We start from the raw sequence: 72,089 nt of genomic DNA, 5'->3' as shown, positions 1-72,089 counted from the left end.
AGGGAACATTTCATGCAAAGATGGGCTCAATAAAGGACAGAAATGGTATGGACCTAACAGAAGCAGAAGATATTAACAAGAGGTGGCAAGAATACACAGAAAAACTATACAAAAAAGAGCTTCACGACCCAGATAATCATGATGGTGTGATCACTCACCTAGAGCCAGACATCCTGGAGTGTGAAGTCAAGTGGGCCTTCACTAGGAAGCATCACTACGAACAAAGCTTGTGGAGGTGATGGAATTTCAGTTGAGCTATTTCAAATCCTGAAAGATGATGCTGTGAAAGTGCTGCAGTCAATATGTCAGCACATTTGGAAAACTCAGCAGTGGCCACAGGACTGGAAAAGGTCAGATTGCATTCCAATCCCAAAGAAAGGCAATGCCATAGAATGCTCAAACTATCACACAGTTGCACTCATCTCACACACTAGTAAAGTAATGCTCAAAATTCTCCAAGCCAGGCTTCAGCAATACATGAACCATGAACTTCCAGGTGTTCAAGTTGGTTTTGAAAGCTGGTTTTCATCGAAAAAGCAAGAGAGTTCCAGAAAAACATCCATTTCTGCTTTATTGACTATGCCAAAGCCTTTGACTGTGTGGATCACTATAAACTGTGGAAGATTCTGAAAGAGATTGGAATACCAGACTACCTGACCTGCCTCTTGACCAATTTGTATGCAGCTCAGGAAGCAACAGTTAGAACTGGACATGGAACAACAGACTGGTTCCAAATAGGAAAAGGAGTATGTAAAGGCTGTATATTGTCACCCTGCTTATTTAACTTATATGCAGAGTACATCATGAGAAACGCTGGGCTGGAAGAAGCACAAGCTGGAATCAAGATTGCCAGGAGAAATATCAATAACCTCAGATATGCAGATGACACCACCCTTATGGCAGAAAGCGAAGAGGAACTAAAAAGCCTCTTGATCAAAGTGAAAGTGGAGAGTGAAAAAGTTGGCTTAAAGCTCAACATTCAAAAAACGAAGATCATGGCATCTGGTCCCATCACTTCATGGCAAACAGATGGGGAAACAGTGGAAACAGTGTCAGACTTTATTTTTGGGGGCTCCAAAATCACTGCAGATGGTGATTGCAGCCACGAAATTAAAAGACACTTACTCCTTGGAAAAAAAGTTATGACCAACCTAGATAGCATATGCAAAAGCAGAGACATTACTTTGCCAACAAAGGTCTGTCTAGTCAAGGCTATGTTGTTTCCAGTGGTCACGTATGGATGTGACAGTGGGACTGTGAAGAAAGCTGAGCACTGAAGAATTGATGCTTTTGAAGTGTGGTGTTGGAGAAGACTCTTGAGAGTCCCTTGGACTGCAAGGAGGTCCAACCAGTCCATCCTAAAGGAGATCAGCCCTGGGATTTCTTTGGAAGAAATGATACTGAAGCTGAAACTCCAGTACTTTGGCCACCTCATGAGAAGAGTTGACTCACTGGAAAAGACTCTGATGCTGGGAGGGATTGGGAGCAGGAAGAGAAGGGGACGACAGAGGATGAGATGGCTGGATGGCATCACGGACTTGATGGACGTGAGTCTGAGTGAACTCTGGGAGTTGGTGATGGACAGGGAGGCCTGGTGTGCTGTGATTCATGGGGTCGCAAAGAATTGGATACGACTGAGTGACTGAACTGAACTGAACTGAAGAGAGTAGAATGTGTTCTCACAAAAAAGGTAAATATGTGCTGTAATAAATGTTGATTAACTTGATTATGGGATGCTTTCACAATGTATACATATATCAAATTGTCACAAATCTTCACATTGTATACATACCCTATAATTTACTTTTCAATTATACCTCAATAAAGGTGAAGGAAGGTTCCAGATCACCCCCCCAAAAAAAGAGAAAAGACACAAGTTTAAAAACCTAAAATTGGAAATAAAAGTGGAAACATTCCTACTGAGCTCATAGAAATAAAAATGATTATAAGGGGATACTATTATACAACAAATTAGATGACCTAAATGAAGTGGACAAATTCCTAGAAACATACAAATTACCTAAACTGAAACAAGAAGAAATAGAAAATCTCAACAGACCTATAACAAATAAAGATACTAAATCAGTAATCAAAAATCTTCCTTGTGAAGGAAATAAAGCTCAGTCCAACAACCTGCAAGAAAATGAACTATTCCAGCAACCACCAGAGCCTTGAGAAGCTTCCCAACTGAGTCATGAGATAGTGAGAATCCCAGATCCAAAAGACCCAACTAAACCACATCACATTCCTGACCCACAGATACTGCAAGAAAATAAATATTGTTTTAAGATTAAAAAAAAAGAAAGAAACTTCCAACAAAATAATCTAGTAACAGATGGCTTCACTGGGGAATTCTATCAAACATTTAAAGAAGAATTAACACTAATTACTGTTAAGTTTTCCCAAATAGAAGAGAATAGAAGGGAAAAAGAGAACTTCCTCAACATGATCAGATCAGATCAGATCAGTTGCTCAGTTGTGTCTGACTCTTTGCGACCCCATGAATCACAGCACGCCAGGCCTCCCTGTCCATCACCAACTCCCGGAGTTCACTCAGACTCACATCCATCCAGTCAGTGATGCCATCCAGACATCTCATCCTCTGTCATCCCCTTCTCCTCCTGCCCCCAATCCCTCCCAAAATCAGAGTCTTTTCCAGTGAGTCAACTCTTCGCATGAGGTGGCCAAAGTACTGGAGTTTCAGCTTTAGCATCATTCTTTCCAAAGAAATCCCAGGGCTGATCTCCTTCAGAACGGACAGGTTGGATCTCCTTGCAGTCCAAGGGACTCTCAAGATGATAAAGGGCATTTAAGAAAAACCCACAAATAACATCATACTCAACTGTGAAAGACTGAAAGTTAAAGTTAGGAACAACACAAAAAAGATGCCTGGTTTCACCGTAGTTGTTCGTCAATGAACTGGAAATTCTAGGCAGAGCAAAAGACAAGGCAATAAGAGACATCCAAATTGGAAAGGAAAAAGTAATACTAACTCTATTCACAGATAACATGATCCTATATAGAGAAAATACCCCAAAAAAATCCACAAGAAAAATTCTAGAGCTAATAAATAAATTCAGCAAATTTGTGGGATACAAGATCAACATGCAAAAGTTATTTTTGTTTCTATACATGAGTAATACACAACTCAAAAAAGAAATTATAAAAGCAATTTCATAGCATCTAAAAAAAAATACCTAGAAATAAATTTAACCAAGGTGGGAAAGACTTGTATACAAAAAACTACAAAATAGTGCTGAAAGAAACTAAAGAAGATTTACATAAATCTTCAGAATTAAGATTATAGAAGGACTTCTCAAGTTCATTCATAGGAAGAACTTGAAATTGTAAACACATCATCACTACTCGAAGGAATTTACAGATTCAACACAATCCTAATAAAAATTCTAACAGCCTTTTTACAGAAAAGCTAAATTCAAATGCACATGAAATCAAAAGGGATCCTGAAGAGTCAAATTAACCTTGTAAAAGAAAAACAAAGTCAAGGAACTCATGTTTCTTGATTTCAAAACTTACTACAAAGCTATAGTAATCAAAAGAGTGTGGTACTGGCATAAAAATAAACATATACATCAGTGGAATAGAATGAACAGTCCAGACTTAAACCAATACATCTATGTCCAACTGATCTCTTGGTACAACAGTGCCGAGTCCATTCACTGGAGAAACAATAGTTTCTTCAATAAATGGTGTTGAGACAACTAAATTTCTACATGCCAAAGAATAAAGTTAGACTTTCACCTCATACCATATACAAAAGTTAACTCAAAATATATCTAAGAGCTAAAACCATAAAATTCTTGGAAGAAAACAGAGTAATAAACCTTCCTGATTTGGGATTGGCAATGGACACTTAGATATGACACCAAAAAACATTAAGTAACAGATGAAAAAAAAATTCAACTTTGCCAAAATGTAAAACACTTGTTCATCAAAAGACATTATCAAGGAAATAAAAACAAAACCCACGGACTGGGAGAAAATATTTGCAAATCATATATCAGAAAGAGGTTTAACATTCAGAAAACATAAAGAACTACAACTCAACAACAACAAAAAATCCAATTTAAAAAAGGGAGCAAAGGACTTAAATAGACATTTCTTCAAAGAAGATAAACAAGTGGCCAACAAGTGTATGAAAAGATGTTCAACATCAAAGGCAAATATGACATGATTCTACTTATATGAAGGATCTAAAGTAGTCAAACACAAAAGTTTTTATCACAAGAAAAAAAAATTTTAGCCACATGGATGGACCTAGAGATTGTCATATTGAGTGAAGTAAGTCAAATGAAAACAAATATCATATAATATTGGTGGAATATTTACTTATATGTAGAATCTTTAAAAAGGGTGCAAATGAACTTATCTATAAAATAAATAGAGTTACAGATTTAGGAAACAAACTTATGGTTACCAGGGGAGGGTGGGGATAAATTGGGAGATTGGGATTCACATATACACACTACTATGGCACCCAACTCCGGTACTCTTGCCTGGAAAATCCCATGGACGGAGGAGCCTGGTAGGCTGCAGTCCATGGGGTCGCTAAGAGTCGGACACGACTGAGCGACTTCCCTTTCACTTTTCACTTTCATGCATTGGAGAAAGAAATGGCAACCCACTCCAGTGTTCGTGCCTGGAGAATCCCAGGGACAGGGGAGCCTGGTGGGCTGCCGTCTATGGGGTCGCACAGAGTCGGACACGACTGCAGTACCCTTTATGTTTTTATATATATAAAAAAAATAACTAATAAGGACCTATTGTATAGCACAGGGAACTCTACTCAATGCCTATATGGGAAAAAGAATCTAAAAGAATGGATAGATGTATGTGTATAATGATTGACTTTGCTGTACACCTGAAACTAACACAACATTGTAAATCAACCATACTCCAATAAAAATTAAGAATAAAAGAAAAAAATTTGTAACTATATATGGTGATGGATGTTAACTAGACTTATTATGGTGATCATTTTGCAATATATACAATACGGAACTGTTATATTATACACCTGAGACTACTATAATGTTACACGTCAATTATATCTAAATTTAAAAAATAAATCAAAGTACTTAAACTTATAAGAACAGAAAGTAGAATTGTGGTTTCCAAGGGCTGCAGAGTGGGGGAAATAAACTGCTATTCAATGGGTACAGAGTGTCAGTTATTCAGGATGAAAAAGTTCTAGAGATCTGCTGTACAACACTGCTTTTATAATTAACAATATTATACATTTAAAAATTTGTTAAGAGTGAATACTCAAGCATCCTTATCATAATGTTCAAAAAGATGCTCAACATCATTAATCATCAGAAAAAAATGTAAACCACAATGAGATACCACTTCACAACCACTAGAATAACTATAACCTAAAACAAAGGAAGATGATGCTGTGAAAGTGCTGCACTCAATATGCCAGCAAATTTGGAAAACTCAGCAGTGGCCACAGGACTGGAAAAGGTCAGTTTTCATTCCAATCCCAAAGAAAGGCAATGCCAAAGAAGGCTCAAACTACCGCACAATTGCACTCATCTCACACGCTAGTAAAGTAATGCTCAAAATTCTCCAAGCCAGGCTTCAGCAATATGTGAACTGTGAACTTCCTGATGTTCAAGCTGGTTTTAGAAAAGGCAGGGGAAACAGAGATCAAATTGCCAACATCTGCTAGATCGTGGAAAAAGCAAGAGAGTTCCAGAAAAACATCCATTTCTGCTTTATTGACTATGCCAAAGCCTTTGACTGTGTGGATTACAATAAACTGTGGAAAATTCTGAAAGAGATGGGAATACCAGACCACCCGATCTGCCTCTTGAGAAATTTGTATGCAGGTCAGGAAGCAACAGTTAGAACTGGACATGGAACAACAGACTGGTTCCAAATAGGAAAAGGAGTACGTCAAGGCTGTATATTGTCACCCTGCTTATTTAACTTCTATGCAGAGTACATCATGAGAAACGCTGGGCTGGAAGAAGCACAAGCTGGAATCAAGATTGCCAGGAGAAATATCAATAACCTCAGAAATGCAGATGACACCACCCTTATGGCAGAAAGTGAAGAGGAACTAAAAAGCCTCTTGATGAAAGTGAAAGTGGAGAGTGAAAAAGTCGGCTTAAAGCTCAACATTCAAAAAACAAAGATCATGGCATCCGGTCCCATCACTTCATGGGAAATAGATGGGGAAACAGTGGAAACAGTGTCAGGCTTTATTTTGGGGGGCTCCAAAATCACTGCAGATGGTGACTGCAGCCATGAAATTAAAAGATGCTTACTCCTTGGAAGAAAGTTATGACCAACCTAGATAGCATATGCAAAAGCAGAGACATTACTTTGCCAACAAAGGTTCATCTAGTCAAGGCTATGGTTTTTCCTGTGGTCACGTATGGATGTGAGAGTTGGACTGTGAAGAAGGCTGAGCGCCGAAGAATTGATGCTTTTGAAGTGTGGTGTTGGAGAAGACTCTTGAGAGTCCCTTGGACTGCAAGGAGATTCAACCAGTTCATTCTGAAGGAGATCAGCCCTGGGATTTCTTTGGAGGGAATGATGCTAAAGCTGAAACTCCAATACTTTGGCCACCTCATGTGAAGAGTTGACTCATTGGAAAAGACTCTGATGCTGGGAGGGATTGGGGGCAGGAGGAGAAGGGGACGACAGAGGATGAGATGGCTGGATGGCATCACCGACTCGATGGACGTGAGTCCAAGTGAACTCTGGGAGTTGGTGATGGACAGGGAGGCCTGGCGTGCTGCAATTCATGGGGTCACAAAGAGTCGGACATGACTGAGCGACTGATCTGATGTGATCTGAAAACAAAGGAAAATAAAATGTTACAGAGAATGTAAAGAAATTAGCATCCTGGTACATTGCTGGTGGGAAAATAGAATGGTGTAGTAACTGCAGAAAACAGTTCCTCAAAACGTAAACATGGAACTACCATCTGATTCAACAACTCCATTTGTAGGTATCTACTCTAAATAATATAAAACAGGACTCAAATATTTGTATATCAATGCTCACTGAAACATTATTCACAATAACCAAAAGATGAAAACAATCCAAGTGTCCATCAACAGATGAATGGATAAATAAAATGCAGAACATATATACAGTGGAATATTACACAGCCAGAAAAAGGAATGAAGTTCTGGTATATATTACTACATGAATAAGACTTTAAAACATTGTGTTAAGTGAAATAAGCTAGACATAAGAGAGAAACAGTGTATGATTACACCTACATTAAATATCTAGAACAGACAAGTTCATTGAGACATAGTAGACTAGAGATTACTAAAGACTGAATAGAGAGAGGAATGGAGAGTTATTCATATCAGATCAAATCAGATCAGTCACTCAGTTGTGTCTGACTCTTCTCGACTCCATGAATCGCAGCACGCCAGGCATCCCTGTCCATCACCAACTCCCGGAGTTCACTCAGACTCACGTCGGTGATGCCATCCAGCCATCTCATCCTCTGTCCTCCCCTTCTCCTCCTGCCCAAATGGTTAAAAGTTTTTGCTTCAGTTCAGTTGCTCAGTGGTGTCCGACTCTTTGCGATCCCATGAATCGCAGCACGCCAGGCCTCCCTGTCCATCACCAACTCCCGGAGTTCACTCAGACTCACGTCCATCCAGTCAGTGATGCCATCCAGACATCTCATCCTCTGTCCTCCTCTTTTCCTCCTGTCCCCAATCCCTCCCAGCATCAGAGTCTCTTCCAATGAGTCAACTCTTTGCATGAGGTGGCCAAAGTACTGGAGTTTCAGCTTTAGCATCATTCCCTCCAAAGAAAGCCCAGGGCTGATCTCCTTTAGAATGGACTGGTTGGATCTCCTTGCAGTCCAAGGGACTCTCAAGAGTCTTCTCCAACACCACACTTCAAAAGCATCAATTCTTTGGCGCTCAGCCTTCTTCACAGTCCAACTCTCACATCCATACATGACCACAGGAAAAACCATAGCCTTGACTAGACGAACCTTTGTTGGCAAAGTAATGTCTCTGCTTTTCCATATGCTATCTAGGTTGGTCATAACTTTCTTCCAAGGAGAAAGCATCTTTTAATTTCATGGCTGCAGTCACCATCTGCAGTGATTTTGGAGCCCCCCAAAATAAAGTCTGACACTGTTTCCACTGTTTCCCCATCTATTTCCCATGAAGTGATGGGACCGGATGCCATGATCTTCGTTTTCTGAATGTTGAGCTTTAATCCAACTTTTTCACTCTCCACTTTCACTTTCATCAAGAGGCTTTTTAGTTCCTCTTCACTTTCTGCCATAAGGGTGGTGTCATCTGCATTTCTGAGGTTATTGATATTTCTCCTGGCAATCTTGATTCCAGCTTGTGCTTCTTCCAAACGCTGGCTTCCAGCCCAGCGTTTCTCATGATGTACTCTGCATATAAGTTAAATAAGCAGGGTGACAATAAAAACTTTGGAAATAGATAGTGATGATTGGTTGCATAACACTGTGAATGCAATTAATGCCGCTGATTGTACACTTAAAGGACTTTCCTAGTGGCTCAGCTAGTAAAGAGTCTGCCTGCAATGCAGGAGACCCGGGTTCAATTCCTGGGTTGGGCAGATCCCCTGGAGAAGGAAATGGCAACCCACTCCAGTATTGTTGTCTGGGAAATCCCATGGATAGAGGAGCCTGGCAGGTTACAATCCATGGGGTTGCAAAGAGTAGGGCATGACTGAGCGAGAGACATACCCTCAAAAATGAATTAAAAGGAAATTTTTATTTTATATACTTTAACAAAAAATTTTTTAATTCAATTCATTGTCTTTGTCTGTCTTATTCCTCCCCCATTAAAAAGCTAAACTATCTATAATCAGGGCTCTCATACAATTGTTTTTTTTTTTTTCTCTTTAACACTGATCTGAGCTCATATACACTAAAGTGAAAGTCATTCAGTCACGTCCAACTGTTTGTGACCCCATGGACTATACAATCCATGGAATTCTCCAGGCCAGAATACTGGAGTGGGTAGCCATTCCCTTCTCCAGGGGACCTTCCCAACCTAGGGATCAAACCCAGGTCTCCCACATTTCAGGCAGATTCTTTACCAGCTGAGCCACCAAGGAAGCCCAAGTATACTGGAGTGGGTAGCTTATCCCTTCTTCAGCAGATCTTCCCAACCCAGGAATTGGACTGGGGTCTCCTGAATTACAGGCAGATTCTTTCCCAGTTGGGCTACCTGGGAAGCCCCCATATACACTAAAGTGGGAGAGAAACTTAACATTATAGTGTAGAGCCATAAAGTCTAACTATGGGACTTCCCTGGTGGTCTTAGTGGCTAAGACTCCGCACTCTCAGTGCAGTGGGCCCAGGTTTGATCCCTGGTCAGGGAACTAAATCCACTTGTTGCAACTAAGAAAGAATTCAAATGCTGCAACTAAAAACAATAATAATAATAATAAAGTCTATCTACAGTAGTTTCAGAATATCTATAGTAGGAGGGGTTTAGAGTTGGCAATCAGGTTGGAAGAGAAGGTAACTATAGGAAAACTGTTTTGAAGCTGCATTTGCACGGCAAGCACACTGTTTTTAATTAGAATGTATTTATTTGGGAGAGCTTCTGGAGGCTATCTAAAAGAAATTATGAAAGAAGTGACTTCAAAGCCAGTGCAGGCAACTCTTTTGGTGTTGCCACTGAATCTGCTCAAAATTCATGGCTTCGTTTACAAACCTTTCTTTTTCACAGCAATTATGGCATTTTCACTGTCTGCGCTCTGTAAAATGATGTGCTTCATACTGAAAATTTCAATTTAATTCAGTGTTTATTATATACCTACTATGTGCAAAGTACTAAGTGAGAATCTTGGGATAAAGAAATTTAAAAGTCCAATAATTCATTAAGCAATGATTGCTAACTAGATTCTGGATTCTGTAATAAAGGGCTATAATAGCAACTGATTTTCTAGGTCCAAATAACAAACAGTGTTTTCAACCCCCAAAGACAGGAATTTCCCTAAAATTTAAATAGTCATTCCATAATAATTTTTAAAAATCTTTTTTTCGTTCAAGAAAGCTTGGCATTGTCTTGGTCAGCACCAGCCTTATGATTTGGGTTTATGATATAAGTAATGGATTAGTTATCTGCTGTTGCATAAAAAGTTACCCCAAAGCTAGAGAACTTAAAACAACAATAATCATGTAATCTCACAATTTCTATGGGTCAGGAATTTCGACAGCAACTGCTCTATGATTTCTGCAGCTTCAGCTAGAAGATTGGAAATTTGGAACCATCTAAAGGCTATCAGCTAATGCTGGCTATTGGCTAGGGGTCCACCAGGGGCTGTCAGCCAGAACACCCATCCAAGTCTGGAACAAGTCTCCTTCCGGCCTGGGCTTCCTGACAACATGGTTGCAAGGCTCCAAAAGCAAGCATCTCAAGAGAGAGAGCTCAGTGAAAACTGTCTTTTATGACCAGTATCAAAAGTAAATCACTTGTCTTGCATTTTATTGGTCAAGGCAGTTATACAAATTTTTCTGAAGTTTCAATGCACAGATCCCACCTCTCAATGGAAAAAAATGTCATCATCTCATGGTAAGAAGAACATGTGGAATGAGGGGTGTATTACTGTGAGCATCTTTGCAAAACATAATATGCTACTATAATCAAGGAAATTCAAAGTATTTCCTACTGCTGAAACTTTTAGCTTACTCTGTCCCCCTCTTCTAAGCTTGCTGTTAATTGGGGCTGACATTTACTTTGTCTTCCATAAAGTCCTTTGTCAAAAAAATTTATTCAACTATTTTTAAACAAAAAAAGAAAGACTGATTTAGTAAGAATGTAACTGAGCAGGACTTTCCCAGGAGACTTCCCAGGACAGATTCCCTCCCATATTCTCCACCTACCTCTTGTTTGTAAAAACAAAACAAAAACAAAAACTTTACTCTCCTAGACTTTTGCCAAGTTCAAAAGAATAACTTTATTCGGAAAAGCAAGAAAATGCAAAAGCAAAAGAAAAGAGTCAAGCAAGGCAAAATAATGATAGTTTAGTCATGAAACAAAGTTAAGGACTTTAGTTTCTCCTCAAGGGTCATAGATAAGATTCTGAGCCTCATCCTTTGAACTGTTTTGCAGGTACTATAATTCCGACCAGATGGAAGAGGTTAACTGTATGCTGACCACAAGCACATAGAACTGAAACCAGTTGGAACAAGCAGACCAATGATGTTGACCCCTGATCACCTCACCACCAACAAATCAGAAGAACGTTCATGACCTGATCATTCACCATGCAACCACCTTCTTCATCCTGTCTTTAAAAACCTTTTCCTGAAAGCCATCAGGGATTCAGAGTTTGAGCCTTTTGAGCATTAGTTATGCATCCTTCTTGCTTTGCATTGCAATAAATGCTGCACTTTCCTACATCACAAACTGGTACCAGCAGATTGACTTTACTGCACATGAGCAAGTAGACCCAAGTTTTGTTCAGTAGCAAGAAGGTAGATGGTATAGCAAGATTTAGCCAGAGCCATCCTGCTTAAAGTTACACTGAGAATGATTGATAGGTGGATTGGTTAGTTGCTTAGTAAATTCATAACTCACTTTCCTTCTGCCGTGAACTTGTGGTGGCTTACTCCTACTGCTTTTTAACTTTCTTTGCCCTTAGATACTACTCCCATTATGGTTTCTACTTGGTTCAACTGGATTTTAATTCCTCCCCCTTTATGGCTTTATTCATGCTATTCCCACCACCTAAGATAACACAACCATATTTTTCAAGCTGTTTTGTTGCAAGGTATAGATTGTTACTAAATCTAGTTCAATTAATGAATACTTTATTATAGGGTTTAAAGGGGGCAAATTTTCTGACCCAGATATTCATAGAGCCAGGCTTCACTGAAACAAGAGCTAGAAAGAAAGCTTGAAAAAAATAAATCAAAACTTCTTTTACAGCTCATATAATATTTCTCTTCTCTGCTTATTTCTATCTTCCACATCCCTTCCCTTGTCTTCTCCTCTCTTCTCTTGCCTCCACCTCCACACCCCCACCCCATCTTCTCCCAACAAGCTTCCTCTGGATGTACCAACCCCTGCATGCTGCCAGCCTTAAATCTATGTCTTAAAGGTCTACCTTTACCACCAGTAGGCTATCATCTCTGTCTCTTGGGATGAACTCTATAGAGAAAGGGAGTATCAGTGATCACCCCACCCCTGCTAATCCACTGTGTCCAGAAAAGGTAGAGTCATATTTTAAAAATACAGCTGCCAAATCTTGCACCTAAGCAGGGAATATGAGCAGAGCAGGCACACCCAAACACTATTCTACACTAATTCCTTCTTTCACAAAGGTTGCTGAACACAATTGGGGGGAAATCTCTCAACTAATGAGTGACTAGAGTTGTTCTTTCCCCTTCAAGCTAGTATTCTTTCATACTTGTTCTCTCTCATCGTCTCCTTTCCTTCACAATCAAGTTGCAAAGGAATAATCTGTGTTCAATGTTCGTAATTCTTCCCAACTTACTCATTTCAAAAACTAGAGAATGAAGCTTCCGACTTTACTGTACTGCTAAGACTGCCCTTGTCATTCTATGCTTGTTGCTCATTCAAGGGGACATCTGACAGTCCTCTTTGCTAGACATCCCTGAAGTGATTAATGCAATGAGCCATTCTCTTCATCATTCCTGTTATCTTTTTTCTTTTAATAAATCTTTCGTTGGCCCTTTCTGAGAACTGTCTTCTAGTTTGTGGATTTATTTCAATTTTTATTATTTAAGTTATTTTATTATCATTTTTCCTTCTGCTCTTATGGGGTTTATTCTGATTCCAATTTCTTGAACTCACTCTTTAGTTTATTAATCTTTTAAGAAAATGTTTTATTGTGGTAAAATATACCTAACACAAAATCTACCATTGTAATCACTTTTAAGTGTACTGTTCAGTGCATTCAGCACATTTACATTGCTGTGTCACCATCACCAACCACCAACTACCTCCAGGACTTTTTGCACCTTCCCAGACAAAAACTCTGTACCTATTAAACAGGAGAGCTCTTCATTTCCCCTGCCCTTGGCCCCAGCAAACACTATTTTACTATTTCTAGTACATTAATTTTTAATATCTCTTATTTGCTAATATATGCATTTAAGCTGCACATATTCTTCTAAGTATACTTCTGCTGCTATATGTTTTGATATGGTGTTATTCTTCTACTGTTACTTAAATATTTCATAGTTTCTATCATAATTTCTTCTTAGATCTATGAATTTACAAGTATGTTTTTAAGACTCCACAATGTAAGAATTTTTTAAACTTTTGATGTTCATTTTTATTATATATTATATTGATGTTATATTATAACATTACACAATAACTAGAAAGTCTGTTCTGTATGGTTTTGGGCCTTTAGAATACATTGAACTTCCTTTGGCCTAATGTGGGTCAATATTTAGAATTATTATATGTCAGCTTGAAGACAATGCAAAATGTATCAGAATAGCCCATTAATAGTGACTTAAGCAAAAAGACCTTTAATTATTACACAACTAGAAATCTAGAATTTAGATGTTCTAAGGTTGAAAGAGCAGTAACTCAATGGTGATACCAAGGACACAGCTTCTATATTTCTGCTCCTTACTCTCCTTGGTCCTCATGCTTGGTCACAAGATAGAAATGTTCCCATTCCAAACATGACATCATCACATCACTGTTCCAAGCAGAAAAGAAGAGGATAAAAGACTTTCTCCTCATCAAGTTCCTTCACCCAAGAAGAAAAACTTTCCCCAAAATCTTTGGACTGCAAGGAGATCAAATCACTCAATCCTAAAGGAAATCAGTCCTGAATATTCATTGGAAGGACTGATGCTGAAGCTGAAGCTCCAATACTTTGGCCACCTGATGCGAAGAACTGACTCACTTGAAAAGACCCTGATGCTGGGAAAGATTGAAGGCAGGAGGAGAAGGGGATGACAGAGGATGAGATGGTTGGAAGGCATCACTGACTCAATGGACATGGGTTTGAGCGAGCTTTGGGAGATGGTGATGGATAGGGAGGCCTGGCATGCTGCAGTCCATGGGGTTGCAAAGGATTAGACACAACTGAGTGACTGAACTGAACTGACTGAAAGTCTTTCATCAGGCATTCCCCTATGTCTCATTGTTTAAATGAGTCAATCCTGTGGCCATCCCAAGCTACAGGGCAACTAAAAGACAAGAATATGGGAAGGGGAAACAAGACAGGCAGGATACAACCCCTCAGATGGTGGAAGCCTCACCACCTCAAATAAATGACTTCCTTGGTTAATAAGAAAGAAACGAGCACTGACATCTCTTATATCTGCAATTAGATGCTTCGAACCTAGAAGTGAACTCCTCTCACAGCCAACTAGCCAGAACTAGTTATATGACACTGCCCATTTAAAACGGGTCTAAGAAATACAGCTTTCCCTATGCCCAGAAAACAATGTTGGTGCATATGGTTGCAATTACTATACTTACATGCAGTTCTTTATTTCTGAAAGTTCTGTAATATTCTTTCTTGGAATACCTTTGCTACAATCAATGAAACTACACTGACACATCATTATCATCCAGAGCCCAAAGCTTACACTAGGGTTCAATACTTGGTGTTGTACATTTTATGGATTTTTACTATTGTATAATAGTAAAACAGCTGTGAAGAGATACCGCACATTCAAGGTAAGAGAAAGCCAAGTAAGACGGTAGGTGTTGGGAGAGGCATCAGAGGACAGACACACAAACCACAATCACAGAAAACTAGTCAATCTAATCACACGGACCACAGCCTTGTCTAACGCAATGAAAATAAGCTATGCCGTGTGGGGCCACCCAAGATAGGTGGGTCATGGTGGAGAGGTCTGACAGAATGTGGTCCACTGGAGAAGGGACTGGCAAACCACCTCAGTATTCTTGCCTTGAGAACCCCATGAACAGTATAAAAAGGCAAAATGATAGGATACTGAAAGAGGAACTCCCCAGGTTGGTAGATGCCCAATATGCTACTGGAGATTAGTGGAGAAATAACTCTAGAAAGAATGAAGGGATGGTGCCAAAGCAAAAACAATACCCAGTTGTGGATGTGACTGGTGATAGAAGTAACGTCTGATGCTGTAAAGAGCAATATTGCATAGGAACCTGGAATGTTAGGTCTATGAATCAAGGTAAATTGGAAGTGGTCAAACAGGAGATGGCAAGAGTGAACGTTGACATTCTAGGAATCAGCGAACTAAAATGGACTGGAATGGGTGAATTTAACTCAGATGACCATTATATCTACTACTATGGGCAGGAATCCCTTGGAAGAAATGGAACAGTAGCCTTCATAGTCAACAAAAATATCTGAAATACAGTACTTGAGTGCAGTCTCAAAAACAACAGAATGATCTCTGTCCGTTTCCAAGGCAAACCATTCAACATTACAGTAATCCAAGTCTATGCCCCAACCAGTAATGCTGAAGAACCTGAAGTTAAATGCTTCTATGAAGACCTACAAGACCTTTTAGAACTAACTTCCAAAAAAGATGTCCTTTTCATTACAGGGGACTGGAATGCAAAAGTAGGAAGTCAAGAAACACCTGGGGTAACATACAAATTTGCCCTTGGAGTAAGGAATGAAGCAGAGCAAAGGCTAATAGAGTTTTGCCAAGAGAATGCACTGGTCATAGCAAACACCCTCTTCCAACAACACAAGAGAAGACTCTACACATGGACATCACTAGATGGTCAACACCGAAATCAGACTGATTATATTCTTTGCAGCCAAAGATGGAGAAGCTGTATAGAGTCAGCAAAAACAAGACTGATGACTGTGGCTCAGATCATGAACTCCTTATTGCCAAATTCAGACTTAAATTGAGGAAAGTAGGGAAAACCACTAGACCATTCAGGTATGACCTAAATCAAATCCCTTATAATTATACAGTGGAAGTGAGAAATAGATTTAAGGGACTAGATCTGATAGACAGAATGCCTGATAAACTATGGACAGAGGTTCGTGACATTGTACAGGAGACAGGGATCAAGACCATCCCCATGGAAAAGAAATCCAAAAAAGCAAAATGGCTGTCTGAGGGGGCCTTACAAATAGCTGTGAAAAGAAGAGAAGCAAAAAGCAGAGGAGTAAAGGAAAGATATAAGCATCTGAATGCAGAGTTTCAAAGAATAGGAAGGAGAAATAAGAAAGCCTTCCTCAGCGATCAATGCAAAGAAATAGAGGAAAACAACAGAATGGGAAAGACCAGAGATCTCTTCAAGAAAATTAGAGATACCAAGGGAACATTTCATGCAAAGATGGGCAGAATTAAGGACAGAAATGGTATGGACCTAACAGAAGCAGAAGATATTAAGAAGAGGTGGCAAGAATACACAGAGGAACGGTACAAAAAAGATCTTCACGATCCAGATAATCTTGATGGTGTGATCACTCACCTAGAGCCAGACATCCTGCAATGTGAAGTCAAGTGGGCCTTAGGAAGCATCACTACAAACAAAGCTAGTGCAGGTGATGGAATTCCAGTTGAGCTATTCCAAATTCTGAAAGATGATGCTGTGTAAGTGTTGCACTCAATATGCCAGCAAATGTGGAAAACTCAGCAGTGGCCACAGGACTGGAAAAGGTCAGTTTTCACTCCAATCCCAAAGAAAGGCAATGCCAAAGAATGCTCAAACTACCGCACAATTGCACTCATCTCACACGCTAGTAAAGTCACGCTCAAAATTCTCCAAGTCAGGCTTCAGCAATATGTGAACCACGAACTTTCAGTTGTTCAAGCTGGTTTTAGAAAAGGCAGAGGAACCAGAGATCAAATTGCCAACACCTGCTGGATCGTGGAAAAAGAAAGACAGTTCCAGAAAAACATCTACTTCTCTTTTATTGACTGTGCCAAAGCCTTTGTGTGGATCACAATAAACTGTGGAAGATTCTGAAAGAGAAGGGAATACCAGACCACCTGACCTGCCTCTTGAGAAACCTATATGCAGGTCAGGAAGCAAAAGTTAGAACTGGACATGGAACAACAGACTGGTTCCAAATAGGAAAAGGAGTACATCAAGGCTGTGTGTTGTCACCCTGCTTATTTAACTTCTATGCAGAGAACATGATGAGAAACGCTGGGCTGGAAGAAGCACAAGCTGGAATCAAGATTGCCAGGAGAAATATCAATAACCTCAGATATGTAGATGACACCACCCTTATGGCAGAAAGTGAAGAAGAACTAAAGAGCCTCTTGATGAAGGTGAAAGAGGAGATTGAAAAAGTTGGCTTAAAGCTCAACATTCAGAAAACTAAGATCATGGCATCTGGTCCCATCATTTCATGAGAAATAGATGGGGAAACAGTGTCAGACTTTACTTTTCTGGACTCCAAAATCACTGCAGATGGTGACTGCAGCCATGAAATTAAAAGATGCTTACTCCTTGGAAGGAAAGTTATGACCAACCTAGATAGCATATTCAAAAGCAGAGACATTACTTTGCCAACAAAGGTTCGTCTAGCCAAGGCTATGGTTTTTCCTGTGGTCATGTATGGATGTTAGAGTTGGACTGTGAAGAAAGCTGAGCACTGAAGAATTGATGCTTTTGAAGTGTGGTGTTGGAGAAGACTCTTGAGAGTCCCTTGGACTGCAAGGAGAACCAACCAGTCCTTCTAAAGGAGATCAGCCCTGGGATTTCTTTGGAAAGAATGATGCTAAAGCTGAAACTCCAGTACTTTGGCCACCTCATGTGGAGAGTTGACTCATTGGAAAAGATCCTGATGCTGGGAGGGATTGGGGGCAGGAGGAGAAGGGGACAACAGAGGATGAGATGGATGGATGGCATCACTGACTCGATGGACATGAGTTTGGGTGAACTCTGGGAGTTGGTGATGGACAGGGAGGCCTGGCGTGCTGCAATTCATGGGGTTGCAAAGAGTCGGACACGACTGAGCGACTGAACTGACTGACTATTGTATAATAACATATATCCATTCTTATAGTATTATACAGAAGAGTTTCACTATTCTTAAAATCTTCTTTGCTCTGCCTGTTCATACCTCCCTAATCCCTAAACTCTGACAACTTTCTTTTACTGTCTTCATAGTTTTCCTTAATCAGAATGTCATATAGTTGGAATCATACAGTAAATATGATTATTCAGACTGTTTTCTTTCACTTGATAAGAAACCTTGGTATTTAATTTTCCTCCATGTTTGTATAAATGGAATTGTCTTAATTCCCCTTTAATCATTCATTATCAGTGTATAGAAAGGCAACTTATTTTAGTCTTCTGATTTTGTATCCTACAACTTTCCTGAGTTCACTTATTACTAACAGTTTTACTTTCATCAAAGTTTTATAGTTTTATACATATCATGATAGTTTTGATATGATAGATACTATAATATCTTATAGTTTTACTCCAGTCTTATACATATTTTGTTACCTGCTCATTTTTAATACAACACTCTTACTTCAGAGTGACTTCTCCTTTTTTTTTAAATCAATATATAAGCATTTATTTAATAATCTCTTTCAAATCCATTATTTCTGGATCTATGGGTGCTAATTCTGTTGGTTGCACCTGCTAACTCTCCATTATGGAAGCTTTTTTCTTTATATGGTTTGTAATTTTTTTCTATTCCATTCCAGAGGAATTTTTTTATTCTATAGCCACCATATGTACCCTTGTTGTGAAAGTAAGAAAGGTATACAGTATTCTTAGGCTCCTTTCTGCAAACGTGTTTCTCTCAATGGTATCAATGGCCCTGGACTACTTCTTGGGTAATGTATCCTACATTGCACAGGGAGAATAAATTTCGGCATCACACATACTTATAGCACAAATTTGGGATTTTAATTTCCCAGACAGATGCCAATATTCTTTCCACATATCTGGGACAGTGAGTTTTTCTAGCATTTGAGTGTAAAAACTAAGTTCTACGCTCTATCCAGGAGCATCAGTTCTAGGTTCACTACCTTTGCTAGACTTCTTAGCCAAATTTCTTATCTCTGTGTGGGCATTAGAAACCCAGTCCCTTACTCATAAATCCCATCAGTCTCCCTAAGTCAGCTTCCTCCATACAAGCAACGTGGTCCATCGGTGCAGCCAGTTCAGACACTGAAACCTCTGTCACTGCCCTTTCATCAGCACGGTCACCTGTGTGGTCTGATTTGAAGGTTTCAAAGCAGCAACTCAACACAAAGCATCTTCTCCAATCAGGGGCCTAAAGTTCTACCACTAAAAATTCATTTTTATGGGATAAGCATTGCCCTTACATTATTTTCTTCCCATAACATCCTAAAGACACTTGTCTTTGTGACAGTACTTCTGGGAACATTTTTCAGAATGACATTGGCATACATCTACTCAAATATATTGTCCCCATCTGTACTCATTTGTTTGGTGAGATAAATAAGTTCAAATATCAGTGCAAATGACAAGGAAGGAAATGAGCAAGAAGAAGAAAGAAGAGGCAGTTTACAGTTTACAGACTGTCAAGACTTGAGCACTGAAGAAATACTTTAACAAAATGAAAATGAGCATTGTTCCTAAGAGGGAGGTAGTGTGTCCACACCTTGGCTCTTCCCTATGCAGCAATCTTTTCTCTAATTTTTCAGTTTGCAGAACCCCTCTTGTCTGGGGTAACCCATTCATGTAGTTTGGGTAGAGATGATGCTGAAGAAGGTCTGGCCAACTAGTGTGATCCATTCCACTAGCCTCACTCAATCCACAGATGGGGCTTTTCTGCTGGAGCTGATTGGGAAGATAGGCTCTTCCACGGAGGTTGATAAGTTAGAAGGATTTGAGCCTGTGGTTGCCTGCAGCCATTTTTGCTCCTACATGGAGAGAACTAAGATCCCACAAGCCACGCAGTTCAGCCAAAAAAAAATTAAAAAAAAAAAAAAAAAAAAGGTGTCAGTTTTTAAAAAAAAAATCATTTTACTTTCTAAGAAAAATAACTAGAAAAATATTAAAGTGTGAATACCTCAGAGTTATTGTCAATTCAAATGTTTCTTATATTCTATAGGCCAGGAAAATTTTCCCCTAACTCAGACAATGATTTTAAATACTAGTTACATTGTTAATTGTTGAAATAATATGCCATAGCCTTTTTCTCCTCAATCATGAATATATAATATTCCAATCATAATTTATCACCAAGTCAGGTAGGTCAATATGTTAGAATACAAGGATAAACTCCAGCCATGTAAATCTATACCTTCAGATCAGAAGGTTAGAGACAAATAGGAGTTCAGAGATCATTTAGTCCTTACTCTTTCATTCTACAGATGAGAAAATTAGAGAAAATTATGGCCTAGAGAGGTGAAAGTACTTCCCAAGTTCACACAGTTAACAGGAGGCAAAACCAAAGTTAGAACTTAGATATTCTAAGACAGGAAGAGAAACAAGGTACAGGAGAGAGGGGGTATCAGTAATAAAGTGAAGAACCTAAGCTTGGAGGAGGATATGAGATCCAGAGCACAAACAGAGAAATTAGCCTTAGATTTAAGGATGAGCATCTCTTACATTTAAACTGGAAGAAAAGGATGGGTAAGAACACAGATTAGTTTGTTAATGTTCTAAAGAAGCGGCATTCACCAGAAATATTATAGCTTGCTATTTTCTCACACTGTCTCTCTGATATCCCTTAAGGCAGGAACTATATAAATACTGTCTCTTGAAAGGGAGAAGACCTCAGGAGCCAGGGAGAATAATGGGCACAGAAAAAAATCCTAGAGATGTAGACAATGAACTTTGCCAACATCACAGCTTAGATAGGGCTCACTCTCAGTAACAAAAAGTTCAGGAATTAAAATCAAGCCAAGGAAACTTTAGAACTACTCTAGTGGACAGACTGATCAACCACATAAGAATGAGGTTTACAGAGTAAATGTATCCCTTGGGACAAAAGGGGGAGGGTACAATGAACAGAGACAAGTCCCACCAACCGCCAGACAGCTGGTAACAAAGGCCAGGCTGTACAAAGGTCTTTCTGGCTGTCCTTTTACATACAAGTTAGAAAACCATACATCTCTGTTGAGTGTGAGAGTGATCTGGTTGCAACATCTGTCATGCCATTGATTGCCAGGCTAGCTTTATTAGTTCTGGCTGGCTAGGCAAGTGTCTCCTTTCTTCCTTACCTTTCCACATACATCTCTTCCTTGACATACATGTGTCAAGGAAGGCATGATTCTCTAATAAGGTAGACCATTCTTCAAAGAAGGCTTCCCAGGTGGCTCAGCAGTAAAGAATCCACCTCCCAATGTAGGAAGCCTTGGAGATGCAGGTTTGATCCCTGGGTTGGGAAGATCTCCTGGAGGAGGAAATGGCAAACCACTCCAGTATTCTTGCCTGGAAGATCCCATGGACAGAGGAGCCTGGAGGACTGGGTTATAGTCCATGGAGTCACAAAGAACAGGATACAACTGAGCAATTGAGCACACACATACACATTCTTCAGACAATATATTTATTATTAGGAAGTAACCCAAGGTGACTCTAAGGTCCCTAATCTCTTAGTCTGACATATTTTTCCCCCTAAAGGATTATCTCTAGTGCCAACAGCACCCAGCGTAGCTAAGGTCTCACAGAAAAGAGGTTCCAGCTCTGGAATTAAAGATTCAACAGGCAAAGTCCAAAGACTTTCACACTTTCATCTAGGAGGGAAAGTCTACAAAATAAAGAAGGACATGGAAAAAAACAACTGCTATGAGAACACTGTAAGATGTCCTAACCTTCATGTTTCCTTTGCATATATGTTGGAGAGGCTTTGAAATCATTATAGTATGTCCCTACTATAGTATGTCCCCGCACATCTTCTATGTGCGAAGAAATGTCCCAATCTGAGCTTACTATCTTTATTACCCTCAAAGAAAAACTGGATACAATCATGGGCCTTACATCAGAGTTTCAGATTGAACTAAAATCAGAAGCATCCATAGAGCATTAAGTGCTACCCCAAGCACTTCCACCTATGCATCCCATTCAGTCTTCACACTAATCCAATAAAACAAGAATCATTACTCCCATTTAACAGGCAAGAAACCAAGTATATAAAATAGATATTTCAAAGATTTTCAGATTCCAAGGACATTTTAAAAAATATTTAGGAAAGTCACATAGGAAGTCTTACTGGTTTGTTTTGTTTTGTTTTTTTGGCAAATAGGAACACTGAACAAATCATTTACTATAATTTCATAGAAGCCAGGCTATATTACATGGAGGAAACGGAAATGCATATTATCAAGTAAGGAAGCCAATCTGAAAAAACTACCTACCATATGATTCCATCTATATGCAAATTATGGGAAAGGCAAAACTATGGGTACAGTAAAAAGATTAGTGGTTGCTAGGTAGGCAGAGAGAGGCTGAATAGGCAAAGCAGAGGATTTTTAAGACAGCCGGAACTACTGTGCATGATACTATAATGGTGGATACGTCAGTATATTTGTCCAAACCAATAGAATGTACACCAAGAGTGAACCCTAATGTAAACCATGGACTTTGGCTGATGATGATGGGTCAATGTAGGAATGAGATGATTGGATGGCATCACCAGCTCGATGGACATGAGTTTGAGCAAGCTCCGGGAGTTGGTGATGGACCGGGAAGCCTGGCATGCTGCAGTCCAGGGGTCGCAGAGTCAGACACAACTGAGCGACTGAACTGACTGAATGTTCTTTCAATTCAATAAACTTAGTTTCATGAAAAATTTATGTTGTCCCCTTTTTTTGTACTGCCAACCAGGGGAAACCTTGTCACAGCCCCTAATTTGAGGACTGCTCATTTGAGTTACTTGCTCAGGGTTCCTGGATTAAGTAGCTATAAGGGCTCCCTGGTATTTGCATTAAGAGCCAGGTTACATCTCTCTACTCCAGCTATCTTTCCAGATGCCTTGTGTTGAACAAATTAAATTATATTACCTTTCCTTAAAAGATATGAAACATAGCAGTGCAGACTTTACCTTAGAAGAGCTTTAGCTCTGTATGAGTAACCTCTTATACAGTGGGGTTGCTTTCTATTTAAAAAGAAAAGAAGGATCATCTGTGGCTTTTCCAAAAAAAGATACCTTAGGAATAGTCCAGTTTCTTCAGATAGAATAATAATTTCTGGAGAATATAATTTTATCGAAACTATATTTTGTGAAAATTATAAGTTTATTCACAGTTTTATCAGAATATATCAGAAATCAATGGAACAGGGCTTAAAATTTTAGTTTTCAGAGTAAACAGAGTCTATAATTTTCAAATCATAGACTAACAAAATTTTCCAATTTGTTAGAAACAATAAAAATTAGTTTTATATGTACTTTCTAAAATTGAAAAAAACCTGATATTTTTAAAAACTATAGCAAAATTTAGAAATTAAACACTACCCCCATCCCCTACCTAAAAGTCCTTAAAGAAGTCAAATAATACTGCTTTCTAGGCTTAGCCTATTGGATTCTAGGCACAGTAACATTAAAAAATATTTAATTTATTATTTGGAGTGACAGGTATATTATGCAATTAATTTTTTGGTAATAAAATACCATTCAGTGAAAAAAGCAAGGCCAAAATCAGCAATCAAGGTGAAATAGAAAGGTATAAAGAAAACTAAAAGCAGTGATATGACTAATGTATTTGTAGTTGTGATTATTTTGCTAATTACATCTTTGGTCAAGTTAAAACAGCTTAGGAAAAAAATCATTTTTTGTATGTCAGTAAAATGATCAAATATCAAAATGTCATACAGCTTAAACTAATATCTCACAATCTTCAGTATATTTTAATTAGGTTTTTAGAAAACACAGCTTTCATTTTTATTTAGGAGAATTAAGGCAGTCCTGTGACTTGGCTTTATGCCAGATTATCAAAAGGAAATCAACCACAGAGTTAAAAAAATAATCTAATGGAATAAAATAATTGTTAATTATATAATTAAATTCAATAGCACTTACTGTATGCTACCACATGCCAGGCAAAGCTGTGGAAGTGTGTGTGTCTGTAGGGGAGTGGACAGGGTAGAGATGGGGGTAGGGAGAGCAATGTCACACTCTTCACAGAGATTTTGACATTTGAAGTTCTCCAAACAGAGTTTAACTTTGGAAAAACGAAAATATGTAAGACTACTTCTTTGTTATTTTTACTTCTATTTGTCAAAATGAAGTATTTGTTTCTGTTATCAATAGAAACTGGTTAATGAAAATGTGCTAACTTTAATCAAATTATGCATACAAATTCCCCAGCAAAGCCAGGCTTAGCAGGTAGCTTCATACGCTAAAATCAACAACCAAAGCACTTTCTGTCAGGGGCTTTAGTTGAGTGAACAGTTTCATGAACTGACATTGTGGCAAAATATTAGCTTTAATAATGAGTCTGCTAATTCTTCTTTCCTGCCTGTCTTGTTCAACATTATATTCCCATTATGGTAAATAATAAGCCCTCAACAAATATTTGTTAAATGAACAAATTAGCTGGTGTTTTGTCTTTGATTATAGCATAATAATTCTTGCCATATAAAATAAGCTCAACATGCTTATTTATTACATTTAAGCTTTTAACAGTGTGTTACCATACATTCATTCTAACTTCTCCCGCCAAATAAGACCATTCATTACCTCTCAATCAGATCTTGTCAAGAAGATCAAATCTATCTAAAGTATTAAATTAACAAAATGCTAGCAAATTATTTTAAATATTTACATATTATTTTATTGAAGCATTCTAATGTGTATGATATACTTTGAAGTACATTTTCTATGCTAGAAATATAATCAAAGCTACATGTATACAACAATTCTGTTTCCTCTTATTGCTTACAATACAGTACTGAAGGCTACTTCATAAAACTCCTATAATGGGGGTTTCCCTGGTGGCCCAGTGGCTAAGGCTCCATGCTCCCAATGCAGGGGCCTGGGTTTGATCCCTGGTCAGGGAACTAGATCCCATATGACACAAGTAAGAGTTCACAAGCTGCGACTAAGGATTGTGCACACCACAACTAAGACTCAGTGCAGCCAAATAAATCAATAAATATATATTTTTTAAAACTGCTGTAAGAATTAACAAATTATATAAGAAAGGGATTTTAAGTATAAAATCATATTCTAAGTGAAAACATTATTATAATTCTATATCCTCATCCAGTTATAATACACAAGAATCATTTTATAAGGCTATTTGTATATCAATGTCTAAATAGGTTTATTAAAAAATGTTTTAATCCATGTTTTAGGCAAAAGAGAAAATCTAATTTTAACTTGTTATCAAATGTTTGAAAGTAAAAGCACTGTCAATTTAAGTATTTTAACTGCCAGAATTCTATAGGCCAGATAATAATTTTAAATAATAGTTACATTGTTAATTGTTGAAATAATATGTAATAGTCTTTTTTTCTCCTCAATCATTAAAATCATATAATATTCCAATAATAATTTATCACTAAGACAGGTATTTTTCTAAGTAATGTATCATCAAACCACATTTTGTTTCTGGTGTCATCTGCTGAAATCAATCCACGTTAAAAAATGACACATTGGCTAAAAACTTGATAAACTTTGGAATGAAGTTCACCGACACGCTCCTAAAAATAGACCCTTTTTAATTTTTTCAACAAATTTAATATGAACATGGTGATAGAAATACATTAGGATAATAGAAATTCACCCTACATTAGTTTTTAATGAATCTTAGACATCACAATTCTTTCATATACCAAATTTTAATTAGTCTTCAAAAATAATAACTACCATCTCTTGAGCAGTTACAACATGACTGATAGCCATGCTAAGCACTTTACATGCTTTCCTTCACAAAATCTTCACAACTTTAACATTTTAATTAGTGTCCCCACTGTATAGAAATGAAATAGACTGAGAAGGTTAAGAAATTCATTCTCAATAGAAGAATTAGGATTTGAATACCTCAGGTCTATCTGACTCTAAAGACCAAGTCTTAACTAATCATCCAATTTTAAGAAAAAAAGTTCTAGATATAGGTAAGTGGGAAGTGAAATACAAAGTTAAGTTGGCTGTGGAAAAAAAGAAATTGCTAATTATTAAAGAGAGAAACAAATATAAACTATACTAAGTCTCCAAGATACACTGACAAAATGATGAGACAAATAAATTTTCAATTTTAGTAAGTCAACTTCTTTTGGCAATATTTTAAAGATGACTGTGAAGAATAAATCTTTTCAAAGCTTCCTGATGAACATGTTTTTCATTCTAGATTAAAAATTCAAGTTCTTCTAAGAAACAAAATTTGTACACCTGTATAGTAGTTTCATTAATTTAAATGTACATTTTAAAGCATTGATAAAAAGTTATCAAATATTCGTGAAGACATAAAGTATGCCTATTTAAGCTCTAAACTGTCATTTGTCCTCCACAGGAAATTAAGCTATTTTCACATGATCAAAAAAATTCATGACACACAATTAAAAAACAACAAACAAGAGTCACATTTTATAAGGCAGCAATTATGTTCATATGGTACCAATATAATTGAAAGACAGAAGACATTTCATTCGTTAGTAACAGAATTTCTTCTAGTGGGTTTCCTTGAGCTCATTAGATATTCCCTGGCTGATTCTCCTAAGTAATTAGATTTTAACAGGATTTTCAACAGATCAGAGCAATCTCTGTGGGTGCCAATAGAAGAGTCCCCCTCTGGCCTTACTTGCAGGGCACAGCAGATAACATCCAGGCTGGGAGTTAATAGGACAATTACTGGCCTCTTTTAAATGAGTTACATTAATGCACTTAAGCTAAATGGCTCTGCATATGATTAAATATTAACATCTGCAAAATATGAAATCATGATATGCAATCAAGTTTTGTTGTTTTAATTTCCCCAAAGAAAGATTTCAATTGTCCATATAAATGCCTTTGAATACTGTGCATCAGACGTTTTTAGGGTATATAAATAAAAAGTTGGAAAACATTCTTCTCACTTAAGAGTCCTAAAATATACTGACTTTCTGGATGCCATTTCTGGCTATGATGGAGTAACTAAAACCACAGAGAAATACATGAAATTCTAGTTTCGAGACTTGGGAAAACAAGCAGTGCAGACAATGAGCTCTGAGAGAAGGCAAAAATAAATGAGGTAGTCTTCCTGAGTTGAGAGACAGAATTGAAATGTGGGCAAGCCAGGTGGCTACACTCGCAGGACAGAGCACCATGGAGGATACAGCACCAGAGCACCGGACAAGAGAGCTCTGAAGATCTGCTGTGTCATGCTGAGTGTTGATTGGCATACACATATGAGGAAACTGCCCAAGGTGGAAAATGAACCACTGGAAAGAAGCAGGTGGAACAATTTTCAGAGTTCACACAGGGCTGGGAATAGTTCACATTCCCACAGCCAGGGTTTAAAAAAAAAAAAAAACAACCCTTATATAAAGCAACAGGTAAAAACTCAGAAGGATAATGTTTCAGCAGCAGGTAGATTAGCCCTAGACTAAAAGTCGCTCTAGTCCTCCCTAACAAAACTCTAAGCAAATCTCAAAAGGATCAACCTATGTCCAAGTTATTTAAGTGTCCTGAAACATAGCTAAAAAATATTTATAGAAATTCAAAAGAATCCAGCTCTAAACAACATAAAATTCACGATGTCTAGTACCAAAATTCACGAAGTCCTGCAAAAAGCTGGAAAACATGACCCCATAATGAAGAGAAAATCAATCAGTAGAAACAGACCCAGAAATTAAAGATTAGAAATCAGGGGGAAAGAACATTAAAACAGCTATTATAAATATACTCCATATGGTCTAGAAGATAGAGGAAAGCATAAGCACAAGTAAGGAGAGACATCAAAGATACAAAAATGACTTAAATCAAACTTCTAAAAGTGAAAAGTACAATGTCGAAGATGAAAAATATGCTGGATAGAATTAACTGTAGTTTGACATTATAGTCTGGAAAAGGAAAATGAACAGAACATCAGTGAACTGTGGGACACCTTCAATCATCTTAATACATGAGTAATAGAGTAATAGGAGTCCCAAAAGAAGAAAAGAGAAACGAAGAGAAGAGAAAAACTATCTGAAAAAAAAAAAAATTGAATAATGGCCAAAAAATGTCCAACGTTGATGAAAATTATATACTCAAGAAACATGAAGCTATACCAAGGCATATCATAGATCAAGTAGCCTAAAGCAAACTGACTTTAAAATGCATTTTAGATACCTTTTAATGTCTTTAGCAAAAAAAAAAAAATTATTGGTCCAAACCTGATCTATAGTTAGTCTTGTACTTGGTTCCTAAGACACTGGCACACAACATTTTCTAAGAATAATTTTTAACCTAATATAAACAGTCAATTTTGCCACTAAGTATGAGAGATATTTCAGAAGTTTTATGTTGAATTCTATTCTTTGCTTTTTGAATCTGTAAAGAGATGTTTCCTATTCTTATTATCATTATAAGTTTACCTAGTCTTATAACTCCCAAAACAATACATAAAATATCAAATTGAGCCTCAGCAAGTGAAGAGGCAAGAATCTGAACCAAACAAGTCCTAGGAAGCATTACCTCTATCCCTCAATTGGCTTATACTCACTTCAATAAAAGAGGGAATAAGATCAGTAAGGAATGATGCTAAAGCTGAAACTCCAGTACTTTGGCCACCTCATGCGAAGAGTTGACTCATTGGAAAAGACTCTGATGCTGGGAGGGATTGAGGGCAGGAGGAAAAGGGGACGACAGAGGATGAGATGGCTGGATGGCATCACGGACTCGATGGACGTGAGTCTGAGTGAACTCCGGGAGTTGGTGATGGACAGGGAGGCCTGGCGTGCTGCGATTCATGGGGTCGCAAAGAGTCGGACACAACTGAGCAACTGAACTGAACTGAACTGAAGATCAGTGAGAGAATCTTCCCACTCATCAGGCCCTCACAAAATTACAAAATTAGTGGTGAGCTCAGGACATCATAATCCAGAGAGTATTATAATCCATAATTCATGGAGCCTACCTAAATGGTGGGTCCTTAGAAAGAAGTGATAATAACCAGTTGTAACTTTTTCTTCCATGAGAATCAAACTAGAGGCTTAGGGGAAAAAATTCCTAATGCTGGAATAGATTAAAAACAAAAATAGAATTTTCTTAAAGTTTTTAATTCAGGTTCTGTTCTGGATAATTCTAGCAAAATCTGGCATACACCTGACCTATCTCTTCTATCAGTCTATTAACACTTAACTGTTTAAAATAATAGTTGAACTTGTTAGGCTGAGCCACAAGCTCCACTAGCTCTCCAGCATCGTGCAGCATGTCTGTAAGCCACCAAATGTAGGATTATTCAGACAGACTTTTGTACTGAATTTCACCTCTCTATTCTATTTGTTCATTTGTTTCTGTAATTCTTTTCTCCCTCAGTCAGTTTTCAAATGTCTCTGTCTTGCTTTATGTATGCAAAGTATTCTAGAGATCTTAGGTATAAACACAACTCTTTTCCGATCTAATTAAACTTAAAGAGCATTTGAGGAACTATTTATTATTTAAAAGAATTCTTTGAGTGAATTAATCATTTTCTGAATTTTTAATCTAAATCTGATTTTTATATATCAAATTTACTTAATACAAGGTATACAAAACTAAATAGTATTATTTGCAGATCTGGATGGAAGGGAATACCTTACATAATTTACTGAGTATTATCCATGAGCTATTCCAAATCCTGAAAGATGATGCTGTGAAAGTGTTGCACTCAGTATGCCAGCAAATTTGGAAAACTCAGCAGTGGCCACAGGACTGGAAAAAATCAGTTTTCATTCCAATCCCAAAGAAAACCAATGCCAAAGAATGCTCAAACTAGCACACAATTGCACTCATCTCACACGCTAGTAAAGTAATGCTCAAAATTCTCCAAGCCAGGCTTCAGCAATATGTGAACCATGAACTTCCTGATGTTCAAGCTGGTTTTAGAAAAGGCAGAGGAAACAGAGATCAAATTGCCAACATCCGCTGGATCATGGAAAAAGCAAGAGAGTTCCAGAAAAACATCTATTTCTGCTTTATTGACTATGCCAAAGCCTTTGACTCTGTGGATCACAATAAACTGTGGAAAATTATGAAAGAGATGGGAATACCAGACTACCCGATGTGCCTCTTCAGAAATTTGTATGCAGGTCAGGAAGCAACAGTTAGAACTGGACATGGAACAACAGACTGATTCCAAATAGGAAAAGGAGTACGTCAAGGCTGTATATTGTCACCCTGTTTATTTAACTTCTATGCGGAGTACATCATGAGAAACGCTGGACTGGAAGAAGCACAGCTGGAATCAAGATTGCCGTGAGAAATATCAATCACCTCAGATATGCAGATGACACCACCCTTATGGCAGAAAGTGAAGAGGAACTAAAAAGCCTCTTGATGAAAGTGAAAGAGGAGAGTGAAAAAGTTGGCTTAAAGCTCAACATTCAGAAAACGAAGATCATGGCATCCGGTCCCACCACTTCATGGGAAATAGATGGGGAAACAGTGGAAACAGTGTCAGACTTTATTTTTCTGGGCTCCAAAATCACTACAGATGGTGACTGCAGCCATGAAATTAAAAGACACTTACTCCCTGGAAGGAAAGTTATGACCAACCTAGATAGCATATTGAAAAGCAGAGACATTACTTTGCCAACAAAGGTTCGTGTAGTCAAGGCTATGGTTTTTCCTGTGGTCATGTATGGATGTGAGAGTTGGACTGTGAAGAAGGCTGAGCGCTGAAGAATTGATGCTTTTGAAGTGTGGTGTTGGAGAAGACTCTTGAGAGTCCCTTGGACTGCAAGGAGATCCAACCAGTCCATTCTGAAGGAGATCAGCCTTGGGATTTCTTTGGAAGGAATGATGCTAAAGCTGAAACTCCAGTCCTTTGGCCACCTCATGCGAAGAGTTGACTCATTGGAAAAGACTCTGATTCTGGGAGGGATTGGGGGCAGGAGGAGAAGGGGACGACAGAGGATGAGATGGCTGGATGGCATCACTGACTCGATGGACGTGAGTCTGAGTGAACTCCGGGAGTTGGTGATGGACAGGGAGGCCTGGCGTGCTGCGATTAATGGGGTCGCAAAGAGTTGGACATTACTGAGCGACTGATCTGATCTGATCCATGGACATTGAGAAATGTATCACAAATGGGACATGTATCACAAAAATATATACAGATAAAAAATGCATGAGTTTTATAAAATGGGTTGAATCAAGCTGGCCAAATAGATTAGATTAGTCATACTGAGACCCACATGAGAACCAGCATTTGCAAAGACCTCAAGAAAATCAAACAATTTGCCTAAAGGAATTATAAGAGATTCTAGTTTCCTTTTCCTTAAACTTTTTGAAACTTTTCAGGCCTATTTTATACAATGAACTTGAAATTTTTATCAAAAAGGCATACTTACAGATTTGATTGACCCAGTGAACATTTCAGTAGGTCCTACTAAAACACAGAATGTTGAAAGTAAAGAAAGACAAGAGGGTAATATGTATGATATAGGATAACACACTCCCGTGGCTAAGTACTGGTTTTTGAAGCACCAGAAAACAGACTTGAAGTGGCAGGAACACAAATTAGACCCAACATAAGACTAAACTTTCTAAAAATCTGAACTAAACAAAGATCAAGTTTCCCATCACTCTAAGTGTGCAAACTAGGTCGGGAAGATCCCCTGGACAAGGGAATGGCTACTCAAGAATGGTATTCTTGCCTGGAGAATTCCAAGGACAGAGGAGTCTGGCAGGCTGCTGTTCATGGGCTCACAAAGAGTCAGACAGGATCAAACTAACACCTTCACTTTCACTTGCAGATTGGATTCAAGTGTTGCATAGGAGATTTAATTAGACAACATTTAAAGATCTAATCTTTACATATTTCTAAACATTCAGATGATCTAATTATATGATCTTAATACCTTGGAAGAAAAGCTATGACAAACCTAGACAGCATATTAATAAGCAGAGACAGTACTTTGCTGACAAAGGTCTGTATAGTCAAAGCTATGGTTTTTCCAGTAGCCATGTATGGATGTGAGAATTGGACCATAAAGAGGGCTGAGCATCAAAGAACTGATGCTTTTGAACTGTGGTGTTGGAAGACTCTTGACAGTCCCTTGGACAACAAGGAGATCAAACCAGTCAATCTAAAGGAAATCAAACCTGAGTATTCATTGGAAGGACTGTTGCTGAACTTGAAGCTCCAATACTCTGGCCACCTGATGGGAAGAGCTAACTCATTAGAAAAGACCCTGATGCGGGGAAAGATTGAAGGCAGGAGGAGAAGGGGACAACAGAGGATGAGATGGTTGGATGGCATCACTGATTCAATGAACATGAGTTTGAGGAAACTCCAGGAGACAGTTTATGGCAGAGAAGCCTGGGTGCTGCAGTCCACAGGGTCGCAGAGTCAGATACACCTGAGTGACTAAACAACAATAAAAATACTTTGGTGGTCACACAAGGAACTTCCTTGGCCTTAATTCCTCTATAAGATGACTGTAATTAATACCTGCCCCAATATTGCATATAGGAAATAACATACTAGAAGAATATCTAGGGTATCTGGCTTAATTGCTCATTTGTTGGGTGACCTTGGTTTTTGTTTTGTCATCTGCAAGTGTGGTCCTGGAACCCTAAAGACATGTCCTAAGAGTTCACTCTATAGATTTTGTTTCTCCAAGTCTCTGACTCTAGTTGTATATAAGTCCAGCACCTTGCTAGAATAACCAGCCAAAATTCTGTTTCTGACATTCAGAAGAATGTAAAATCTCTAACATTATAATTTCATGTTGCTTATGTGGGAAATCCTACAGTCGTTACTGACTGCTTGCTCCACCTATACCCATTCATGGTTGCCAATCACAAAGAAAGGTCCCAGGACCTTTTCTAGTCATCAGTAGCCTTCACACACCCACTCAAACATTCTACTGAAAGACTATTATCAAGAATTCCCTGGTAATCTAGTGGTTAGGACCAGTGCTTTCACTGTTGGGGCCCGGATTCAATCCCTAGTCAGGGAATTAAGATTCCACAAGCTGTGCGGCATGGCCAAAAAACAAAATTAATTAATTTTTTTTAAAAAAGGCTACCAAGAAATTTTATATTTCTGATAAGAATTATATCGCCCCTGATCCCAAAGCAGCTCTTTGTATTATAATACAGCTGCTGCTGCTGCTGCTAAGTCGCTTAAGTCGTGTCTGACTCTGTGCGACCCCGTAGACGGCAGCCCACCAGGCTCCCCCGTCCCTGGGATTCTCCAGGCAAGAACACTGGAGTGGGTTGCCATTTCCTTCTCCAATGCATGAAAGTGAAAAGGGAAAGTGAAGTCGCTCAGTCGTGTCCGACTCCTATCGACCCCATGGACTGCAGCCTACCAGGCTCCTCAGTCCATGGGATTTTCCAGGCAAGAGTACTGGGCTGCCATTGCCTTCTCCAATTATAATACTAAGAAAGAGCAAATAGATGAACTCCAAGTTCATCTCCATTACAATATTTTAGAATATTAGTTGTATCATTTACTGCTACTTCTAAAATAAATACCGAAAGAATACTACCAAGGGAAATATTAAATGAATCATTGTGACAAAAATGCCAAATACAGCACAGAAAAATTTCTAAAATGAATCTTTTTCTTACAGCAATCCATCAAAACTATCAAGTCATTTGCATATACCTCACTCTTAAGTTGCAAAACTCATTCTCATTAACTGAAAAAAACTCTCCCACCATCTTAATATTCTCTGTCTAATCCCAGTATTACATTCTTTTGCAGTCAAATTAGAAATAGGCCCATTTTTCCCTTAACCTTTTATGCATTTGATCCAAAAAATTTGTACTTCAAAAACAAAATCAAAATAAAACTGAACTATTATTTGTTGCCAGAGGATTGGTTAGTTGTGAATTCTACTTGCTGAATGTTTGAAGTCACTATGGAAAAATCAACATTTCTTACTGTGCACACAATGAGCTTGCTGTGAACTGAATTGTGCCCCCTACCAATTCATATGTTGGACCCTAACCCCAGTGTGACTGTATACAGAGGGCTCCTTGGTGGCTCAGACAATAAAAAAAAAAATCTGTCTTAATGCAGGAGACTCAGGTTCGATCCCTGGGTTGGGACTGTATTAAGAGATAGGGCCAAAAGGAGTAATTAAAGGTAGGGCTAAAAGGAGTAATTAAAGGTAATTGAGGCCAAAGCCTTTGACTGTGTGGATCACAGTAAACTATGGAAAATTCTGAAAGAGATGGGAATACCAGACCACTTGATCTGCCTCTTGAGAAATCTGTATGCAGGTCAGGAAGCAACAGTTAGAACTGGACATGGAACAACAGACCGGTTCCAAATAGGAAAAGGAGTACGTCAAGGCTGTATACTGTCACCCTGCTTATTTAACTCATATGCAGAGTATATCATGAGAAACGCTGGGCTGGAAGAAGCACAAGCTAGAATCAAGATTGCCGGGAGAAATATCAATAACCTCAGATATGCAGATGACACCCAGCTTCCCTGGTAGCTCAGACGGTAAACGCATCTGCCTGCAATGCGGGAGACCGGGGTTCGATTCCTGGGTCAAGAAGATCCCCTGGAGAAGGAAATGTCAATCCACTCCAGCACTCTTGCCTGGAAAATCCCAAGAATGGAGGAGCCTGATAGGCTACAGTCCAAGGGGTTGCAAAGAGTCAGACACAACTGAGCGATTTCACTTTCACTTTTTCAGATATGCAGATGACACCACCCTTATGGCAGAAAGTGAAGAAGAACTAAAGAGCCTCTTGATGAAAGTGAAAGAGGAGTGTGAAAAAATTGGCTTTAAGCTCAACATTCAGAAAACTAAGATCATGGCATCCGGTCCCATCACTTTATGGGAAATAGATGGGGAAACAGTGGAAAGAGTGGCTGACTTTATTTTTCTGGGCTCCAAAATCACTGAAGATTTTGATTGCAGCCATGAAATTAAAAGATGCTTACTCCTTGGAAGGAAAGTTATGACCAAACTAGACAACATATTAAAAAGCAGAGACATCACTTTGTCCACAAAGGTCCATCTAGTCAAGGTTATGGTTTTTCCAGGGGTCATGTATGGATGTGAGAATTGGACTATAAAGAAAGCTGAGCGCTGAAAAATTGATGCTTTTGAACTGTGGTGTTGGAGAAGACTCTTGAGAGTCCCTTGGACTGCAAGGAGATCCAATCAGTCCATTCTGAAGGAGATCAGTCCTGGTGTTCATTGAAAGGACTGATGTTGAAGCCTTAACTCCAATACTTTGGCCACCTGATGCAAAGAGCTGACTCATTTGAAAAGACCCTGATGCTGGGAAAGATTGAGGGCAGGAGGAGAAGGGGACGACAGAGGATGAGATGGTTGGATGGCATCACCGACACAATGGACATGGGTTTGGGTGGACTCCAGGAGTTGGTGATGGACAGGGAAGCTTGGCGTGCTGCGCTTCATGCGGTCGCAGAGTCAGACATGACTGAGTGACTGAACTGAACTGAACTGAACTCATAATGAGGGCTTCCACAGTGGCTCAGTGGGAAAGAATCTGCCTACAATGCAGGTGATGCAGGAGATCCAGGTTCAATACCTGGGTTGGGAAGATTCCCTGGAGAAGGGATAAGCCACCCACTCCAGTATTCATGGGATTCCCTGGTGGCACAGACAGTAAAGAATCCACCCACAATGCAGGAGACCTGGGTTTGATCCCTGGGTTGCCCTCCCTGGAGGAGGGCATAGCAATCCACTCCAGTATTCTTGCCTGGAGAATCTCCATGGACAGAGGAGCCTGGAGGGCTACAGTCCATGGGGTCGCAAAGAGTCAGACAGGACTGAGTGACTAAGCACAGAGATCATAAGGGAGGGTTTCAGACATAATAGGATTAGTTCCTTATAAGAAGAGACACTGGAGAGCTTGTTCAGTCTGAGTGCACACAAAGAAGAGGTCACATAAGCACATGGCAAGAAGGGCACCATGCTCAAGCCAGGAGGAGAGTCCTCTCCAGAAACCAATCTTGCTGAAACTCTGGTCTTGGACTTCTAGCCTTCCAATCTGTGAGAAAATAAATGTCTGCTGTTTAAGCCACCCAGTCTATGGCATTTTGTTATTACAGCTTGAGCTAAGACAGAGCTAATGATCATGTAACTTCTCTGAGAGCCAAAGTCTCTTTACTTTTAGTCTTATGCTATGTCAACAGTGTATAATGGCCAGCACTTAAATACTGAAAATGACCACTTGAATTTTTTAAACAAGTTTTCCTGGCCCCAAGCTGTTGTCTCTTCATCTAGAAAATGATAGAAGTATTGCTATCATGAAGATATCCTTCAGTGGGGGAAAAAAATGGAGTTATCATCATAAAAGTCATCATCATTTGTGTAACAGATCCTATGGATTTCTCCCTAGCAATAAACTTTCGAACTAATTCCTTTATTTGAAAAGTCTACTTATTATTGGGGAATGATTTTTTTTTTCTTTTGCCTAATGTTTCCTTCCTGTGAGATAACTAAGGCCTCGCTCTTTCCCTTTACCCATTTGAACCAAACTGATAAACTTTGTAAAGAGTGTTTACATTACCTCAACTCCTCTTTCTCTTGAGATGAGCCTATCTGGAGAAAGCACAAATTCTTTGTTTTCAGTTCAGTTCAGTTCAGTTGCTCAGTCGTGTCCGACTCTTTGTGACCCCATGAACCACAGCACACCAGGCCTCCCTGTCCATCACCAACTCCCGGAGTCCACCTAAACCCATGTTCATTGAGTCAGTGATGCCATCCATCTGTCTCATCCTCTGTCATCCCCTTCTTCTCCTGCCCTCAATCTTTTCCAGCATCAGGGTCTTTTCAAATGAGTCAGCCCTTCGCATCAGGTGGCCAATGTATTGGGGTGGTGGCTTCAAAATCAGTCCTTCCAATGAACACCAGGACTGATTTCCTTTAGGATGGACTGGTTGGATTGCCTTGCAGTCCAAGGGATCCTCAAGAGTCTTCTCCAACACCACACTTCAAAAGCATCAATTCTTCGGTGCTCAGCTTTCTTTATAGTCCAACTCTCACATCCATACATGACCACTGGAAAAACCATAGCCTTGACTAGATAGACCTTTGTTGACAAAGTGATGTCTCTGCTTTTTAATATGCTGTCTAGGTTGGTCATAACTTTCCTTCTAAGGAGTAAGCGTCTTTTAATTTCATGGCTGCAGTCACCATCTGCAGTGATTTTGGAGCCCAAACAAATAAAGTCTCACACCGTTTCCACTGTTTCCCCATCTATTTGCCATGAAGTGATGGGACCAGATGCCATGATCTTAGTTTTCTTAATGTTGAGCTTTAAGCCAACTTTTTCACTCTCCTCTTTTACTTTCATCAAGAGGCTCTTAGTTCTTCTTCACTTTCTGCCATAAGGGTAGGGTCATCTGCATATCTGAAGTTATTTATATTTCTCCCAGCAATCTTGATTCCAGCTTGTGTTTCCTCCAGCCACGCGTTTCTCATGATGTCCTCTGCATATACAACCTTGATGTACTCCTTTTCCTATTTGGAACCAGTCTGTTGTTCCATGTCCAGTTCTAACTTTTGCTTCCTGACCTGCATACAGGTTTCTCAGGTCTGAGGCAGGTCAGGTGGTCTGGTATTCCCATCTCTTGAAGAATTTTCCACAGTTTATTGTGATCCACAGAGTCAAAGGCTTTGGCATAGTCAATAAAGCAGAAATAGATGTTTTTCTGGAACTCTCTTGCTTTTCCCATGATCCAGTGGATGTTGGCAATTTGATCTCTGGTTCCTCTGCCTTTTCTAAAACCAGCTTGAACAACTGGAAGTTCATGGTTCACGTATTGCTGAAGCCTGGCTTGGAGAATTATGAGCATTACTTTACTAGCGTGTGAGATGAGTGTAATTGTGCAGTAGTTTGAGCATTCTTTGGCATTGCCTTTCTTTGGGATTGGAATGAAAACCGACATTTTCTAGTCCTGTGGCCACTGCTGAGTTTTCCACATGTGCTGGCATATTGAGTGCAGCACTTTCACAGCATCATCTTTTAGGATTTGAAATAGCTCAACTGGAATTCCATCACTTCCACTAGCTTTGTTCGTAGTGACGCTTCCTAAGGCCCACTTGCCCACATTCCAGGATGTCTGGCTCTAGGTGAGTGATCACACCATCATGATTATCTGGGTCGTGAAGATCTTTTTTGTACAGTTCTTCTGTGTTACCATGTTAAAAGTCTTACCTAAGCTGTCTTTCCATGTAAGAAAGCCCAGGACCAACTGGGTAATTATATCTAATGTCAGGATTTTGTTAGAAATTCCATTCAGCCCCCACACTAAGCCAACATAGCCTGTATCAGTAATAAAGATGCTATTTTGGCCTCAGCATTTACTCTTATAAAAAAGAAAACCTTTCAAATTACTCTGAAAGAAGTAGAGCAGGGTATTATCTAATGCCAACTCCTTTCAGAGAACATGTCCAGCATAACTGCAGGACAAACCTTTGATTTCTATTATCTCTACCATTTGAGAGGCCAGGAGAAAACATGAACCTTAATGGAGGTGGAATTATCCTTGCTATGACTGCAGTAAATATTTGTTGAAGGGGAAAAAAATGGAAAGAGAAGATACACCATATATACCTAGTTTTAATGGAAAGCCTATTTCTGCCATATACATTAGAGAAATTGTTCAAGAACAGTTCATCCATGTGAAAATATTAGCACTGTAATTCTGCCAAGGTCAGTAAGACCTAGTGATTTGCTGAGATATCACCTTCATTTCACCAGGTAAATAAAGGCTCCTTTTTCAGTATGTCCTATCCAAGAAGGCACTCCATAGCCACAGTTAAATTATGAATACAGCACATATGTTCCATACCATATCATTTACAGCACAATTTAGCATAGACATAATGCTTTGTAACAAACTACAATACCATTCACAAAATGCATTTAAATAGCATAATTTAGTTCATTAAATTCAGTCATTTACAGTAAATCAAAATCATCATAGGAATTGAAGAGAGTACACAGTTGTTTGTTTGAATAGTTAAGCTAGGTAAGTCAATTTCTTTTTGAAGGTCAAGGACACAGTTGTTTCCATTTTCTTTTGTAAAAAAGATACAGCTGGTGTCAAAAGATAATTTAATGTCACTTCGAAATGACCAACCCTCTTTTTTTTGCCCCCCACCTCCAGTTGCATATCATATCCCTGCCACCCCTAAAATACAAAATTCTCCAAAAACAGTTTACATACTAGTAACTAGAAGGTGTCTACAGATTTTAAAATATCTCAAATGGACAATTTCTTTAAATTTTTAACCAAAATATGTACCTTTGGCCCTGAGAAAGGTTCAAACACTAAATCATAGTACATGTAGTCATGTTTATCTGCCTGCTTTTCATACCATATTGTAAGCCCCTTGTGAGGCTTAGTCAACCATATTTAGATTCCTACAACCTAGCAGTGTTTGTTGATTGTAAATTCTTTGAAAGCAAGGACTGGTTCTTTTATTTATCTATTTCTAGTCCTTATGGCCCCTACCATAGTGCTTCACACAGACAATAAATATTCATTGATTTAAAAATCTCATTGGAGTGGCTTACCTAAGGATACATCTTATAAGCACACAAATTCAGTATATTTTTTATTGTCTTAGTAAGGCCTGGCATGCTGCAGTCCATGGGGTCACAAAGAGTTGGACACAACTGAGTCACAAAGAGTCGGACAGCGACTGAACTGTTGGTAAACCAGTGCCTAAAATGACAAAGGCAAAGAAAGAAAAGAAGGACTTCTTTCAGGGTTTAATACAAACTATTTGGCCTATCTGATTGTTACACTGTCCGATGTTCTCTGAAAAGAATCACATTCCAGGAGGACACAATTGTCTTTACCTTACCCAAATCTTTCTCTTAGCCTTTTCCTGAAATGCTTTCACCAGAAACTCAACAATAATCGATTGTATGAGAATTTCAGCTAGAGTACAACTGCTTTAAGGCTAATGCAATCTAGACAGCATTCATGGGCTCAGCATTTATCCAGACATTCCATAACCTTATATATGCCTTGCCCTAGGCACTGTGTTAATTGCAGAGGATATGGACTCAGGTGAGACCTGAATGCTGTCCTCAAGCTGCTTAGAATGCAGCAGGGCACACCATCAATAGTGCAGTGTCTGAGGTAAACACAAGTGCTCAGAGAGAGCATACACTGTCTTGATAACAAAAAGACACCACCTCCCTCTATTCAGTACTCCCCACCCTCTAGGAAGAAGAACTAGTTTCCACTCTCAGCCTTTTTTTGTTGCTGTTATTTATTGATTTATTTTTGGCTGCCCTGGGTCTTCCTTGCTTTGCACGGGGTTTCATTGTGGTTCTCAGCCCTTTTTGAGAGGGCCTGGAGGAAGTGATAACGTGGCGGAAGTCTAAAGGAGACTACCGGGTGGAAGGTTGCATGCTCACATTTCCTCCCTTCAGGCTACCTTTCCCCTTACTTAAAAAGGAGGCAGAGTAGGAAAGAATGTTGGAAGATGAAGAGGGAAATTTGTTAATTGAAAGTAACTGTTCTTGAAAGTTTCTGAATATTGCTGGGGAGAATATTGCTGGTATGAGGAACCACGTCAGAGTCCATTACCATGAACAGCCTCTAATTCTATTGACCCTCTACACTGAGAATATCAACAGCTCCACAGAGCCCAAGCAATAAAGCACAAACTCCTTAGACTGCATTAAACACTTCTGTACTCTGGCTTCAGTCTAGAGACTAGAAACTGCTAGTTTCTTCTGATACCCATTTTTCCCTTCTTCTATCAGCAATAAAAATTTTAGCTGGAAACACAGTTTCCCAGATAAAAAAATTATTTCCCAGTTTCCTTTACAGCTAGATGTGGCCAGATGACAATTCGGGCCAATAGGACACAAGTGAAAATGTCAGGAGGAAGCTTCTGGAACCTGAACAGACAGCAGACGCACGCCTCATCCTGCCCATTGGAACACGCCATACTGATACTGGATTGTCTACCTCCAGATTTTTAACTCAAAGGGAAATTATTTTCTATCCTATTTCAGCCACTGGATTCAGCCACTACTTGAACATCGTGTATTCTGCAACCTCCCTTTCCCCGAGGTCCGCCCATAGAGGCCTTCTATCAGCCAGGCAATGTGCTAAGTCTCTAAATACCTCGTCTTATTTCAAGCCTCACAAATACCCTGTTAGGTAGCTGCTATTATTAGTTCCATTTTACAGATGAAGAAACTGAGAATTATAAAGATGAATTTGCTCCAGAGGCTATGTTTGTAATCTTTGTAACAGCACTGTCCAGTAGAACTTTCCACAGGAATGGAAATCTGAGTTGTCTAATACAGTAGCTACTACCCGTATATAGCTGTGGAGCACTTGAAATATGGCTAGTTCAATTTCAATTTCATTAAATTTTAATTAATTAAATTTCGATAGCTACGTGTGGGTAATGGCTACAGTGTTGAATGCTACAGCTCTCAAGATTCCATGTTGAAGCTTTAGAAAACAGCACCACCATGCCTTGTATTGATCAGGTGCTCAATAGCTGTTTGCTTTAGTACTTTGAGTTGGATTGAGGTGAACATCAACCACATTAGACATAATCTATGTAGGGATGGAAAAAAAATGGAGAAAGGGAGAAACTTCAACAAATTCAGGGACAATATGAAAAATGATGAAGTTGAAGCGACAACAACAAAACACTCAAGCTCAGCATCAGCAGCAGAAGAACCCTCAACTCATTTTGTCCTTGCTCAAGCGGAGTCTGGAAGAGGTATGTCAAGATGGGCAAGGATAACATATATAAACCCAGTTTAATAAAAGCTGGGTTGGCATCCATTTATAAAAACCTCCAGAGGACACTGAGGTTTCTCATACTGTCTATTAAGAAACTGTCTGTAAAAGGTTGGGATGGGTCTCACTAGGCTGGAAAGAATAAGTCCAGATCACTCTATTTAACAACCATTCATCATAAATTCCATTTTTCATTTGGTGGGGAAATGACAGAAACTTACTCACTCCTGGTTACAGCAATTCAGAGCCAAAAAAAAAAAAAAAAAAAAACAACCTTCTAGTTATACTATTAGACCAAACTCTAAATTTTAGGCCCCTTTGGAATTTTTCACTCTTGCTTTTACCCCACTGAGGTGGAGCACCAAAGAATGCAGTCAGGGACCCACACTGTTTAGTGAGCTCCTCTCAGCCTGGCCATTCTGGGTGTGACCTTTCACTAGGTCCCTGGCATAAGGCAGCATGTCGTCTCCTGGAGCAAAGCCAGAATGTAAGATGAAAAGCCACATGCGGAGGATGACGCAAGGGAAATAATCATGACTTTCATACTGAGAGCCAGAAAGAAATTTGAGGTCTTAGGCACACTGGTACCTAAGCCTGGGGGTTTTACTCAGCATAAAATTCCCTTAACATTTTATTTTGTAGGGCTTCCAGCCACAGAACAGTAGGTATTCTAGCAGTGGAACTTTGGGTGTGCCACTCTGCACTACCCAGAGAGGGGTCCAGATGGTGCTGTCCTGGGTTTCCATAATAACTTAAAGGGAAACATTCACCATGTCCAGAGCCCTTGATGTCCTACAGATGAAGGGGGAGGATGTCCTCAAATTCCAAGCAGCAGGAACCCACTTAGGTGGCACCAACCGTGACTTCCAAATGGAAGAGTGCATCTGCTAAAGGAAAAGAGATGGTGTCTACATTCTAGATCTGAAGGGGGCCTGGGAGAAGCTTCTGCAGATGGCTTGTGCCATCTTGTTTAAAAACCAGCTGACCAGTGTCACATCCTTCAGGAATACAGGCCAGAGGGCTGTGCTGAAGTTTGCTGCTGCCACTGCAGCCACCCCTCCTGCGGCCCACTTCACTCCCAGAACCTTCACTAACCAAACCCTGGCAGCTTCCAGGGGCTGCTTCTTCTGGTGGTCACCGATCCCAGGGCTGACAACCAGCCTCTCATGGAGGTGTTGTGTGTTAACCCACCGACTACTGTGCCCTGTACACAGATTCTCCTCTGTGCCTTGTGGACACTGACATCCTTGCAGCAAGAAGGAAGCTCACTCAGTGGGTCTGAGGAGATGGATGCTGCCCAGTAAGTTCTGCATGCACATGGTACCATCCTGGGTGCACACCTGTTGGAGGTCACGCCTCACCTCTGCTTCTACAGAGGGGCTGGAGAGATGGAAAAGAATGAGCAGGATGTGCTGAGAAGGCCACAAGGAGGAATGTCAGGGTGAATGGACCGCTCCAGCTCCCACCTTCACCTGAGGTTGCAGACGGGTCTGAAGGAACAGGCACCAGTGTGCCTGCCCAGCGGGTCCTGCAGAAGACAGGAGACCTCAGCCACCACTGTGGACTGGTCTGCAGCTCCCACTGCTCAGGTGACTGAATGGGTAGGAACAACCACTGAGTGGTCCTCAGCTGCCCTTCTCCAGGCTCTTACACAGAAAAGAAATAAGGTGGATAGAAAATAAACAGCAGTTTCTTTCAAAACAAGACAAAACAATGTTGGTTGTAATGTGTTTATATTAGGCAACTAAAGGGCCCATTCAGTCCAGCAAACATTGTTTTAGTTCCTACTATGCGAAGGTAATGCTAAATGCTAAGAGCACAAATACGAATACAGTGACACATATCATAAGCTTTGGGACATTCTGTAGCAATGTTTTACGGAGAACAAATATTTTTAAAATCGCTGCCATGCCTTACATATATTACTTCAGGTAAGTCTCAAAAGCCTCTATAAGATTGATATGATTACTCGTTTTTTCAAGTGAAGAGGTTGAAGTTCAAAGTGATTAAACAACCTGCTTGTTTGTACATCTGGTAATTACCACAACCCAGATCCAAATCCAGGCCTACCTAAATCCAAAATGTGTGTCCTCAGCAGGCTTCTCGCTTCCCCCGTCCCTTCCAAATACAACAGCAAGACAATATACTCAAAGATTAGCCCCCCCGAATAATATCAGATATCTTCAGGGCCTGTAACAGCATGGCCTTTCACAGACTGAAGTAACACAAACAATACCCAATCACATATATTTGATCTCCAGCGTCACAATTATCCTGTAAGACAAGTCCTGTTAATATTATCATGCCCATTTGACAAATAAAGAAACTAAGTCTCAGGGAAATTAATTGAGTTGGTCAAAAACCATACGACTACTAAAGGAAAGAATCAGTGTTGGAACCCAACGCTGACTTTAACTTCTAAGTCAATACTCTTTCAACTAACCACTCTGCCTTGAAAAACAAAGATTCTGAAATCAGAGTAAACTTTGGATTTAATATTAGACCCAATCCTCTTTGGGGAGGGTGGGAGGACTTTCTTACTCGATTACCTAGCAGAAAGCAATGGGTCTGGAAGCAGAAAACCACTAAGACATGCCTAAGAAATAATGAACAAACCAGATTCCAAGATAAAAGGAAAGCTCCACAAGTATCAGGAGAGTACCAAAGACCCCCTGTAAATCAGATATGGACTAACACTGCTGAGAGTAGGGAGAAGCACAGACAATTGGAGCTGAAAAAAAAATCTGATTTTGAATCCTAACTTTGTTGCTTACTATTTATGTAATTTTAAGCAAGTTATTTCAACCTCTTTGGACTTCATTACTGTTTTTATATCTGCCAAAGTAGATTATTGAATTTGCAAAGGTGAAGTGCTTTGCAAAAAGAATCAACAGTTTTAAGAAACTGCAAGTGCTGGGACCTGAACTAGAGTTGGAAGTTGTGAGGAGATTGGGAAAAGATTACATACAAAACCCCCTTAACACTAACAAGAACCATGAGATCATTTTTAATAGTATCTCTTTTTACAGAGAAGGAAACTGAGGTCTGGAAAAGTGAAGTACTTTGGCCAAGGTCACACAGCCAGTAAGTGCTGGAGCTATAACTTGAAACCAGGAGCCTGACTCTAGAGACCACACTTTTGCTCTCTGCACTGGGGTGCTCTGAAAAGCCAGGGAATAGCAGCAGGAGCAGGACAGGAACACTTATGGAAGCTGGCACTCAAATTAAAGCTAAGAAGCCTGGAGAAAAATGACTAGCCCGGAGCTGCTGCTGCTGCTGCTGTTGCTGCTGCTAAGCCTAGAGCTGCTGCTGCTGCTGCTAAGTCGCTTCAGTCGTGTCCGACTCTGTGCAACCCCATAGACAGCAGCCCACCAGGCTCCCGTGTCCCTGGGATTTTCCAGGCAAGAACACTGGAGTGGGTTGCCATTTCCTTCTCCAATGCATGAAAGTGAAAAGTGAAAGTGAAGCCGCTCAGTAGTGTCCGACTCTTAGCGACCCCATGGACGGCAGCCCACCAGGCTTCTCCATCCATGGGATTTTCCAGGCAAGAGTACTGGAGTGGGGTGCCAATTCCTTCTCCAAGCCTAGAGCAATGAGGGTCAAATAAAGCACTGGGCAACAAACAAGTAAAGAGGCAGCAACTTGAGGTTACAAATATCACTGAATAAGGCAAAACAAGTGGTCAGAGGACTCAATTGATAAGAAACAGAAGACTCCAAGGGAAAAATAGAAAAGACAGAAAAAGAAAAATACTAATAGACAAATATGGAGATCTCATTAGCCAATTGTTAATAGGAAAGGAATTATAATTGGGAACAGGGATGTGCTACATACTTCTTCTTTTATTACCGAGGAGCAATGCTGCTTCTGCAGCTTTAAAACTAATAAAACTAAAAGCACTAACATGTACGATAAAACAAAAAATATCACTGGATCTAGATAGAAGAACAGGGTAGAGAGGTCAAAAAGCAAACAATCAGCTTGGCACAGCAGAGAATGCAAACAAAGTGCACCTAACTGGATCAGAAGCCAGGGAGACACAGACTAGAATGGCAGAGCTGGAAGGGAGGGCTCTGAGACTACAGCTAGCTTCCACCCCTCCTTCATTTTTTAAGTGCAGGAAACTGAGGCCCACAGTGGGAAGTGTAATGAGTCCAGGGTCACATCATTCATTGCAGCACAGCACAGACACAAACTTGGCCCCAAGCTATAGGCAGTTCAGATTCTACAGATTCATACAAAATACAGGCTGAGATGGAGGAAGAGGTGCCAAGGAGAACACATTTCCTGACAACAGTCACTAAAAAAACAAGTCTAGATATAGGGCAAACAATCATATGCCTTTGTGGGTGTGCAGAACCCCTGTGGTCTTCTTTGTAGAACAAGGGAATCTTTGGGGGAAAGTGGAAGGATGCCTGCGCAGAGAAATCAAGATTTTGTGAACAAGCAATTGGAGCCAATGATGCAAAGGGACTATCTTTTCTGTAATAAATATCCATGAGACTTCAGGTGAGTCATTTAATCTCCCTCAACCTCAGTTTCTCCATCATTTGGATTATCTCGCCAAACAAGGCTGTTGTTACAGAATCAGGATTTCTCAATGTATTTGGCAAAATTCTCGAGGACAGGGTTTGGGAAGTTACATTAATACCTGTGTTTTGGAAACACTGCGTTCTCTGTCTGCCACCTTGGAGACTCAAGGTGCACATGAAATAAGCATTTCCTCCCTGGTAAAGTAAAAAGGTAATAATGTTTTTCTAGAATAGCTGAAAGCATTGAGATAATGCATGTTAGGCATCTAGTTCCATATCCACGAGCGTGCTCAGTTGCCTCAGTCATGTCTGACTCTTTGCAACCCTATGGACTGTAGCCCGCCACGCTCCTCTGTCTATGGGATTCTCCAGGCAAGAGTATTGGAGTGGGTTGCCGTGCCCTCCTCCAGGGAATCTTCCCAACCCAGGGAACGAACCCGCACCTCTTATGTCTTCTGCATTGGCAGGAGGAATCTTTGCCACTAGCAGCCCTGGGAAGCCCTACCATACCTGACACATCACCAGTACTCAATAAAAGAGAATTATTAATATTACTGTAATTTTTTACTGTATTAAGGCTAGGAAAAACAGGTATAAACATCCAATAGGACTCTTTTATGTTGTCAGCAACCAAAAACTCAACTCAAACCAGACTGAGCAAAAAGTAGAATTAGCTCACACAACTGAAAAGTCCATATTAGCCCACACAACTGAAAAAACTTTTCCGGCTTTCATCTAAACTTGATCCAGAGGCACCCATCATTTGCCTCCCACTCTCAGCCTTACTCCCCTCCACATTATGTACCACAAGGAGGCAATGTGCCATTCCGCAACGCCATGCCTACAATTCTCCCAGGTTTTGGTCCAGCGGAAAAAATATCAGCTCTTCTTGGTGACTCCCATCTGAGTTTGGGACTTTGGAACAATGTCAAAGCATCTTAGGAGTAATGAGTAAGTGAAATATATCATACTGTACATATTATATATACTGGAAAAACAATGTTATTAGGAATGGCAACTGTGTGAGGTGATGAATGTGTTGTTTACCTCAATTGTGGGAAGAATTTCAGAATGTATATGTATATCAAATCATTTTATGTTGTACAGTTTAAATATATACAATTTCTCATAAAACTGGGAGAAAATAAAACACTAAAATAAACAATGTTATTAGAAGGATTTAAATACTCTAGCCAGGACTGAGTCACAAGATCTATTCCAGGTGAAGCCCTACCAACTACAATGGAAAGAAATGGTTCTCTAAAGGACATCTGGGTAGAGTTCAGAAAAAGGAAGAGCAAAAAAACCAAATATCTATTAGAAGATAAAATCTTTGTAACAAACTAATAGCAAAACAGCAAATAAAAAAGCAGACATTTTCATATATTATTGAGAGGGCAATTTGGCAAATGCACATTCTTTTTGCCCAACTCCATTCCTAGAAGTTTATCTTGTACATAAATCACACCAGTGTGCAAGGATTTAATTTAAAGGGTGATCATTGAAGCAACAGTTGTAACACAGCAAAACACTGTCCATTAATATGAAAGTTGTTAGATTATTATATTCATAGGGAAATATTACAGTTATGTTTTAATAAGGTAGATATATATGTTCTGATATGGAAAAGTCTATGATATGCTGTAAAGGGAACAAATTGCAAAAAAATAGATAAATTTGGTCCTGCTTATGTAGATACATGGGGCTTCCCAGGTGGCTCAGTGGTGAAGAATCTATCTGTCAAGCAGAAGGTGCAGGTTCGATCCTTGGTTGGAAAGATCCCCTGAAGAAGGAGATGGCAACCCACTCCAATATTCTTGCCTAGAGAATCCCATGGACAGAGGAGCCTGACGGGCTGCAATCCATGGGGTCACAAAGAGAGTCAGACACGACTGAGCAAGTAAACAGCACATGTAGATATGTAAAAAATATATGGAAGAATATCCAAAAAATGAGTAATACTATTTATTGCTGGGGAAGAAGTACTAGAGAGTTAGAAAGAAGAAGGAAGAAGACATTTACTTTTCACTTTGTATCCTGTGGGATTTTAATTTGTTTACCTAAATACACATGATTTTTATTGCTTTAAAAAGTCTAAAAAACACCTGTTTATGTGACTATTAGCATGACTTGTAGTTTGCAGCACTGACTCTACAGGAACAAAAATGTTTGCTTTATATGTGCTGAAGGAATTTATTAAATTACTAAAAAGATTTGTAAATGGAATTTCACCATGAGACTCTACATACTTCTAAAAAATTTACAAGTCTTCTTGTTAAGAAGGAGTATAATACTGTCATGCTATTCTAGCAAATTATTTGGGCTACTGAATCAACTTGGTTCATTTATTTACTTTGTTTATCGGTCAGACCAGCCCATTACAGGATTTTGCCACTATAAATTGGCCCCTGGACTGACTCGTTCAGGCAGGAAGAAACTCCATCAAACCCAATAATTAATCGGGCAGTCCTCCTCCATATGTCGTGATGACTATTCATTAAAGCAATGCATATGGCTCTTACCTACATGTGCTAGCTTTTTGCTTTTAGTCATGGTTCAACAAATTTATGAACCTTAGATCCAATGGAACAAAGTAAAATTAGTACAAAAAATATTATAATTAGGTTGACAGTTTAAAATCAGAAAAGAAAAACTGAAATTGAGAAGAGATGTTGCCATTAAAAGTAGAACTCATGACACAGGAAACACTTTTTGATGGCCTTCTATGTGCAAGGTACAAGGCTAAACTCTAGGAACACAAAGAGATATATATGATATTGTGCATGCCCACAGTCTTCCTATTTGTTTGAAGAGATAGCACATGTATTGAAAGGAAGCTAAGTAACTATATAAGGTTATCACAGGCCAATGCCTATATTTCTATTCATCAAGATTCCCATTTAAGATGCATAAAGCATCTTAGAAGTAATGAGTAAGTGAAATACATCATACTGTATATATTATATATACTGGAAGAACTATTGCTAAATTTACAGTGTTGTTATGGACTGAATATTTATGTTCCCCCCAAATTTGTATGTTCAAATCCTAACACCTAGTGTAATGGTGTTGGGAGATGAGGCCTTTGGGAGGTAACAGGTCTTGAGGGTGGAGCACTCATGAATAGGACTAGTTCCCTTATAAGAAAACACATGAGAGCTTATTCCTTCTCTCTGCTCTTCCCTCCACGTGAGGATACAGTGAAAGCACCAGTCTGCAACCCAGAAGAGGGCCCTTACCAGATTCTAACCATGTTGGCATCCTGATCTCAGACGTCAAGCCTCCAAAACTGAGAAATTTCTGTTGCTTATTAGCCATTCAATCTACCTTGTTATTGCATCCCAAACTTATGTAAGTGTATAGCAGTTAGCCATATCACTTTATAGAATAAGAAATGAATATTACCAAATTGAATTGACAATGCTTTGGTAACTTAAGTATTAATAATATAATTTCTATATGATTAGTTTTAAAATATACACCAGAAGTACAACCAAAATAATGATTTTGAATTATCACTGTGAGTGACATAAGATATGACAATAATCATAATCACAATCATAGCTAACATTTGCCTGGTATTTATTGTGTGCAAGGTACTATTCTAAGTTACATATAAATATATATTTCATCCTCACAACAATTTTATGATGCAAGTAATTTCTCATCCCTATTTTATAGATGGGCTTTATATACTTTACACCTGGACTTTCCAGGTGGCTCAGTGATGAAGAATCTACCTGCCAATGCAGGAAATGCGAGTTCAATCCCTGGGTCTGAAAGATCCCCTGGAGAAGGAAATGGCAACCTACTCCAGTATTCTTGCCTGCATAATGCAATGGACAGAAGAGCCTGGTGGGCTATAGTCCATAGGATTGTAAAGAGTTGGACATGACTGAGCACGCGTGCGCGCACACACACACACACACACACACACACACACACACACACACTTTACAGAAAAACTGAGGCGCTGAGAAATTAAGTAATTTGCTCAAGGTAAGCATCAGGGCCAGACTTCAAAACTAGGCAGGCTGACTCCAGAGTCTATACCCAAAAACACTATGATGAATGAACAACATGCATTCTCTGAATAATCATTTTGTTCACATTTTTTAAGAGAAAATAGAAGGCGAAGAATAGTAAAGATATGATTTCTTTATTTTGGAATTCTGCACTTCCTTTGAAGCCTCAAACCATGCCTTGCACATAATAGACAATTGATAAATACCTGTCTTACAAACGGTTGAGCTCTTGGGATCCGTATTCCCACCCGCCTTCAAAAGCCCTGACCGTGTGACTTTTCCCTAGTAGTCTAGTAGAGAGGGCGGCTCTCCTCTCAGGGTTCCACACAAGAAGCAGCAAGAGTGTCTGAGAGAAAGTGTGTAACAGAGCAGAACACAGTCTGAGAACCAGCCCTGACCCCTTTTAGTTATATAACCTTGGATAAGTTGGTCCACTCCTCTTGGAAATGAATGCTCACATTTTCAAATGAAAGAGTTGGATCAGATGATTTTCAAACCGTGCTTAGAAGGAAGGAAGAAGGGGAAGCATGTGAACAGGTGCGACCTCTTTGGCTTCAAGGAGAGTAGCTCCCCTTAAACCTGTTTTACATATTAAGTATATGAGATTTTGTTGAAATAATGGAACTCGAGGCTTTACAAAGTTTGAAGACCACTGGATTTGATCAAACTCTTAAGTACTGTCTCATTTCAAATACTCTGTCCCTCTTGACTGCACAGGCACACTCCAATATGTCAGACTATTTGTTCTGACCTGTTCAAAAGACATTTTAACTGAATCTTAGAATTCTTTCCATCATTACAATTCTGGATCTATTCTTTCAGAAGAGAAATTGATTTTTTCCCTCCACCCACATTTATCAGTCCATTTTGGGGAGCTCTTCTTGCCACATCTTAAATAAGTAAATAGGATAACTGTGGTAATTGCCTGACCTGCAAAAAGTATAGAACTTCAAGGTTAATGTTCTTGGCACAAGATTTTCGCTACAAACAGCAGAATTCCTCTAACCCTTTGCTGAGGCATCGGTTCAATAATAAGAGAAAATCATGCTATGTACTGAATTACTCAAAAGAGAATTATCAGAGAGTTGATGGTCTAACCATGGCTAAACTATACTCCAAAAAGAACTAGTCTTACAGAATTTCAGGAAGGACCTTCACTAGAGACATAGCAGAAGATACAAATATTTAACAACAATAACAATAACTATAAAACAAACTATAAATCCAAGAATTGGTACAATCCTACCCCAAATGTTGTGCTAATTGCTTACGTTTAATTTTATAATTTAGCACTTCCTTCCATATGAATGAAAATAATTGTTACCATTAAGCCTATTCATTCTCTGAAATTCCTTTAGTCAGTTTTCATTAAGGACTGTCAAACACATACATCATTTAGGGACTTTTAAATCTAAATTTTATTGAAGATATATTACATATGGTTTAATATTTCAGTTCAGTGATGGCCATCAGCAATAAGCATTACTCCAAGAGTGGGATTAATTAAATATTCTAGCAAACACAGTGATCCAAATAGCAAAGAAAAATTCTGGGCACTGAGCCCAGATTCCCCACCCTCTCTTATGGTGTATCTCATGTCTCTCTCAGATAAACAAGACAATCAACAAATCTTTCATCATTATTATTGAATTTGTAGATGTGCAATAAATGATCAAATTCCTCTTCCAGGTTGCCTATTAATTTTTTTAAGCAGGAAAAGTTGCACACGAACTGCTCTATAAAAAGGTATTTTCAAAACTGAGGAGAAATATAGTTGTCAGAAATGAAATATAACTCTCCATGATGACCAGCAGTTTTCTTCTAACCTGAGTTTACCACTCCTCCAATGACTGGTGGGAAATACTGCTATTCTATAATTATGAATCTGTTTTTGTTATGCTAAAGATATTTCAACTTTGTATATTATAGAGAATATGAATCACAGCTCCACAGAAACCAAGAAATTCAGAGCAAACTCATGGTCTGGTCCCTCAGGGATTACTGGTTTTGTATTCATCAGTTAAGGCTGATAATAGTCCAATTTTGAATCTCAACTTTACATCTGAACTACTTGGTGTTCCTATGTTAATCTATTTTAACACTGAGGTGGTAGGAGGAGCTTCAGGAAGAATATTTATAAAGGGGCTTATTCATCAAACTTTCCTGGTTCCTCTTCTTCATTTCCTCTCAGCTCCCAGCAGCAGCTACTTAGTAACAAAATGGGAGCATCTAGCCCAGTCAAACATGACCTAACAACATTTCCTGTCATCACCAAATCTGCATTTTGGGAGTGCCATGTACCTTAAATCTTCTATCAAAGCACTCTCTCAGTTCAATGAGGAAGCTGTTAAGAAGGCAAAATCTTTGAAGCTAGAGCAGCTAATGAAACAAAAATATCTTTCCAGTAAATTTGTCAGGTGGTTATGGTCTTAAGTCACTTCTGTGGACTTCAGAATCTTCACCTTTAAAATGAGGATAATATTTCTCCAGGTTGTTGTGAGGCTAGAACAATAACATGTAATGTACTTTGTACAGAGTACTCCATAAATGGTAGCTAGCTTTATTATTATTATCATTGTTAGAAATATAATAGAGGAAACAATCACTTAGAGAAAGGAACCAGCCCAAGAACATTCAGTGAATAGACTTCACTGAGTACCTGAATAGAGCTGTGAATATAAAAATGTGTAAGGTCCAATCTCTGCCTTCTGTCTAGGAACTCACACTCAGTAAGAAAGCAAACAAATTCTATTACCAAATGCTCTCTTCACTCCATTTTGATGCAAATCTAGAAAGAAAGGGGTAAACTCAGACCCACATCAACTATTTCTTAGGTGAAAATCCTTCTTAAGTGGTCAGCTTTTTTCACTATGGCTAAGGATACTCCAACTCAGTGTGCCCTCTCCAACCTGCCTCCCCTCCGTAATCAAGAAATCCTTATTTACACACTACTATATATAAAGTTGATAACAAATATACTTATTAGATAACTAACAAGTATAGCAAAGGGAACTCTACTCAGTACACTGGAATGACCTTCATGGGGAAAGAATCAAAAAAACAAAAAGTGGATAAACGTACATGCATAACGGATTCACTTTGCTGTTCAGCTGAAACTGGTACAACATTGTAAATCAACTATATTCCAATTTAAAAAAACACAAACAAAGAAAGAAAACAATTTCAACTCCCCTCATTTTAGAGGTAAGAAAGGAAAAAAAGTTCCCTTTCTCTAATCTTTTCCTAAGTACTCTGTAATAGACTATTAGCACAGTCTTTTAATACAGCACAATGGTAAAACAAGGTTTTAAAGCAATTCTTTAAAGATATTCTTAATGTTTTGTATAGCTATATTTTTGCTCATTAAGTGTAGAAAACTTAAAAATTACTGATAAGCCATAAAGTTAACATATTTTAGATGTATCTTTAAAGAGATAAATGACCACTCCTTTTTAAAGTATCAAAAAGGGGATAGAAAAACTCAGAAGAAATTACAATGTATCTTAATTGCTACAGTTTATTTCTGATTTCCCATCTATTATTAAATATGTAACAGGACAAAATAGAGTCACAAAACAAAGAAGAAACTATTAAGAAATCCTTAACAGTGGTATTTTCCTCCTTTGAATGGAGAATTCACACTATTACTTTGGTATATTGCTGTACTGTTAACTAAAAACACTTTAACCTATGCTAACAAAACTAATCTAACTAGCTAACTTAATCTTCCCCAAATCACTAAAATCATTTTAGAGAGGAGGAAATTGAGACACAGCTATCATAATCTAGATTAGAACAAAATCAAAAAGCCTCATCCCAGTTTAATTACTCTTGTAAATCTTAACCACTAAGCTACACTAAACATATATTAAAATGTTTTTCCACCCTCACCTAGATTGCCTTCTATTTTCTCTGAGTCGGTGACACTTCAATTCTCCTAGGGGTCTAATACTGAACCTTTTATTTGAAAGATGCCTTTGGGCAATATGTTTATTCAATAATCCATGCAACATAATATAATATCACTTTTTCAAGTATGCCTATGACTTTTACATAGACTAGATCCATAAAGAGAGATGGAGAATGATACTTTGCATTTGTTTAGCAGTCTTTCAAAGTGCTTTCATATATATTATTCAGAGAGGGAGAATGGAATTTGAATTTAAGAGAAGAAAGGATGTTAGAGATTCTCAAATTCAGTGTTTCCTCACCTTCTTTAGGTCACTTGCCCATTTGAGAATCCGATAAAAGCTACAGACCTCATACCTAGGAAGACATACATACAAATTTGCATAGTTTCAAGAGGATTCTTGGAACACCCCCAGGTTAAGAACTGTCTAATTTGCAGCTCACATTTTATCAACACAGAAGCTACTATTTATCATGAAAGCATCCACACCAGGAGGCAGAGTAAGGATTATTATCCACATTTTCCAGATCTGGAAATTAAGGTTAAGAGTCAAGAGAAGTTGCAAGACTTGCCCGTAGTCTTAAAGCTAGTTAATAGCAGTAGCAGAACCCAGGACCCTGGGCTAGTCTAGTTTTATTTTTAACTGACATATATTTAACATACAATATTATATCAGTTCCATATGCTTCAGTCATTCTTCTAGATCACACTGACCATGTACTGTATTACCATAAAATTCCTTCACCATAAGGAAGCCTTTTACAGTCAACAGTTTACTTTACTTTCCATATCACACACAAATGTTAATCTCCAGTGAAAAAGATCCAAATACAAAGTCTGTTCTATGCACAATAGTAACTAATTACTTAGAGATCTCCAAAAGGTTTTAGTTATCACTGACACATTAGATGTTGAAATCCGGAAATTAGAATTGTAAACAACTCTGTAACTTCTGCATTGGTCAACTAAATACCAATCTGGTCAACTTCCCCTTTTAGCAGCAAGTGAACATACTGGAATCCAAGCAAAGAAGGCAAAATGTTAGCACTTGTCTTGAAAGAGTATGAGAAAATAGTATTAGTAAGTTAGAATTGTTGATAAGTTCATTATAAACTATTAATAAATATTTACTGAATGAACAAGTGAATTACTAATAAATATCACAGAGTTTTTCAAGTATTTTTGCTTTCACTTTCAAAAATTATATTTAAGAATACACTCAATTATAGTACTTTTCACTTAAGATCTAAGTTAAATCAGCAACAGTATATTCAATACTAAACTATACATTAAAACATATAGTTTTTGTAATGTTTATGCAGATTTTATCAAAACAGCCTATGTTGTTAAGACAGTGGTTCTGATGAATTTTATTATAATTTATATATTCTCCCACAGCAATAAATATACATAAAATATTTATTGAGAAGAAAATATCTTAGATATGCCAAAGATACCATAGCATTTATGATGAGTGTTAAATTTTTGAAAGAAAACGGTTTTCATTAACATTTAATTTAACGTCACTTAGCAGCATGCTATCTTGCACACTCAAGATTTCTATTCCTGAGGAGCCGTCTTTGTTTATAAGCCAAAAGCCTCCATAATACAGGCTGGGGTGCTGAGCATTCTGGTTTTTAGGAAGAATTCAAGATGTTATGTTTTAATTTTGCTTATTTATGCTGGCTTTTGTATACTTCAAGTCTGAATTTTAATGTTTCATTATCATAGTTCTGTCATAACTAGATAGAATAAGAATTTTCTACAAAACAAATGCTTAATACAGCAATAAACCTGTTGAAGGAATAAATTAGCAGGCAAGTTATGCTTTTAGGATATCACACCACAGAAAATGTATTGTAGCCACTCTACCTAGTGATTAGGTTTATATTGCAATGTGACTCATAAGACTCACTGTGCTGAATAAAAATTTAAGCAATTAGTAATCTTATTTCTTAGGAAGAACTGCCTGCTATCGTATATTAACACAGATCTTGCTCAATTAAAATTGCTCACAGTCAGCAAAAATAATTTCTGCACTGTAATGAAATAATGAAATAATTATATGCAAGGGAGGACTTGTGATCTTTTTAATTATTCTATTCTTCATTTTTAAAAGGGCTATTTGAAAACGTACTCTTATAATTGATTGCTATAAATCAGTCAAACGCATTCTAAGGATCATAAATATTCTAACTTTTAAAAGACAAAGAAATGCTAAATATTCAATGGAATACTTCAATATTCAGAAAATTTAATCTGGGGGGAAAGGATAGACTGCTCTTTGGAAAATAAAAAAGTAAATTTGTTGTCCCGTGAAAAATGAAATATCTTGAATGTCAGTAACAGAAATGGAATTAACAAGAGATCTTTTTATTGTTTTTTAAGGTCATTAGGCTGTGAATTCTATAATTATGGAAATTGTCAGTCCAGTTCTGTAAGAATGTTTGCTCCCATCCATAAGGTAGTGGAATGTTCAATCAGTCTCTCTCGTGGGAAAGTTAGGTCATAACTGTAAGTGTACCAGCAAAATTGAATTAAGCAAAGAGATTTCATTAGTATTTATAGCCAGAAGGCATCTGTAAAAGTACAGGGCAAAGAAGTTATGTGGAAGTCAAAGGAGAGGAAAAAAATGGGTTTCTAGTGACAAAGGCGAATCTGAAAGAGATATAAGTGTATAATGAATAAGAGCTATTGAACGCTACTGCAAAGAGGGAGTTGCAAAGATGTCAAATATTGATTTTCTTGTGTATGCCTTTGGACTACATATGTAATTGTTTGGATTTGCTGTCTTCATGGTACAACAATATTTGTTGTCGAAGGTTAAAAAGCATGATGTGAAATAAACTAAAAACAAGAAACATGTTGGAGAATTGTAATAATCCTCTACTCAGTATCTCATTAAGATATTTCTATAATTTCTTGCAAAAGAACACTTTTCATGAACAAAAATATTCTATATTTTTCAAGCAGAACACACAATTCTTACTATTAATTGTTATTAAAAATTATTTGACTTGCAGTATCACTTTAAATTATACTAGGTTTTCTACTTCTTTATTTTATTGAATGGATATTCTTAAACCATATCTCTAATTCCGAAAGTACAGTTAAACCATACTTTATTTTTCAGTATGATTTCAATTAATCCAATTAAAGCTAAAGTGACAATAAAAATCTAATGTTACCGCCTTAAAAAGAAATACTTCCTATAGCATTTTTCTTTTAAAACTCCAGAAAGAAAACTTTCATTTTTAAGTCTATGTAAGCGTATAAATTTAATAACAAATCACAATCTCAAGTAATCAAATTAACAATCAAGCTAGTATGGTCCTTAGATAAACAAAATATTTTTATTTTCAGAGGTTACTTGCCCTTTGAATATTCAAGTCTTAACAAAGAATATTAACTATTATAATGCTCTTTTTACATAACAGACTTGTTTCTTTTATCTGATTTGATTATTTATTAGGCTCTTGAATCATATTTATTAACATTACCTTGTTCTCCTTCCTACTTCAGGTTGTTTAGAAACAATAGCAAAACTCTCCAGGTGGATTTTATTGCACTTAAAACCACAATGACCACAAACTGAAAAAAGGAAGAAAGAAAAAAAAGTATGAGATGTTTTGAGCATTAGAGGTGGACAGGTGTACAAATAAAGAACGGTATAATACATGGCAGAAGTCTATCACTTTACCAGCGCAGAAAATACTAGCTAGGAAAACTGCAGAGAAAACAATGTCTGCAGCACAAGTTTCTGATTTTGTTTTCAATGTCTCACTTTTAACGTTAGTAAATATTTAATAGCAAAGTAAAACAGAGTGACAACGTTGAGTCTATGTGAAATCCAAGACATTCTTTTTCCAGTGTTTTGGAAGCATGTAGGACACCAGGAAGATAATCCAGCAGCAACGGCAGCCCCTCATGGAGGTAAATACTTGTTAGGAGCAAAACATAATTCAATTCTACTCTTCTTTTCAAAAAGGTTGCTTGTGGAATATCCATCATTTCTAAAGTCATTTCTGCTTCTTAAGAGCTATTAGTGTCTGGCCCCTTGGCTTCATTAAGACACTCTTTTTCAATACATTCTTTTATTTTAGATTTCATCCCACTTCTCAGTGACACAGTGCACACTGCAATTTCTCAGCTCCCGAGGGAGATGTTAGCCACGCCCCCCAGTGACTGGCATGCAAGGACAAGGTAGCAGTGGAGAAGAAGGCGGATTTGCTGGCATGAAGTCAAAAGCATTTCTTAAACCCCAGAGGTTAAAAGGGAGTTTGGCCAAGCCTCTAAGACAGAGTGCTATATCATTCAGCTGACACTAACATTACCAAGCTTCCCATTAAGAGGGCATGGGTCTCCCACCTGTCAATCTCACCCAGTGTTTGGAGGGAACTAAAGAAGCCAGAAGTTTTGAGAGTCCCTGTCACCAGATTCCAGTGTTGCCCAAGCAAGCATTAAGAGATTATAGTAATAATAAGTATGCTTACACCAAATAAAAGGTTTCATTAATCAAACCATATTGAGATAAACCTGTCACTGGACAGAAGGGACCAGAAATCAAATGCTGTGAAAGTTCTGACAGATTGTTAAATAGAAACCCTTTAAAATAGAATTTAATTTACTGTGATATTATAGATATTTATGCATCAATAGGCAAGTGCAGATTGAGTTCAGAGGTCGGCTCTGGTATTTGAAAAATAAAAGCACAGGATGAAACAAAAGGGGACAGTTACCTTTGTCTGAAATTAGGGTTCATTAGACTAAATGGGAAGGTTCCCACTGATTCATGGAAGGAAGGAACTGAAGCACGGCATGTAATGTGGTGGGCAATATTAGATAACAGGCAAATCCAATTAAGGGATCTTCATTCTGTTAAAGACTTGTCTACAAACTTAAAAAAAGAAAACCCAAGGGCCAGCCAGAGAACAGCCCAGGTGCTAGTCTTCAGTGGTCCTCTACTGCAGTAGATGAATATATTTCCTTCACGGCCTCGTGGTTAGAAATGCCAGATTTGGGAGTCAGACAGAACTGAATTCAAATCACAGCTCTGCTACTTACTAACAATATGACTTTTGGCAAATGACCTCACTTGAGGCTCAGTATCCTAGCCAGTAAAACAGAAGTAATACCAGTACTAACTTCACAGGGCTGTTGTAAGGATTGGAAAAGCATTTAGCACAGTGGCTAGCAGTGCTCCACAAACTATGGTTACTAATTCTTCCTTTCCTTCTCTTTTGTTTATGTCCTTCTTCACTTCTTCCAGTCCAGTTCTTTATGTCTTTTGCCTCCTCTTCCTTTTGTCTTCTATCTCCCTCTACCCTCCCCCACCAAGTTCCACAGCACCAACCACCAGCACCACCAGCACCTCCCAGGCCCTGGGATTGAAGGGCCTGCTGACCTCTGGTTTGCAGGCAGAGTTCAAAATGAAGTTATAAAAGGTCTTTTCATTCTTACTGCCTCATTCATGAAAGACTGTTGGAAGTTCCCTTGGATTTAGAATGTCTGAAATTTGCTTGTTCAAACTGACAGAATTAAGTTCCAGATTCTACCAAATTGATCCACAGGTGCAATCTTTCCTTCCAGGGCAATCAGCACTTTGCCACAAATTTCTTTCGGACCAGTAGCTAAAACAATTGTGACGGATCACTAAGATTTGTTTAATGAATTGTTTTAGAATCCCACATCCTAAATATTTTATTATTACAGCTTGACATCATGTGGTTCAGTCTTCTGCTGCTGCTGCTGCTGCTGCTGCTAAGTCGCTTCAGTCGTGTCCAACTCTGTGCAACCCCATAGACGGTAGCCGACCAGGCTCCCCTATCCCTGGGATTTTCCAGGCAAGAACACTGGAGTGGGTTGCCATTTCTATCTCCAATGCTTGAAAGTGAAAAGTGAAAGCGAAGTCGCTCAGTCGTGTCCGACTCTTTGCGACCCCATGGACTGCAGCCCACCAGGCTCCTCCGTCCATGGGATTTTCCAGGCAAGAGTACTGGAATGGGGTGCCATTGCCTTCTCCTAATTCATGCTAATTCATGTTTTCGATACTTCCATACTTCCTGGGTTTTGTTTTGTACTTCAAGTTTTCTTTTTCTTAGTGTCTCTGTTTCATTCCATTTATCCTGTTTGAAAGAAAAAGGAAGTCTCTCTTTTTTTTAAGTTCTTTTTAAAAAGAGGTTTGCATAATATCTCAGTGAAAAAAGTTGTAGAACTCACTCAAAAATGGGCAGAAGACCTAGAGACATGTCCCCAAAGAAGACATACAGATGGCCGATAGGCACATGAAAAGATGTTCAACATCATTAATTATTAGAGAAATGCAAATCAAAACTACAATGAGATATCACCTTATATCAGCCAGAATGGCTATCATCAAAAAATCTACAAACAATAAGTGCTAGAGAAGGTGTGGAGAGAAGGGTACCTTCCTACACTGTTGATGAGAATGTAAATTGGTACAGCCACTGTGATGAACAGTATGGAGGTTCCTTAAAAAAATAAAAATAGAGCTACTATATAACCCTGCAATCCCACTCCTGGGCATATATCCAGAGAAAAATATGATCTGAAGGATACATGCATCCCAAAGTTCACGGCAGCACTGTTTACAATAGCCAAGACATGGAAGCAACTTAAGCACCCATCGATAGAGGAATGGATAAAGAAGATGTGGTACATACATACAATGGAATATTATTCAGTCATTAAAAAGAATGAAATGCCATTTGCAGCAACATGGGAGGACCTGGAGAGTGTCAGAATGAGTGAAGTAAGTCAGACAGAGAAGGAGAAATATCATTTCACACCCCATATATGTGGAATCTAAAAAGAAATGATACAACTGAACTTACTTATGAAACAGAAACAGACTCATAGACTTAGAGAATGAACTTATGGTTGCCAGGAGGAAGGATGCGGAAGGGATAGTCAGGGCCTTTGGGATGGACATGTACACACTGCTGTATTTAAAATGGAAAACCAACAAGGACCTACTATATAGCACAGGGAGCCCTGCTCAGTGTTATGTGGCAGCCTGGATGGGAGGGGAGTTTGGGGAGAATGCATACATGTATATGAATGGCTGAGTCCCTTCACTGTTCACCAGAAACTATCACAACATTGTTTGTTAACTGGCTATACAATATAAAAATTAAAAGTTTAAAAAAAAATAAAGGTTGAAGAAAGGGTCTCCGTAGAAAAACAGAGACCCTGCCAATGCATGAAAATCAATAGGCAGGCAGCATACAATCTTATTACCCCTTCCAAGTGTCTAGAAAACTGCCAAAATGGATTCAAAGTGCTACAAAGTAGCTATGCAACTTTGACGAAGTCATTTGTCCTTGCACACTGAGTTAGGTGCTCCTCCTCCGTACTCTGCAAATTTCCTGTGAATACCTGTAGCAGAACTCTTCCCTCACTACTAACATCACCTGCCCCATCACTAACCTATAAACCATGCATGGGCAGAGATGTCTTGTTTACTTTTGTATTCCCTGGCCAGCACTGGTGATCTTGACAAACTTTTGCTGAATTGATCAAAAATATTCATATCTAGGCCTGAGTTAAAGGATCCATTGAAACCCTCTCCAAGTTGATTAACTGAAGGAAGCATAACCACCTGTGTGTAAAAATAAAATGACTCAGACTCCTTGAGATGATTTCATATTAAAACAATAGCATTCCAATCTAAATGTCCATTGACAGATGAATGGATAAAGAAGATGTGGAATATATATATATATATATACACACACAATGGAATATTACTCAGCCATAAAAAGAATAAAATAATGCCATTTGCAACAATATGGATTATTATCATACTAAGTGATACTAGGTTTAGTGATACTAAACCTAGAGATTATCATACTAAGTGAAGTAAGTCAGACAAAGACAAATATGATATTACATATGTATCGAATCTTAAAAATGATACAAATGAACTTATTTGCAAAACAGAAATAGACTCAGACATAAAAAACAAACTTACAGTTACCAAAGGGGAAGATAGGATGGAATAATTTAAGAATCTGGGGTTAACAGATACACAGTATTATATATAAAATAAACAAAAAGGACCCACTGTATAGCACAAGGAACTATATTTAATATTTTGTAATCACCTATAATGGAAAAGAATCTGAAAAAATATATTAATATACACTTATGTATGTATGTATAACTGAATCACTTATACACTTGAAACATTGTAAATCACCTACATTTCAAGTAAAAATAAACAAAAATAAGAAAACACAATAGCTCTCAGTAAACTTTTCCTTAAATAAAAATTTCCTCAAACATATCTCTTTTGAATTCGTTGGTGTCATTTTGAGTTTAGTCTTTACTTGTATTTTGATAGAGCTGTATTTTAAAGAGAAGTGGAAAGAGAAAAAAGTGTGTTTCAATTCTTAGCTACCACCACTCCCTCCGATTATTAAATCATTTAATTTTTCCATTCTTCAGTTACCTATTTAATAAACTAAAATTGCTGAATATAGGTCACGTATTGATTTAGCTTTTGCTCCTAAGTGTCAAAAACATAATAAAAACATCTACATCTACTGTTATTATAATTGACTTTATTTTTATTTATTTATTTTTTCAGTGTTACAGCTCTATTTTATTTAGAAGATAGCAGGAGAATCCAAGACTTGAAGAGAAGAGAGTGGAGGAGTGCGTGGGGAGGGAGGGTGGGGGAGAGAGAGAGAGAGAGAGAAAGAGAGATAGAGAGAGAGAGAGCGCGCATGCACGCGGGAGAGAGAGTCCCTATACTTGACTTTAAACTGTAAATGTTCAACTTTTGTTCTGTAAATTGTATTAGCTACTTATTGCTGTGTAACAAATCACCCCCCAAATTTAGCAGCTTAAAACAACAAGCATATATTTTCCCACGTGGTTTCTGGGATCAGAAATCAGTGTGGATCAGGTGGGTTGTTCTGGCTCAGGGTCTCTCATGAGGTTGCGGTCAACCAATCAGGTAGTGCTACAGTCTCCTGAACGGTTGACCAGACCTGGAGCATCCTTCTAAGATGGCTCACTCACATGGGGATTGGCAGAAGACCTCAACAAGTTCTTCACTGGTTGTTGGTAGAAAGCCTCAGTTCCTTGCCACATGGAACTACTAATATTATAGGACTGTCCTAACATCCTCATAACCTAGCAGCTGGCTTCCTAGAGTGAGGGATACAAAGAGTACAAGGCAGAAGCCACAGTGTCTGAGATTGCCTCAGAAGTGATATAGCATTATGTCTGCCATATGCTAATGGTCACATAGACAAACTCTAATGCAGCGTGGGAGGGGATATACAAAAGCCATGACTGCCAGGAGTTAAGGGACCATTGGGGACCATCCTGGATCCTCGCTAAAACAGCAATAAAAATGAATATTGAGGACTTCTCAGGTGGTCAAGTGGTTATAAATCTGCCTGCCAATGCAGGGGACATGGATTTAATCTCTGGTACAGGAAGATTCCACATGCTGCCGGACAAGTAAGCCCATGTACCACAGCTACTGAGCCCAAGCGCCCTAGAGCCCATGCTCTGCAAAAAGAGAAGCCATTGTGATGAGAATCCTGCAGGTTCTCTAGTTATAGAACTAGAGAAAGCCCACGAGCAGCAACAAAGATCCGGTGCAGCTATAAATAAATAAATAGTTTTAAAAATTAATATTCACATCAATGGAGGAGGGAAGAAATGATTCTTACTTCTTTTGCTGTTGTTGTTCAGCTGCTCAGTCTGTCTAACTCTGCGACCCCATGGAATGCAGCATGCTAGGCTTCCCTGTCCTTCACCATCTCCCAGAGTTTGCTCAAACTCATGTCCATTGAGTCATCATGCCATTCAACCATCTCATCCTTTGTAGTCCCATTCTCCTCCGGCCTTCTATCTTTCCCAGGATTAGGGTCTCTTCCAATGAATCAGATCTCCTCATTAGAAGGCCAAAGTATTGGAGCTTTAGCTTCAGCCTCAGTCCTTCCAATGGATATACAGGCCTGATTGCCTTTAGGATGGACTGGTTTGATCTCCTTGCAGTCCAAGGGACTCTCTTGCAGTCCAAGAGTCTTCTCCAACACCACAGTTCAAAAGCATCAGCCTCTCACATCCATATATGACCACTAGAAAAACCATAGCTTTCACTCTATGGACCTTCGTTGGCAAAGTAACGTCTCTGCTTTTAAATATGCTGTCTAGGTTGGTCATAGCTTTTCGTCCAAGGAACAAACATCTTTCAATTTCATGGCTGCAGTCACCATCTGCAGCGATTTTGGAGCCCAAAAATATAAAGTCTGTCACTATTTCCATTGTTTACCCATCAATTTGCCATGAAGTGAGGAGACCAGATGCCATGATCTTAGTTTTTTGAATGTTGAGCTTTAAGCCAGCTTTTACACTCTCCTCTTTCACTTTCAGGCTCTTTAGTTCCTCTTTGCTTTCTGCCATAAGGATGGTGCCATCTGCATATCTGAGGTTATTGAAACTTCTCCAAACAATCTTGATTCCAGCTTGTGCTTCATCTAGCATGGCATTTCGCATGATGTACTCTGCATATAAGTTAAATAAGCAGGGTGAAAATATACAGCCTTGACATACCCCTTTCCCAATTTAGAACCAGTCCATTGTTTCATGTCTGGTTCTAATTGCTACTTCTTGACCTGCATACAGGTTTCTCAGGAGGCAGGTAAGGTGGTCTGGTATTCCCATCTCTTGAAGAATTTTCCACAGTTTACTGTGATCTACACAGTCAAAGGGTTTAGTATAGTCAATGAAGCAGATGTTTTTCTGAAACTCTCTTGCTTTTTCTATGAGTCAATGGCTGCTGGCAATTTGATCTCTGGTTCTTCTGCCTTTTCTAAATCCAATTTGAACATCTGGAAGTTCACGGTTCACATACTGTTGAAGCCTGGCTTGGAGAATTTTGAGCATTTCTTTGCTAGCATGTGAGATGAGTGCAGTTGCATGGTAGTTTGAACATTCTTTGGCATTGCCTTTCTTTGGGATTGGAATGAAAACTGACCTTTTCTAGTCCTGTGGCCGCTGCTGAGTTTTCTAAATTTGCTGGCATATTGAGTGCAGCACTTTCACAGCATCATCTTTCAGGATTTGAAATAGCTCAGCTGGAATTCCATCACCTCCACTAGCTTTGTTTGTAGTGATGTTTCCTAAGGCCCACTTGACTGCGCATTCCAGGATATCTGGCTCTAGGTAAGTGATCACACCATTGTGGTTATCTGGGTCATGAGCACCTTTTATGTATAGTTCTTCTGTATATTCTTACCACCTGTTCTTAATATCTTCTGCTTCTGTTAGGTCCATACCATTTCTGTCCTTTATTGTGCTCATCTTTGCATGAAAAGTTCTCTTGGTATCTCTAACTTTCTTGACGAGATCTCCAGTCTTTGCCCTTCTGTTGTTTTCCTCTATTTCTTTGCATTGTTCACTTAGGAAGTCTTTCTTATCTCTCCATGCTATTCTTTGGAACTCTGCATTCAGATGGGTATATCTTTCCTTTTCTCCTTAACCTTTCACTTTTCTTCTTTTCTCAACTATTTGTAAGGCCTCCTCAGACAACCATTTTGCCTTTTTGCATTTCTTTTTTTTTTTTGGGGGGGGGGTTGTTTTGATCACAGCCTCCTGTACAATGTTACATATCTCCATCCACAGTTCTTCAGGTACTCTATCAGATCTAATTCCTTGAATCTATTTCTCACTTCCACTGTATAATTGTAAGGGATTTGATTTAGGTCATACTGAATGGCCTAGTGATTTTCCCTACTTTCTTCAATTTAAGTCTGAATTTGGCAATAAGGAGTTCGTGATCTGAGCCACAGTCAGCTCCCAGTCTTGCTTTTGCTGACTGTATAGTGCTTCTCCATCTTTGGCTGCAAAGAATATAATCTATCTGATTTCAGCATTGACCGTCTGTTGATGTCCTATGTAGAGTCATCTTTTGTATTGTTGGAAGAGGGTGTTTGCTAAGACCAGTGCGTTCTCTTAGCAAAGGAGAAGAAGGGAAGAAATGATTCTTAGTTGTTTAGAGGGTGGAAAGCCAGAGTTCAAATGACTTCCTCAGCACTGAGATTAAACTCTACTAACACTGGCACCCCACTCCAGTGCTCTTGCCTGGAGAATCCCATGGACGGAGGAGCCTGGTGGGCTGCAGTCCATAGGATTCGTGTCTCGAAGAGTCAGACACGACTGAGCGACTTCACTTTCACTTTTCACTTTCATGCGTTGGAGAGGGAGGTGGCAACCCACTCCAGTGTTCTTGCCTGGAGAATCCCAGGGACGGGGGAGCCTGGTGGGCTGCCGTCTATGGGGTCGCACAGAGTCGGACACAACTGAAGCGACTTGGCAGGCAGGCAGCAACCCGCTGGAAATAATGCATTAAGTAAGTGGATGAACTTGGGGTTCTGACTCCTTATTCAAGCTTTAATTCCTCCATCAAAACAACTCACCAAAAGTAAATTCACTTCGCCAACTTTACCTATAACTGCAGCTCTTGAGGTTGGGCGAAAATCATATTTCTCGTACACGATAACCAACATCAAGAACCAAGACAAAAACGAACCCCTTTAGACATAGGAGCTAACGGACATGGACTAGATATTCTGTGGGAAGCACTTAATTTTTATACCAATTCTCTTCAACACCTTAGCTGGTTACAAAGATCATATGAAACCAGAAACTTGGGTTGTCAGCTGAAGAGTACAAAAGTCTGAAACCTGTGCATTTGACAAATCCTTCTCCAAACAAACAAGAGTTCTCCCCCTCCCTCAAAAGATAATTTTCCCTAGACCCTATTTCTATATCCTGTCGGGTAAAAAGAAAACTGGAAATTGAGACCTGGGTTCCAGGTACAGCTCTGCTATTAACTTGTTGTGTGATCTCTAATAAGTCACTTGACATCTCTGCTCTTCAACAGAAATGGATTAAAAAAAAAAGTCTTACGAGGCTAAAAAAAATCCTATAATTCCGATTCATTTGTGCTTTCAGATGACCAGCTTGCTTACCCTTATCTACTGTCAATAATGACTCTAACTGCATTGATTTCCTACTACATTGTATCAGAAAGCAATAGGAAAATGGCTGCATCAGGATTTATATTAAGCCTTTATCCATCCCTCCCCCTCCACAAAAATACTGCTGGAAAATGCTCTACGATATTCACTGTGGGAAGCTCAGCAGAAATGAAAATACTCAGCCAGTAAGGTAAAACTATTCTGTGACCAATGGAACCAAACTGGAGATAAATTTAGGTGCATGGGTATAAAAACCAATTTTTAAAAAATTGTTTTAACCAAAAAATGATGGCTTGTAGAAAGACAGGAAGATGTCTTTCCCCAATGGATTCACTCTTCATGAGGTTTGGCAGCTTGATAAAAAGCAAAGGAGTATGATTCCATGGCAGTAGAGGAAATGATCTGCTCATCAGCTGGTAACCAATTTTCCTCAAAGGAAATACAGACACAGCTAAGTAAGGCCAGAAGTTATGAATGTTCCTGGATTCCCACAAGAAAAAGTGTAGAGAAAGAAAGAAGTCTCACGTATTCATCTTAGTCAAATCTGAAGTCGAAAGGGAAGCCCTTTAACAATTTCCAAAGAAAGAATGGAAGAGAAGTAAGAAAATGAGGGAAAGAATAAAAGTAGAAAACGTAGGGATAGAGAAAGAGAGAGACCGAAAAATGTAAGGATGAAAGAAAGAGAGCAAAAAAAAATTGTCCAGGACTAGACACTCAGCAAGGGAGCCCTGATGGTCTTATTCAATAAAGACCCTCTACCGCCTAGCCCAGTGCCTGGTACAGAGCAGGTGCTCTGTAGATGCTGAATGAGTGAAAGAATGAAGATAACGCAACAAAGAACAGCTTGGAAAAAAGTAGGATATTCATTGGCTTTGAGCTGTGTGCTTACTCCATCCCCAAATCTCACAACTGAAGAAATAGATATGAGCAAGAGAGAGAAGGTAAACAGATTAGTACAAACCTATTACACCTCTGGAGAAAAAAAAAAATGAAATCACATGTTCTACTGCTACATACTTTGTGACTTTTTCCAATTTTATTCCGTATTTTAATAATCTGTATCAGTTAAGTACCTCCTAAGTATTTTAGGATCTCATGTTTAAAAAAAAGAAAAAAGAATAACATTTTTATTTGTGTATCAGTTCAAAAAAGCCTAATGGTTCTTAAAAAAAAAAAAGTGCTTTACTTGAACATAGATACCATACCATCTTTTTTAGAGCTCTACCAATGTTTCAGCATTAAAATAAATAAAATTATCAAGAAAAAGCATCTGAGTAAAATAAACAGCATTTAAATGTTTTATAGGATTTTTATCCTTCTGCAGAGTAAGTTGTTTACAAATGTGGTTCTTTTGGTTAAATACAGACACAAGATCAAATTACACTGCAGTCTGAATCCTCAGTTCATTCCCTTCCACAGATTATTTTAGATCTTGATCTAACACAACTATCCCTTCAGGACTAGTTGGATGGCCATAGTAATTGCTCAGTGACCACAGTTGTTGCAACTTTGACACAGGAGTGACCATGGTTCTAGGTCAGCTTTCATTTCACTGAGAAGTGAAGACACATTAACAAAAGTGAGACCACACACATACAGAATGACAAACACAATATCTGTTACAGAGAGGAAACAGAAAGAATAACATCCATTTTAGATCTCATGAAGACTCAGATTAAAAATATTATTTTTTTCTTCCATCATTCCTCTTTTAAAAATAAGAAAAAGGTCACTTCCACACAGGATTTTAATCAGATATGCCTTTCTTTCCAAAGAATTATATTCCTAAGTGGAAATAATCAAACCAAATAGCCTATTAATAACCCATGCAACGTTCCTCAAAAGTGTACATTTTATGGGAAATAAATATTTTAGAACAAGACAGAGATTAATTTTTCTCAATAAAATGAATTTAAAATGATCTAATTTTATGTCAGCTTAATGTAAGCATTTTTAATATGGAAACTATAAACATGTTTATAATATAAGCCACCTTCTGAGGAAATGAAATGCAACTGTAAAATGAAAATATATATATATGTCAATTGAATCAGGCATCAAATATCTATAAATAGTGTTCCATGACAACCCACATGCTGAGTAAGATAAATACGAGGTGAGACACTCAAGGATATATCATACAAAATAATATATATTTAAGCAATAAGTTTTGTATATTCCTTTTTTATCAAATAAAAGAACTAACTTAAATGATCCATAACATTCTAAGAGGGGACCAAAATATTAATTTTAAAATTCATTTTATTAATTTTTCTTATGCAGATTTGCACTCTTATCTAGAATTTCTCAATCAGTATTGTTGTTGTACAGTCGTACAGTCATGTCTGACTCTGCCACCCCATGGACTGCAGCACACCAGGCCTCCTTGTCCCTCACCATCTCCCAGAGTTTGCATCTGTGATACCATCCAGTCATCCTCTGATGACTGGATCCAGTCATCCATCTCATCCTCTGATGCCCTCTTCTCCTCCCGCCTTCAATCTTTCCCATCATCAAGGACTTTTCCTATGAGCCTTCTGTTCACATCAGATGACCAAAACATTGGTCAGCATTAGTTAGTAGGCACCCCACTCCAGTACTCTTGCCTGGAAAATCCCATGGACGGAGGAGCCTGGTAGGCTGCAGTCCATGGGGTCGCTAGAGTCGGACACGACTGAGCGACTTCACTTTCACTTTTCACTTTCATGCATTGGAGAAGGAAATGACAACCCGCTCCAGTGTTCTTGCCTGGAGAATCCCAGGGATGGGGGAGCCTGGTGGGCTGCTGTCTATGGGGTTGCACAGAGTCGGACACAACTGAAGCGACTTAGCAGCAGCATAGTAACTAACATTTATTGACCACTTACATATCAGGCACTAAGCTAAGTGCTTTATATACATTATCTCATTTAATCCTAAAAACACTATTAAGTAAATAACTTTCCCCGCATTAATGGTAAGGAAATTGAGACTTCTGATAATACAATGATCCAAGATACCCAAAAGTAACTGCCCAGGACAAAGACACAGAAATGCTAAAAGAAATAAAATAAACATTATTTTTAAAGCATGACTGATAAAGAGGGAAGGAAGAGAAAACCCCATCTATCTTAGGTGCCCAAAATGAAGAGGTTCATACAATAGAGTGAAGTTTTAATTTACTTGGAGGAGAATTAGTCTCAGTAACCTAAAAGCTTAGGTTTTAATATTCATACAGGAAAAAAGAAATGAGAATGTGCTTGTGCATGAGGAATTGAGAATCTTTAGATAAAGCCAAGACTACCAAGTGGCTGCTTTTTCTGGGAAGAGATGAACTATTAATAGAAAAGAAATATTAGCCAGGACAAGGTAACAAAGACACTTGTCCATCTCTTTTGAGCTTTAAGTTTGAGGAAAATCCCTTCCCTTAAATTCAAATTTTCTGGTTTGTGCCTCATATAAATTTGGGGATAAAATGAATATAATGTGCATGACTTAGGAAGTTTCAAACTGAGACATTAACATGATGGATGAGCCAGCAAATTTGGAAAACTCAGCAGTGGACACAGGACTGGAAAAGGTTAGTTTTCATTCCAATCCCTAAGAAAGGCAATGTCAAAGACTCCTCAAACTACCACACAATTGCACTCATCTCACATGCTAGTAAAGTAATGCTCAAAATTCTCCAAGCCAGGCTTCGACAGTACATGAACTGTGAATTTCCAGATGTTCAAGCTGGTTTTAGAAAAGGCAGAGGAACAAGAGATTAAACTGCCAGCATCCGCTGGATCATCGAAAAAGCAAGAGAGTTCCAGAAAAATATCTATTTCTGCTTTATTGACTATGCCAAAGCCTTTGACTATGTGGATCACAATAAACTGTGGAAAAATCCTTCAAGAGATGGGAATACCAGACCACCTGACCTGCCTCTTGAGAAACCTATATGCAGGTCAGGAAGCAACAGTTAGAACTGGACAGGGAACAATAGACTGGTTCCAAATAGGGAAACGAGTACATCAAGGCTGTATATTGTCACCCTGCTTATTTAACTTATACGCAGAGTACATCGTGAGAAACACTAGGCTGGATGAAGCACAAGCTGGAATCAAGATTGCCGGGAGAAATATCAATAACCTCAGATATGCAGATGACACCACCCTTATGGTAGAAAGTGAAGAACAACTAAAGAGCCTCTTGATGAAAGTGAAAGAGGAGAGTGAAAAAGTTGGCTTAAAGCTCAACATTCAGAAAACTAAGATCATGGCATCAGGTTCCATCACTTCATGGCAAATAGATGGGGAAACAGTGGAAACAGTGTCAGACTTTATTTTTCTGTGCTCCAAAATCACTGCAGATGGTGATTGCAGCCATGAAATTAAAAGACGCTTACTCCTTGGAAGAAAATTATGACCAACCTAGACAGCATATTAAAAAGCAAAGGTATTACTTTTCCGACAATAGCCCGTCTAGTCAAAGCTATGGTTTTTCCAGTAGTCATGTATGGATGTGAGAGTTGGAGTTGGACTATAAAGAAAGCTGAGGGCCGAAAAATTGATGCTTTTGAACTGTGGTGTTGGGGAAGACTCTTGAGACTCCCTTGGACTGCAAGAAGATCAAACCAGTCTATCCTAAAGGAAATCAGTCCCGAATATTTATTGGAAGGACTGACGCTGAAGATGAAATTCCAATACTTTGGTCACCTGATGTGAAGAACTGGCTCATTTGAAAAGAGCCTAATGCTGGGAAAGTTAGAAGGTGGGAGAAGGGGACGACAGAGGATGAGATGGTTGGATGGCATCACTGACTCAATGGACATGAGTTTGAGTAAAGTCTGGGAGTTGGTGATGGACAGGGAGGCCTGGCGTGCAGCAGTCCATGGGGTTGCAG

The sequence above is a fragment of the Bos indicus x Bos taurus genome, chromosome 3 (assembly GCF_003369695.1).
Source record: "Bos indicus x Bos taurus breed Angus x Brahman F1 hybrid chromosome 3, Bos_hybrid_MaternalHap_v2.0, whole genome shotgun sequence".
Classification (NCBI taxonomy): Eukaryota; Metazoa; Chordata; class Mammalia; order Artiodactyla; family Bovidae; genus Bos; species Bos indicus x Bos taurus.
The sequence above is the reverse complement of the archived record's forward strand: the minus strand, read 5'-3'. Positions refer to the sequence as shown.